This window comes from Neofelis nebulosa, chromosome 14 (genome assembly GCF_028018385.1).
Source record: "Neofelis nebulosa isolate mNeoNeb1 chromosome 14, mNeoNeb1.pri, whole genome shotgun sequence".
NCBI lineage: Eukaryota > Metazoa > Chordata > Mammalia > Carnivora > Felidae > Neofelis > Neofelis nebulosa.
This window is the reverse complement of record NC_080795.1, coordinates 65,974,032-66,046,120: the sequence shown is the minus strand read 5'-3', so window position 1 is coordinate 66,046,120 and position 72,089 is coordinate 65,974,032. Positions and strand designations below refer to the sequence as shown.

Here is a 72,089-nt window from a genome sequence, read left to right as displayed (position 1 = left end):
GGAAATGAAAGCTCTAGCTTGCCATTTAAGCGAACAATCTGTGAAACTACCTGCTTTCCCCAAACATTGAACCAAGCCAACGTTAACTTTTGCCAACCTTAATTGTAAGCAGAGAAGCCATTGTCATGAGTCCATAAATTGAGATTCTCCTCAGGCTTGGAACTGTGCTTAGAAACCATGTTGCTTTCCTGCTCTGCCCCAGGCCTTGTACAAACTTCATTTTCTCATTCTTCTGGGACCGAGTGACGCTCCTTTGGTTGCCGGTACAGTGCTGGGGAGAAATCTGATTTTGTTTTTCCTGACACACAAACTGAATTCACTCTGTTTAATTCTGATTTGAGTATTGCCAATTCTCAATCCTGTAATACTGTCAAGAGTATTATACGATCACTGCCGTGAAGGTGGCCCTCCCTGGCATTTGGCCATATGCCTCACACCAGAGATTCACATGGGTCGCAGAGAAACTGTTCCCAGTACCCAGTACCCAGTACAGGAACTTGGAGGAGTGTTTCTTGCTAAAGTAACCACTTAGGCTGGGTCAATCATTGACTGCAAATTCACTACCCATGAATTTAGCCTAAACTAATTAACCATGTGATTTTCTATTTCCATGTTTACATTTTTAAAAAGTTCTTATCTTCATGAGAACTCAAGTGTGCAGGTGAACCCTGTTAGTGTTCAGCAAAAGAGTTTATCGGCTCAGGAAAATGGGAGGGTCATGGATGAACCTGGCTTTCATAATAACTGGAATCAGGGACTAGAAAGTTTTCAGAATTTAGTCCACTCAATACCTATACATTAGGAGTAAAAGCTTCCCTAATCTTGGTGCCTGCTTAACTACGGAGGTGGTATCACTAGGCTCATACTCTGGATTTTCCCTGTCCTTCAGTTTGCAAGGAGGGCACTTATTTCTGATCATAAATTCCGGGAGAACCAACTCGGTGTTGTTCTCAGTTTGGCCTTTCTATTTCTTTGGTTCTAACTGAAGATCGCCCTTCTCTGTCCCTCCATGTCCCTGGGGGCAGGCCTGTGGTCTTCTAATACTGTCCAGGACTGGGTGGAAAAGTCTGCCTACCTCTGAGTTTTCCTATTACCTATTTCCTATTTCTTATATATTCCCACATTCTCCAGTAGTTCCTGTTGTCAGTAATAAAGGTGATATTTCAGCCTCCCTAGGTCTGATCTCATCCAGCTCTCAAATCATTTGGAACCTTGGTGGGGAAAGAAGTCTCATTTACCCAGCCCTCTTCAATCCCATTGTTATTCGCTTAGCAGGAACCATTTATTGTGTGATCATTATGTATCAGGCACAGGCCCCATAGAGACAGAGAGAAAAAAGATGGTTCTCGCTCTTGGTGGACTGTCAGTCTAGAGAGAGCTCCTACTGGTGCATCTCCAAGGCCCTGCATGCTTGATAAATATTTGTGGAATGAAAGAAAGGGGGAAGATGCTGCATGTTAACGTGGTAAGTGTGCAGTGGAAGCAGTGTGTGTTACAGAGATCTGCCTCCAGGACCGGGCCACTCTTTCCTCCCTCCTGGGAGTGCTGGCTGCTGGTGGCTCTCAGCTGAGACTCTCTCCAAAAATTGCCTTCTGTGGAAGAAAGCAGCTTCACTCAAGATAATATTCTGTCTCCAAGGGCAGCCCATGACTGGGCAATACAAGCTACAAAGGCTTGGTCCCCACGTTTCAAACTGGGACAGATCTGAATGGCCAGGTCAGCTTCTTCCTCTGCCCAGTCCTGACTCCTTTAGGTGTCGATGCTGGGAGCATACCCCAAAAAACTTCCTGCATGTCAATTTCCATCTCAAAATCTGTTTCCAGGAACCTGATCAATACACAAATGCAAACTGTTGTGGGATTACAGGGGAGGGGTTATTTGGTCGATGGTAGGCATTTGGAGAGGTAGAAATGGTACTGGGATTAGAGGAGAGGATGGAAAGCCTGGGCAAAGGATGAAGGAAGCTTGCTCGGAAAAGGAGGGAAGGCTGTGCTTTGGGAGAAGAGGTGGCTGGAGCACAGGTGGGAGTGTGGAGCTCCTGAGACAGAGGGAGCTCATGCCTCTTCCTCAGAAGAGATGCTTCCCATGCTTACTGCTCTCAGTTTATACTGTCCTCTCCAAGGAAACAGCCCAGCCAGAGAGATGGAGGGACAGAGGCCTTCATGAGATATTGCAGAGGTAGTGAGGGTTACCAACAGCTAGGAGGGAAGAGAAAATGTGCAGTCAGAGGTCTGAGGACACTGAAGAGGCCAGTGTAGCATGTGAGTGGGGATTCCTGGGTGCAGAAGACCAGAAGGTGCCAGAGTGTTGGGACTGACTCTCTGGAGATCTGCCTACATCTGACTGACTCGGGAAGGGTTTGTTCTAGCTCCCAGAGTTCCCTGATGTCATGGCTGGGTATGCACAGGCTGCAGGGGGTGGAGAGAGGAGCAGGATGCCTGCTGTGGTCAAGCATGACTGGCCAAGATGAGCATCTGCTCCTTCTCTGGCAGGTGCCAGGGCAGAGGGATGAGGCCAGCGAGGAGCAAGCTGCTCAGAGGGCAAGGGAGACAGGGAAGAGTGAAAGCTGAAGAGGTGGCCCGAGGAAAGGATCAGGCAGAAGCAAAAGCCTCTGACTTTATTTTCTTGGTTATTGATGTAAAAAATCATTCCCCTCCCCCCCCCCCCCCCCCCGGAGCTGCAAAAATGAAAAGCAAGTAGCTTTAGCTTTTCTAAATGGTGAAAGGTTTTGATCATGCTTATTGCTTCTACCTAATATAAGATTTGTGAAATTAGAATCCAATCCAAATAACACTGCATATCTAATATATGCCAGGAGCTATGCTAAGCAGCCTGGCTTCATTTGCTAGTGATTATAATCAAAGAAGCAGTTCCTAAAATAATTAAATTTAATGAGAGAAGGATAAACAGAAATGCCATTCGGTTACCATTCTGTTGGTTGCTCTTACCTTGCTGTGGAAGTTAGCTAGGTTGGTTCTATAGCAGTGAGTACCTATTCATTTCATAAATTTATGAAACAAAATGTTATTGATGTCTTGGTGACAGACGCATGTCAGGTGCTAGAAATATACATGCCCAGTATAATAGAAATCAAGGAGACAAGGCTTTTAACACCCAAGAACAAAATAATTTGGTTTTGGATATTAATTCCTTTGGATTTGAACATTTTTAGAGTTAACTTTCAGGAGGACTTGATCTTTTTTAGGAGGATTTGATTTTTGAATGTGTATTTCTTCTAAGAATTTGATAATGGGTTATCTCTGGGTTATAATCATTCATTATGTGAGTGTCTTCATGTAGTTCATTATTGGTGCATTATAAGGGTGTCATTTAATCTCATTGTTGAATCTTGGATATGCTGTGTTGGACAGCATGACTGCACATATTGTGATTTGGAAAATGGAACAGAGAGGGAATTTTTAGCCTTGGGTCTGGCGTTGATTGAATTTGGTTCTGTTCTGATACATTTCAGAGCCTTCTGGAAGCAATGTGTAAACCACTCATCTGTGGTCCCCAGGAGTGCCATTTGGTACTGAAGGTGCAGTCTCCTGTTATGGTGATCTCCTCCTGAGGGCCACTGCTACACTGTAGTTGACTATTGACTTAACAATGAAGCAGGCTGGGGGCACTTGGGTGACCCAGTTGGTTAAGCATCCGACTTCAGCTCAGGTCATGATCTCACGGTCTGTGAGTTGGAGCCCGACATGGGGCTCTGTGCTGACAGGTCAGAGCCTGGAGCCTGTTTCGGATTCTGTGTCTCCCTCTCTCTCTCTCTGCCCCTCCCCCGCTCGTGCTCTGTCTCTCTTGCTCTCAAAAATAAATAAAACATAATTTTTTTTTCTAAACAATGAAGCAGGCTGAGTTGAGAGCAAAAAGCTAAAGAAAGGGGAGAACATTTCTTCCCCACTTCGGATGTTTCCTTCTGTGTTAAAAGAACTTCAATTGGATTTCTGCTCTCTCTCTGCTGCGGGGGAGGCAGGGTGATTTGTCTGACTGGGAGCTGTGGGAAGAATGAACTGGGCATGTCTGGGTCATATTTACCTTTCTTCCCCTTGGGAATGAGCTTCCCTCAGGCAGCAGGTATTCCTCTTAATTTTTCTGGGGGAAGGTTTGTCCTAACCACCACAGCTGCTGCATTAGGATGGATACGTCCACTTGGTTCACTTGGTTCACTCACGTTTTTTTCTAACCCATTTCAGAAACTTCTGGAAGTAAAACCTAAACTGTCTACCACCGGTGGTGTCCACCACTGGTCTCAGGAGATCCCAAAGGAAGAGAGTACAGCCAGCAGATCCATTTGGCTCTCACAGGAAGCTTCATTTCCCCATCTTTTTAGTTGTAGAGGGAGTATTTTGAACTCTCAGCTAGAACTCTTATTTTCCAATTTAGAATTCAAATGTGGAAACACGGAGCTATTTATTGCTCCCTCAAAATGTCAACAATGGTAGAGGAAATTTGTGGGTATATGGAACAAAAGTTCAGCCTCTTCATTTATAAGCTATATTTGAGTGTAGGGTGCTAGTAACAAAGTAGAGGCAAATGAAATCAACTTTGCATCCTTCATGGTTCAGTCTGGTGTCATGTCCTAGTGTCCCTGTAGTCCCCATTCCCTGGACTCAGTTTGAGGTTCTTCTCCTTTATATCACTTTGTGCCTGCCTTTCTCACACAGTACCCACCATTGCAAATTGAAAGGAGAGAGGGAGGGAAGGATGGGTAGAAAAAACCAAAGACCATAGGATGGTTCTGAGAGAATTTTGGCCAGGCCAATGGAGGGATGCTGAGCCACAGTTGCTCACTAGAAGAACCCCACACTGTGTAGGAATGGGCTGGCTCTGGTACCCCAGTCATGCTTGGCCACTGGCTGGGAGTACCCTTGGGTTTCACAGTATCCATGGAGGGAAACTATGTTCCTTGCAGTAGGTTCTCGTTCTCCCAAAAGAGATTGGAGAGCTGTATTGCCATGGACACTACAGGCTCTTTAAAGACAGGGACTGGTCTTGCTCTGTATCCTTGGAGCTTAGACAGTGGGTGGGTCTGGCACACAAGGCAATTGATAAATATTTGTTGAAACATTGTCAGGAATGGATTGTAGAGGGATTTGAGTTTGACAGGCTGTTTGAATTAATTTAGTAAGAAACTCAAAATTATTAAAGATTTTATAACAGAAGATCAGGGCTGTACTTAGAGAAGAATGTAGAGTGCACTAAAGTGAGACTCTTTCTTTTTTGTATGGAGATGTGTCTGTTGATAGGCAGAGAAAGGCAGTCACCCTCAGCAAAAGATTTTGGAGGTGATGTTTTTGGGACTTGGAAAATTATTTGGACTCGGGTTATGGAAAACAAGAAATTAAAGATGACAGTGAGTTTTCCAATTTCAAAGACTGGATGTATGGGAACAGAGGAGGAGGAGGAGCTAGAATCTCAGGGCTAAATGCTGAACTTGGTGTTAGATTTGCTGAGCTAGAGATGCTCTTAAACATCCAGTTGGCAATGTCAAACTGGTAGTTAGGATCATCTGCCTGAATCTTGCCAAAGAGTTACAGGTTAGAGACATATATTGAGAAAAAGAATCAATGAGATTAAGGTAAAAATAGAGAATGGAGTTCAAGGATAAATTTAAATGGACCTGTTGCACATTTTGCAGGCAGCTGCTACACTATTTGTGCATCCTTTTGCAGGTCTGAATACACCAGACAGAATGATACCATTCACTTCTATTCCTTTGATTCTTTGGTGGGAGAGAGGGATTCCTCTTGTCTTTTTTTATTCTGAGACCGTGAGCTTTCCAAGACTGTATTTCTGCCTTTGATACTTGGAGAGCAAGCAGAGTGATTTACACAAAGATTGTGAATTCCTATAGGGTTGAGATCTCACTTACTTATCTCTGTCTAGAATGGTATCTGGACAACAGAAAGTGTTCAGTTAAATTAATTTATTTAATTTGCATAATGTTTGATAGTTTAGTAAGTCATGGAAGATACATTTAACACTTAATTCTCATAAGAATGCTAAGAACTATTATTACCCCATTTATGAATTAGGACACCTTAGAGAAGGTAAGTAATTTACTTGAAATCATATGGTTATGGTAAGAGCCTGTATCAGTCAGAATAGGTTAAGTTATGCTTAGTAACAAATAATCCTAAAAATCTCAGTAGCTTAACAACATAAAAATTTATTTCTTACTTCTGTAAAATCCACTGTAGGTCTGGGAAACCTGCTGGAGAAGCTCTTCTCCATGTGATGGCTCGGAATTTCAGCCTTTATAAAAATATATCTATATTGCTTTTGCAGTTGCTGCAGAAGAGAAAAGAAAACATACAGAATCATGCACTGGTTCTTCAAGGCTTTCATCAGGTAATGAATCATTTTGTTCCACCCACATTCAATTGGTCAAAGAAGTCACATGGCCTCGTCTAACTTCAAGGGAGAAGGCAAGGGCGATCTCCCCAATGTTCTGGGAAGGAGAAATGGAAACATAGGTGAGTAGCTCTATTTTCTACCACAAAAGCAGAATTAGGTCTTGAGTTTAGATCCCTCCCTCCCTCCCTCCCTCCCTCCCTTCCTTCCTTCCTTCCTTCCTTGTGTATTTATTTTTGAGAGAGAAAGAGCATGAGCGAGTGGGGAAGGGTCAGAGAGAGAAGGAGAGAGCATTCCAAGTAGGCTTCTTACTGTCAGTGCAAAGCTTGACACGGGGCTCAGTCTCATGAACTGTGAGATCATGACCTGAGCCAAGATCAAGAGTCAGATGCTTAACAGACTGAACCACCCAGGTGCCCCTTGAGTTTAGATTTCTGATTTCAATGGCAATTTCTGATTAAAATGGTCACATTTTACTCTTTGTTTCACATTTTTTTAAAAGAGAGTTCCACACCCAATGTGGGGCTGGAACTCATGATCCCAAGATCAAGAGTCATCCACTTCATTGAGCCAGCCAGATGCCTCTCTGTGACCCATATTTTAATTTTTACTAAGTATATACAGAAAGCTATCCACATTTATTCCAGTTTCTAATGTTCAACCTACCCTGAAAAACAATTATGCTCTCTATCCTTTTCTTCTGTTTTCTCTTGCCTATAGGCCTGACCTCTTAACATTGGGTCTTAGAGTATAAAGCCTCAAAGGGACTCAAGATATCAGAGAGAGACCAATTCCTTTCTTAAGGTTAGATATGGGGTTTAAATATGTGTAATGATATTTGAGTACTGGACCCAGAAATGCTAGATCTTGCCAATTCAATTAATCCTCTTCCCAGTGATGTTCTGAAGGTGAGAAGTATCTAAATAATATGACCTTGTTATGACTTGGGACAGTGACTCCTGCAAAGCTCTGTTAGAGCTCACACATTAGGCTTAGGCTGTGGGGTTTCCCACCTCAGAACAAGTTCAAATCTATATGTTGGGATCTTACTTCACTATGTCCATTCTCATGGGGTCAGGAACCATGGTCAGCATGCTTATGTGAGGAGAGGAACAATATAACCGTGACTCATAACCAGGACAGACGGGGGTTGGGGGGGGACTTTGGGATTAAGTGAGCTGGACAGACAGATATATGCACAATGTATTCTCACACAGGGAACTCCTCATCTACTAAGTGTGGCCCAGAAAAGTCTGAGAGCTTGACTCACCAGGTTACCACTCCTAGAGAAGTGTTGCTCAGGCTGCTGAGCATCTCCTCTGACCACTTGTATTTTACTTATAAGGAAATTGAGACCTCTAGACATTTAGGGTTCATGACTCCTAAGAAGTTGAGCTGCTTCAACTCCAGCCCAGGATGGCTTCCCCCTTGACTTACAACTTTGGAAGGACGCTGAAGCAAAATAAAGACTCCAGGGTCTATCAACAGGATGATAACAAGAGCAAGCACTACTGAGATTTTATCATGTGCCAGGCATAAGTGCTAAGGTTATTTTATTTAACCTCACAATATTATGGGATAGGAGCTTTGTATGTCCTTTCTTTCACGGATGAAGAATGTAAGGTCCATAGGGCAGGGATTTTTTTGGGGGGGGATAATTTTTTTTTTTGTCTGTATCCCTAGTGCCCAGATCAGTAGTAGGTATAGATTAGGTGCCCAGTATGTATTTGTTGAATAAACAAGCTCAAGATCACTGTGCTAAGTGAGTGAAGGAGCCAGCATAGGAGCTCAGGCAGTCTGATTTTGAGTCGCCTATTATAACGTGACCTTCTGTACATGTCTGCCATTATGGGTTATGGTGTAATAGTGTTTGCTGGTCATTGTCTTGCTGGTTATCGTTTTGTTGTCTCTTTCCCCCACATTATGAGTACCTTGAGAGAAAGGGATGATGCCCCATTCTTCCTGCACTTAACTCACCCTGCACTGCTGGGTAAACAGCAGGAGTAAATTATGTGTTGATTGGTTGCTTGGCTGGCTTCACAGCCCAGAGGGTGGTGGGAAAGGCAGCCGTAAGTTTATGGCGGCTGGTTTTAACTTTCCCAGGCGGTTCCATCTCCCCACACACCTCCTTTAAGGAGACCCAGCCAGTGTTCCACTAGGGGGACCCAAAAGCAAAGGAAAAACCTCTCCTGCCCTCCAAAGATAATGCAACCCAGCCCACAGCCCTCACGAGGGGTCAGCACTGGCTCCGCCAACCTCAGGGCTCACATCCCTGTATAGCTCTGGTTCTGCTCTTGCCTTGCTTGATGCAGCTTTTACAGTCAGGGCTTTGGTAGCAAATTCCACTCCTGTGGGGCCAGGACTGCTCAGTTCCTGGGACCCCGGCTGTTCCTGCGGTGCTGACATATGGGTTTGTCCTAGGAGTAGAGGAGAGGGGTTTTAAAGGGCTGGCCACCTGGTGATGAGGCTGCCCTGGTGTCACACGGGAAGCCCCGAAATGCAGATCTGGTAAATAAAGGATACTTCATCTTCTGCTCCCTTCTCTCCCTCTCTAAAATCAGGGGCCCCCAGCCACTTTGATGGTTCAGTGTGAGGCCATTCAAAGCTCAGTGCTTCCTTTTCTACAGCAACAGGAACTGGAGACGTGGTTCTCACTAGGGCAGCCTGACTTGTTGAGACAGATAGAATGATCTATTTTGACAAGGCGTCTTAGAGGGATGGATGTATTTGTGAAACGTTGGACAGTTTCATTTATTATTATTTCTCAACTCTGTGCTGTGGGACATTTTTTCTTTTTTTGAACAGCTTGCAAATATGCTACCAGCATTTGGGAAAATTCTCAGTTATATGTTTTCTGTAATAAAATCTGATTTTTTTCTATATTTCTTTTCTATGATCTCTAAATCGTTTGATTTACTTTTTATTGTAGAGGTTTTATTTCTTTTAAGATATGATCTTTTCCTTGAGGAAAGATCTACGGTGAAACATCTATAGTATTCCAGAACTTAAAGAAGTTTTAGAAATACTGGCATAGATCCATAATGGCACAGGCATAGAAGGGGTTCCTGGACTCTGCACCGAAGATGGGGCACATGAAGTGAAGGGGCATGAAAGCCAGGTGGGGCCAAATCATTTCACAGACCTTCAGCTCGAGAGGAATCTTTAGAGATTTTTCTCATTTAGAACTCTTATTTGACAGACGAGAGAACTGAGGTCCGGAGGGGCAAATGACTTGCCTTGTCACATAGCTGATTAATAACAAAGCCCCAAAGGCATCTGGTCATCACTTTTCAATATCCCACAGACTTCTGGTGTGAACTGAAGGTGAAAGTGTTTTTTTTCCCATGGCCGTTCATTTTATATTAGTCTGCCAAGGAAGTGTCTGGAATAAAGGAGGTAAAGCAGAGAGAGAAGAGACAGAGGGTTTTGACCATTGTGTGATAAAGACGTTCTGATGACTCAGTGCCCTGTGGCCTGCAAATGATGCAAAGGGGAAAATGATGAGTAGGTCTGTCCAGTAGAACACAAGGCCCCCCAAAACAAAACAAAACAGAACAAACCGCCCTCTGGAAGGTTGTGTCCAAGGACAGGAGGCACACTCAACAAACTTGGTTCAATAATCATGTAATGAAACTGTTTGGTAGCAGACACTATGGAATGTTCTAGAAAACACCACCTAGCATTGTCTATCTCCTTTACATTCTCTAAGCACTTTCCCACATACCCTCTCCTCATTTGACACTTCTGTATCAGCCAGGGTTCCAGGTGATTCCGGTTCACCTGGGCATTGAGAGGACTTTTTTAGAAAGGGGCAGATGGGGTCCCACCATGACAGGACCCAGAGCGGCTCTGGGATAAGACAATAGGGATGAAAGGTCTCTGCCTTTGTTCTGCCTTGTCTTGCACTCTTTCCAGTATGTTATTTTGCTTAGGCTCCCTGTTCCAGACTGAGGGTGTCTGATTGGCTGAGCCTGGAGCACATGGACACTCCTTGACTGGGGGAATATTGAGGCATCTTGATGTACAGGTCCTTCAAGGCTGTATCCAAAGCAAAATCTGAATGCTCTTGACAGAAGAAAGGAGAATAACTAACAAATGTTCCCTGTAAATGAAATGATTACCTTCATGGCATCAATGAAAAGGCTGAGGCCCAGAGAGGTAAAGTGACTCACCCAAGGTCACAGAGCTATATATAGCAAAGTTACATCTCCAGAACCTGTTCTTTCTACAAAAGGGAGTGGGTGAAGTTTGTATTTAATGCAGTCCTTTCTCCTTTCTTACTGCTCATGTCACCCTGGTTCCTACCCCTCCTCCAAAGGGGTCTTATCACTCAGCTGCCATCCATGGGCCATGAGGCCGATGCTTTTACTCCCCTCCACTCCTGGATCCCCAAATTTCCTGGTACCCATGTGATAAATGGAGGAACACTTCACACTGTGTGCTAATAATTGAAGAAATCACACCCAGGTGGGTCTTCGGACACTCTGAAAGCCCTCTCTCACTTCTTATTCCACTGCTGTGGATCCGGAGCTTATTGTTGTTGTGGGGGAGCTCAAGGAACTGAGGAAGTCACCTATGCAGGTTTCACTGAGATAAGGTCTGCCTACAGGTGGGGCCTGGCCACAGATTCATGGCCCCATCTCAATACCTTAAGTGAACCTTTAGGGACAATGGTTCAAAACTATATGGTTCTCTGTTGTCTACAGAAAAAAGCCCACGTTCCCTTGCTTAGCTGTATGATGTGCCACTCCTGGTGTCTGGGGTGCTGGTTATGGAAGGACTCTGAGTCTCTGGGAACAGTGGGAAAGAATTACATGTTCCACTAGTCTGCTGAGCATGGAGAATGGAGAGGGGTGGCGTGTATAAAGTCGGCTTGATGTTCATACTGAAGCCCTTAGTGTTCTTTCCTCAACCTACCATTCCCTTCCTCCTCAATACTTTCCCTACCCTTTGGTGCTGTAGTCTGAAAATGGAAATCAGCTGACCTGTTTCTTCAAATGATGTAGAAGCTCAATGTGTAAAATAAACAAAAGGCTGAGATGAAGGGGGAGTGGGTTCAGAGACTACTGTGGCTCTGAGGGTGTGCTTGGAATCCCCGGGAACCATGCCTCTACCCACAATCCACTTTCTGCTCTTCCTGGGACATACTCCATCCTTGCCCCTCCCTGCTTTCTCTTTCTCTGTTCCTTAACCTGGAATGACATCTTGCCAGTTCTTTAAGATCTCAGAGGTCACCTCTGCCCTAAAACCTTCCCTAATGCTTCTAGCTGGATAGATTCTCTCTGAAAGCCAAAGCATTGTTCTTGAACGTCTCTCATGGATTTTATAGTTGCTCATTTGAATACAGGTTCCCCTGATATGTTATACGTGCCTCTGGGTAGTTTCCTGTGTGACGGGTAATCTGAGGTCTGTGCAGTCAATTTTGGTAAAAAAATGCTAGCATTGTAATGCGTGGATATTGTTTATTTTGTTTTAGAGCCTTTGCAAACTCTTTGTAATATTCTACCTCCTACATCCACCATCTATGCTTATTCTTTCCGGACATCTTTTTGTTTTTGTTTTTGTTTTGCTTTTGTAAAATTGGGGTAGTGGTGTTACTGGCTCCATGGAGTTCCTGTGATGAGTTAATTTAATTTATGCTAAGTGCTTATTACAGCACCTGGCACAGAGTATGTGCTTGGTGAATGTTAGTTATTACTATTATTGTAATTATTATTACCTCAACATCATTAGGATAACAACACTTCTCCACCTTGATATCATGCCCAGGTTCCTTCCCAAGGGGTGGCCTGCATTTGCCTGTCACCGAGGTGCAGGAAGAAGTGAACCTCTCGACTCTTGGCTGGGAGTCTGGGTGGATGAAGTGAGAATTAGTCATGGCCTCATTCACAATCTGAGAACATTCACACTTGTCACACCTGCTTGGAGAGGCTTGGATTCATCCAGCAAATTTTGCATTTTCAGCCCTGGTCTGTGTGCTGGGAACAGCTCAATTTTGAAAGTCTTGCAAAGGCCTCTTTGAAGTGGCCCGGTGACTTCATTCAGGACCTGGCCCTGCTGGGAGCGGGGACTCTAGTGAAAGGCAGGAGAAAGCTGTGTCAGCTGCACCCATGTCTCCTCAGGAGACGTTCTCCCAGGGTGCCTGTCCTTGTCTGTTCCCACAGTGTGCCTTTAAACCCAAGCTGCAAAAGAGTGTCCTTTTGCTAAAGAGACTAAGAATCTTTCAGGAATCTGCTCCCTGGAAGGGACATGTTGGGATGCCAGATCCTTGGCTAAAGTCATTAAGTGAATTTATACTTGATCGGCTGCAATGGAAGTATCCATCCTTTTTTTTTTTTTTTTAATGTTTATTTATTTTTGAGAGAGAGAGCATGTGTGCATGAGCAAGGCGGGGAGTGGCAGAGAAAGAGGGAGACAGAGGATCCAAAGCAGGCTCCACACTGACAGCAGAGCGCCTGATGCAGGGCTTGAACCCATGAACTGTAAGATCGTGACCTGAGCTGAAGTTGGGCGCTTAACTGACTGAGCCACCCAGGCACCCCAGGAAGCGTCCATCCTGATGGCAGGGCTTTGGCCTTGGGTTTTGGAAGTACTTTGTTTCTCCTTTGTCCTACCTATTGGCCTTCACAACTGCTGCTCAGCCTGCATTTCCTGAATTTCCATGTTCTTTCTTGCCTTTCTGTCTCTGCTAGAAAATGTGCCACCTCTTCTGCTGCCATACACCCTTAGGCTTCTTCCCCTCAGAAGTTTCTCTTGACCCCAAAGGCTTTTGGATATTCTTTTCCTTCAATATCACATACCTGTCTACATCATGATTCCTGTAACTCTGGGAATCACAGCCTGTTTCCTTACTTGTCTCTCCTGCTGTAAAGTGGGCTGCGTGCCCCACCCCAGAACTGTGTTATTTGTTCATGGCTACAACTCTGGGGACCTGGCCAAAAAAAAAAAAAAAAAAAAAGGCACAAATGAATGAATGAAAACAATGAATAAATAAGTGGATGAGTACAAGAATCAAGCACAAATTATTATTTCTGTTGATCTGACCCAAGCATGAGAAGGTGAGGCGTGACAGAGGAGAACATATCTTCAAATACTGTTCCATAGTAGAAACTGTGTGCCGCATCTCAATTTTTGGAACAGATAAAAGAAGAACTTTTCTGCCTGTAGGAGGAGTGAAACCCTATGGTCTCTTTCCTCTTCCTCCTTTGGGGGTGGGGCGTAGGCTCCTTGGGCAGAGTTTGAAAGCCATTGCCCCTAAAAGGATGACGCTGTTTTGAAAAGAACTGAGAAGAGGGACCACAATCCACCCGGGGGCCTGATTCCCTTATTAGTTGTGGCTAATAGCACATATTATGCACATAGGCTGGGCCAGTCCTATGCTAAGGGCTTTGCTTATATCAATTTTTCATCCACATAATAATCTTATGTGGTATTTTCTATGCTCACTTCTATTTTAGAGAGGAGAAAACTGAAGCATAGAGTTAAGTAACATGCCCAGGTCCCATGACGACCGAGCAGCTGAGTCAGGAATCAAACTCTGGATTATCTGTCTCTAGGGGCTGAACCCTGAGCAGGCAGCCGCCTGCAGGAAAACAGCGGAAGTGCCCATAAGAACCTAAGCTGTCCACTGAGTGTGGTTGCAGCTGGGCACTGTGCTAAGCCATTCACAAACATTAGCTCATTCGATCCTTACTGCACCCCTATGGCGTGGAGGTGTCACTGCCATGTTATCACTGGCAGAGGAATCACCTCTATCTACCCTTCGCAGTGGGTTATCAATGTCACCTATTGCCAACAAGGGGGTCAAGCAAAAAACGATTAGCCCAACATTTGCATACATTTTGTAGCAAGATGACCTTTTTCTTTTTAAAGAGAAACACAGATTATTTGAAACCAATGATGCTAATTAGGGTTGGCTGCCTCAGCAGGATAAAATAAATCAACCAATCCACTTTTTGGAAGCAGAAGGTGGGAAAGAGGCTACTTCTGAGCTGACTGTGCACCAAGAGACAGATCCTTGTTTCATATAAATTGTCTATGAAAATTCCTCTAGATGAACGCAGGAGGGAAATCTGGCACAAGTCCTAGAGCAGGATAAAGATGTTTGAAAATCCTTTCAGAAATCATAACTTAGATGCTTCTCCCATCTGTCCCATTTCTGCCAAGAAATATGACCCTCTTTCTTATAGGATTTTCAAAGCACTAGAAGACTCCAGAATGGTATATAGAGTAAGAGGTATTACTGCTTCACGGTGGACAATCCAAAACCTCCTGGACCCTTTTCTGATTGCTGATAACCCTGTGGTAATAAGTCTAATGAGACATGCTCATATATTTTCTTTAAATTTAAATAAAAAAATTTTAATGTTTATTTTTGAGAGAGAGGGAGAGAGAGAGAGAGAGAGCACGGGGGAGGGGCAGAGAGAGAGGAAGACACAGAATCCGAAGCAGGCTCCGAGCTTTCAGCACACAGCCTGATGCAGGGCTCAAACCCACATATTGTGAGATCATGACCTGAGCCGAAGTTGGAGGGGCTCTGGGCCCATTCACTGAGTGGGCCCCCCAGGCACCCGACAAGACATGCTCATATTAATAATGGCTGTCCCTGTCCTGTCTTCCTTTAGGGGATCTCGGTGTACTATGATAGCAGAAAGCTTCATCCAGTATAGTCAGGAAGGGAAGGACTAAGGACAATGGTATTCTTTGTAAAAATCAAGAGGATGAGATTATAAGCCTGTGGTGTTCATTAAGGCTGTTCATAAATATTTTGGTTCTGTTCTGGGTCACGGTGGGATTGTACTTCCCATGAAAGCTAGGCATGGCCCTGTGATGTGCTGTGTGCAATAAAAGGGGAGTGAAAAGTGATATATATCAGTTCTGGTAGAAAATATTAAGAGCTAGTAGGATTTGCCATGTTCTCTTTCCCTTTGTCACAGCGTCAGGCAACATTTGAGAGAGTGGATAATTTTTTTTAGACTGGGTATGATGGTTGATTTTATATGTCAACCTGGCTAGGCAATGGTGCCCAGTTGTTTGGTCAAATACCAGTCTAGATATTGCTGTGAAGGTATTTTTTTAAAGATATGATCAACACTTAAATCAAGAGACTCTGAATAAAGCAGATTATCCTCCATAATGTGGGTGGAACTCAACCAATCACTTGAGGTTCTTAACAGCAGACTGAGGTTTTTCATAAAGGAAGGAATTCTCTTCTAGATTGTAACATAGAGACCCTGCTTGAGTTTTCCAGCCTGCTGCCCTGTGGAATTCCTACCCAAGATTACAAGCATCAACTCTTATCTGAATAGACTATTGGCCTGCTTTACAGATGTTGGACTTGCCAGCCCCACCATCATGTGAACCAATTCCTTAGAATAAAATAAATCTCTATGTATATATGCCATTGGTTCCATTTCTTTGTTTTTCTCTAATACACTGAGTGAGGATGAACTGGAGCAGGAACTCAGCCAACTCATACTGGAAATGTAGAGTGAGTAAGAGATAAACCTTTGTTGTTAAAAGCCATTGTTTGTTACAACAGCAGAACCTACTCTATTCCTACTGATAGGAAAATTAGATATCTGTCCCATTCATCTACATTTTTTCTTATACTTTTTAAAAACTTATTTATTTATTTATTTAGAGGGGAGAAGGGGCAGAGAGAGAGGGAGAGACATCCCAATCAGGCTCCACGCTGTCTCCTTGCATCAGGGCTTGATCTCACAAACTGTGAGATTACCCCATCTCTAAATATTGAAATGAAATATCAAAACCAAATCTACATAACATTAGCTGAGAGAAAGAAAGGTTGGAAGGAAATTCATATTAGCCAATGGCTTACTACTGAACCAGGTACTGAGCCAAGTGCTTGGCATATAATATCTTATATATTTCTAAAACTAGCTTATAAGGTATGTATAATATTATTTGAGAGATGAGAAAACTAAAGCCAAAGACACAGAGTTAGTGAATGCCAGATGTGAAATTCAGAGTCAGAATTATGTGTTCTAAAACTCAAGGATAATTGTATCAATTAGGATTTTTAACAACAGAAAAGGAATTTATTGCAATGGCATCAGGTACTCACAGAATCGATGGGAAGGACTGGAGAACAGGCTCATCAAAGGACAGATATTCAGGGCACCAGGGGTCTGGAAGCAGGAATATTTCAATGGCCTCACTAGGAGATGATGATAGAAGGAATGTGGGTATGCCTTTTTCTGGTGTTTTATATTTTGTTCCATTTCTGATCAAGTTCAAAGCCCTGAGTTCAGCTGGCCTACCTTGGCGTTATGGGCTCACTCCCTGGCAACTGCACTGACAGTTCCAATAAAACCACTTGCTATTGGAGATAGGTAATTCCTCATAAGGACATTAGGAACTGTTGTCACACACACAAATGTGTGTGTGTGTGTGTGTGTGTGTGTGTGTGTGTGCGCGCGTGTGTGTGCGTGCTGGGGGGTGGTGAATATTAGGCAGCCGAAAAGGAGAGCAATTACAGGATTTTCGAAAGTTTTTCGAAAGTTCCCGCTATGCCACTTCGCTTTTAGGAAGGACCTGTGTTAGTACCCGTTTTCCGTAACGGAAAGAAACCCGAAGGAAGAGTTTCATTTTTACGACAAAAGACGAAAAGCGAAAATCGTGTTCAGCGTCGGTTTTGCAGCAGTCGTCGTACACGTAGAGGTAGACGCAGCCGCAGCTGCGCTGAGAGGCAGGGTCTTGTCTCGGCCTCCAGCCGCCCGAGCTCTGACCTGGTCTGGTGAGCGTCTGTGCCGTATCTCAATGTATTTTTGTGTATTTATTAGCAAGATGCGTCCTAAGGTGTCAGGAAAGTCTGGGAGAGGTTGTTTTTGGGGTCTGAGAATGCTCAAAAATGCTTCCATATAAATTAATGGAAACTGCTTCTTGGTTTTATGCCATTTGGGTTTATCAAAGAGTTCTTAGGAATGCTCCACACTTGGGTAGCGGGGAAAACTAGGTTTGGCTGGCAGAGAGCCCCATTTTCTGTCTGTTGTCCTGATGTAATATCAAAGAGACCACTTCCATTCTTAAAAATGTCCTAGTCTGGAGGATAAATGATGGTGTCACCAAATAGCATCCCATATACACATATACGCTATTATTCATCTGAAGCCATAAGGGGCTGAAGTGGAGCATTTCCCTAGGCATGGAGGGCTGTTACAGGGTTATTTTTCTCTGGATTTGTTTTGGTTCATCTCCCAGTAGTGTATTTCTAAATTCCTGAATCATTTTTATCCGATTGGTTATTATCTAGTTCTACTGGCTAGAAATTACACGTGCCCTTTGCTGTTGAAGACTTGTGCTGTTTCTAGGTGACACTCTTCTTTCTGATGAGAAGGACCAGGGTGACAGGTACTGGAACAACTTCCAGGCTTTGTGCAGGAGTTCAGTTGTTCAAGGGGCTGTACCAAGGGCATGCGTCAAGTGGGATATAATCATGAGCAGATCTTACAGATTCCACTTCCTTGGCATCCTTTGAATCCGTGCGTTTTACCTTCATCGCTAACATCTTGGTTCAAGCCGCCACTAAGGATTACCACCTCCTGATTGGCACAGGACCTTCAGTGTTGCGTCTGGTCAATCCATTCACTACATAGCAGTCAGAGTGATCTTTCTAAGGTGACAGCCTGATTACATCAGCTCTCTTGCTCTGATGGCTCCCTGCGGCTCTTGATTAAAGTCCAAATGCCTTCACCTGGCCTGCCTAAGCTGGCCTGGCTTTTCTCCTCGCTTAGTGCTCCCCACAGACGCCCTTTCCTCCTGACCCTCTGGGACTCAGGTCTTTCGAAGATTTTTATCTCTTCTGTCTGGACATCTACTTCTTTTTTCTCCACCAACTCCTACTTACCCTTAACTCTTAGCTTAACACTGGTCATAGTCATGTTATTAATAGCTCATCTATACAGAGCACTTATTTATATGCCAGATGCCATGCTATGGGCTTCACAGGGAATATCTCATTTGATCCTTTCAGCCACCCTAGCAAGTAGGTGCTACTCTTATCATTAGCATCTGTCTGTCAGATGGTTGGGGTTCGGAGAAGATAAATGACTTGCCAGGATATTCAGCTAATATAAAAGGTAGAGCCAAGATTTGAACGTGGAAAAGCAGATGCAGAGCCTGTACCCCTATCCCTGTGCTACAGGGCTTTTTAAAGATTTCCTCCAGGTGGCCTCTTCCTCCCCGATCTTCTAAGGTGCCTCTTCTAAGGTGCACCTGCATTAGGCGCCTCTTCTCAGTGCTTGTGTACGTAGCACAGAACTTTCTCTGGTAAAGTCCTCATCAGCCTGTACTATAATGACCTGTTTGTTTGTTTTTCTTTTCTTCTGGATTGTTAAGACCCATGAGGCTAGTGTCTTTTTCATTCTTTTCCTCAAGTAGGCAGAGGTCTTCTCACACAGTGGGTTCTTAATAAATGTTGGTCGAATGGATGATTAAAATTAGGTATTGGTATTAGGTCTCGAAAAGTTACAAATGCCCCCTCCATCCTACCTCCCAGCTTGTTCCTCAGCTTATTGTCCGTTGCTATTGATCTAAGAATTATTTCTTCTACTGAATCAGCTTTTTTTTTTTTAAGTCCATTTATTTATTTTGAGACAGAGAGAGAGAGAGAGAGCATGAGCAAAGAAGAGGCAGAGAGAGAGGGGGAGAGAATCCCAAGCAGGCTCCATGCTCAGTGCAGAGCCCAATGCAGGGCTACAACTGTGAGATCATGACCTGAGCTGATACTAAGAATTGTACACTCCACCCACTGAGCCACCCAGGTGTTCCTGCATTAGCTGTTAATATCCCCTCCCCTGGGCCTTTGCCTGTGAGATTTCCTCCATGAAAAGCTCTCTCCATTCTCCCTGCTGCTAATTCATGTTCTTCTCACTTTAGATGCCATTAGGGCAGAGTCTTCTTTGATTTACTCCTGTGGCTTCTCTTACCCATTCCCTTCCATTGGGGACTTAAATGACTGGCCCTGGGTATGGCATAGACCCATGTTGTCCCCAATATCTGTCTTCCCTTCATCATTAAGGAGATGGGCATATTGCCAATGATTAAATGGCTGCCTTCCTCAGTCTCCTTATAGCTGGGAAGGTGCCTTTTGATTGACTGAAGTTTTGGCCAACAAAATCAATTTTGTGAGCGAATTCAAGAAATGTCCTTACAGAAAGCATACGGATCTTTTTTCTCACTTTTCCTCCATTCTGTTGTCAAAGGTATAAGCTGGAGCTCTAGCAAGCATCTTGGATCATGGGAACAAGAGCTACATTCCAGAGATGGTGGTGTGGTGAGCTGGTAGGAGCCTGAGTTCCAGACAACTTTGCATGGCTTCCATACCACCCCTAGACTGTCTACTCTTGACTTCTTTTATAGCATGAGCAATATGCACTCCTATTTGTAGCTTCTCTGTTATGTGCAGCCACACCCAGTCTTGTCTCAGACACTGGTCTATGGCAGTCTCCACATGCTGAGCAGTCATAAAAAGCTGGGTGGCATCGCTAGGTGGCAGTTATCAAGGGGGAGGAAGTAAGTTTCTCGCAATTATTTAAGACTCTGACTTCTGGTTACGAGTCTACCATGCATTGTCTTTGAACAAGCCACATCACCTTTTCGGAGCTCATTTCCCCCCCGGGAATGGTGGGTTGGTTGGTGGATGAGATTGGACCATGACCTTTAAAAGGTCTGTGGTGACAAAGGCCATGTCTCCAAGACAAGAACTGCTAAGGACAGAGACCTGGGCCGATATACATTTTTTCGGAGACCTCATGTGCCTTGTTCCTTGCTCTTGTCCCGATGTGCTCTCTGGGTCCTAGCTTCAGGCTGAGCTGTGCGATTTGGGCTGGAGCAAATGTTAGTGCTGTTTGTGTGATAGCTCTGACTCTGCTGTTCAATCCTCAGGGGCCTCTCAGATCTCAGAGTCTGCTTTTGCTCTGCTGGCCTACCTGGGGCTCCCTGTCAAGTCCAATAAAAATGTTTCCTTAAAAAATCCTCTTTTCTTTAATAAGCTCTGAACAAAGGCTAAGCTGGGAGAGCCACCCTGGTCCAGTGTTCGCACACGTCTCCTACACATAATCTTTGTGTAAGTTGCTTGCTCTTAAGATTTTCCTGACCTTTGTTTGCTCATTTAGGCTGACTTCTTAGGAGTAAATTGTGTGTGTGTATGTGTGTGTGTGTGTGTGTGTGTGTGTGTGTGTGTGTACACGAGTTTGTGAGTGTTTGGAGGGTGTAGGAAGAAGGGAGAAGAAGGAGGGCAGGTGTGAGTATTCTGAGGTTAAAATCTAGTTGGCCCTGGTCCAGAACCTTTCTGGAGATGGTCCTGAGGCTTACACTTACACTTTATTTCAGGTGTCTCTGCATTAGGAACCACACTATCCATATGTACCTGGGCCATCAAGCCTGCATGCTGCTGGCACTTACTCCTCCCATTCTTGATCACTGTCCCCTAAACAGTGAGTACAGGGCCACTTATACAGCATAGACCATTCATACACATGTGATAGAATATGACGTGAATGGTGCAGTGTGTATCTTGTACAACTGTATGTGATGGCTCTGGCATCTGCCTGTCAATCCAGAGACGTCTAGATTTTCTGCCTCTGAAATGCTATCTAGGCAAAAAGGTCTGACTTATTTGATGGGGTTTTTATCATGCTGGAGGCTATATTGGAAAGTTTTCCTCACCTGAATCATTGGGGGACCCCCAGACCAAGGCCAAGAATTCAGTTTGGCTCTTTGTGACAGAAACCATCAATCAATAGTTTGTCTTAAAGGTTTTGTCTTCTCATGTTAAAGAAGATGAGAGATAGGTGTGATGGGCCTGGTATGGTGTCCTTATAGGATCATCTGGGAGTGAGAAAGCATCCTTCTATCTTTCTGCTCCAAGGCTCCCACCTCAAGGTCATCTCATGGTTCAAGATGGTCCCATCTCAAGGTCATCTCATGGTTCAAGATGGTTCCATCTCAGGGTCATCTCATGGTTCAAGATGGTCCCATCTCAAGGTCATCTCATGGTTCAAGATGGTTCCATCTCAGGGTCATCTCATGGTTCAAGATGGTCCCATCTCAAGGTCATCTCATGGTTCAAGATGGTTTCATCTCAAGGTCATCTCATGGTTCAAGATGGTCCCATCTCAAGGTCATCTCATGGTTCAAGATGGTTCCATCTCAGGGTCATCTCATGGTTCAAGATGGTTCCATCTCAGGGTCATCCATGGTTCAAGATGGGTATTGGAGTGCTAGTTATTACAGCAGCATCCCAAGTCCTGCCAGGACAGAGGAGGGAAGAAATGGCAAAAGGGGTGAGCTTCCTGGATGAGTCAGCTCCTATTAAGCAATCCTGCTGGAAGACCCCATATCTCTGCTGACTGTCTTTGGCCAAAATTAGTCTCATGGACACATATAGCTGAAAGAGAGGTCAGGAAATCTAGAATTTTAGCTGGGTACATTTCTGCCCTCAATAAAATTGGGATGTTGTTCTAATGAGGAAGGGGAAAATGCTTATTATGGACAAGTGATGGCCTCTGCCCAGGGGCCCTTTGCATATCTCTTTATAAGACTATTTGTGTTAGAATCACCCTTCTTAAAAAGCAGCTAGCAGTCACAGGTGATTGTGCTGGGCATATAGTTAACTGTTCAGATGCTCAGAAAATGCCAACTGGGTTATTGAATTAGAACATTTGTTAAACCATTACACTGATTGAAGGGCAGGGGAAAATTTGAGCTCCTCTTTTTGAAGACTTGGGTAGTTGGGGCCAGAACAAACATTCCCAGCAATGTGGGCCTGGCTTCCAGGAAGTCTAACTGTTCCAAAAACTCAGCATGGGTCAGAACTTGATCTTTCTTTTGTTGCTGCTTCACATGACAGTTCTTCATTAGTACATTGGGTAAGGTGGCTACTGGTGCCATAAGAAAGAGGTTTGTGACTCAGGAAATGACTTCTTGGCCAGAAACATATTTAGCTGAATTAATGAGGCAATGACATTTTTTTTCACCTATATTCCAAGGCATTACTTGCCAGTGATTGCTCAAGGAAACTTGGCCTTATCATGGCATGCCAGCATGTACTGAATGTTGCAAAATTTTAGGGTCACCCAGTAAATGGAAAAGTCAGACCATATGTGTTAGGTAGATCATTAGAAGTTAGCTGGGTTGATTTATGTTTTCAAGTGTCAGTCGTTACAGTAAAACAATTATTGAGCATATGTTGTATTATAAATGTTTGGGGGGAGTAGCTGCAAAGATACATGATACTTGGTTTTGCTTTCAGAAACCTTGCCACTTAGTGTAGGAGATAAGATGTGATGGCACAATTAGATGAGGTAGAATGTGAGGAAGGCTCCAACGGAGATGCTGTGGGAGGCAGAGCAGCGCCGTGGCGGGTTTAGATTGGGGCTGGCAGGGAGGCTCCAAGGTCAGCTGCATGAACGAGATAGAGAGGGACCTTGAAGGACAGGGAAGTGTTGGACCCAGGGAGACAGGTCGGGAGAATGGAGGTGCATTCACTACAAAGGGAGCAGCAGCAGGAAACGTCTAGAGAGAAGACAGCCTGGGGCATCTTCAGATGCTTCTGAGGAATCCAGCTGTCTGCACATGTAAATATATACTCTGGGGAAAAGGGTGCCGTATGTACATAAGCTTAGTGGGATGCTAGGATTTTAATTAAATATTAGCCTATTGAAGGCTCTGAAAAGGTCCTTTTTTAAAAGGCAAATTTCTGTCTAACTTTGTTAGGCAAGTAAATGAATTTATCCATATAGAAAAGACCTTTTTTTTTTTTTTACCCAGATGTAGAGTGTTGGAAATGTGGTTTAGCAGTGTCTCCAGGAAGAAGAAATGGTTTGCTGGGAATCTAGCTGGTCTCTGTTGACAAACAGCCTACTCAGCTTGACATACTGGCCCAATAGCACGGTATGGTTCCAAAGCCAGTGTTCTTTCTTTCCTACCTATTCTACTGCTCATCCAAAAAGAAAGTAAAAAGCAATTGTCATAAACAATTTTTGCTCCTTTTTTAAAATGTTTACTTCTTTATTTTTGATTGAGAGAGAGAGAGAGAGAGTGAGAGAGCAGGCGCGAGCGAGCGCACAGTTAGGGGAGGGGCAGAGTGAGGGAGACAGAGAATCCGAAGCAGGCTCCAGGCTCTGAGCTGTCAGCACAGAGCCTGATGTGGGGCTCGAACCCATGAACCGTGAGATCATGACCTGAGCTGAAGTCGGACGTTTCACCCACCGAGCCACCCAGGTGCTCTGATTTTTGCTCCTTTATGCCCTAAAAGTATTTTGAAGAATTATGTACCCCCTTACATATTTCTTAAGTTAACTTACAAGTATTTCCTCATAAATTTAAATAATTGCAGAGGACACAACTATTATATGTATACATATAATAGTATGTTGTGTATAATGCTGTGTGTATGTTTGTATACACGTACACATACATTATAAATATTGAACATATTGTAAATAATATAAAATAATGCATTACTCTTTTAAATTAATCCAATGGCATAGATCCCACAGTCACCTGATACCCACTATCCTCTAATGAAACAAAGAAATGCACATACGAACAGGCTTTTACTTAACAGCAGAAAATTCTCTTTCACATATTTCTACCTTAAAAATCACATTTCTGTTCTTCTTCCATCACAATAAGACTTTTTTTTCATTGTAACATATTTTCGTGTTGGAGGTCTTTTATGGATCAACCTATAAAATTTTTCTGCAACAAAAATATGTTGAAACATTGAAACAAAAATTATTGCCTGTGACTCCAAATGCTCTAAGTTTCAGAACAAATTTCTCTTGGATTGAGTTATCATTATAATTATTATGGGTTCACAATTGATCAAAGTAACATATGTGTGTGTACTGTACATTTTAATAAATACTGGTCATATGAGTAAAATATTATTGGAAGTGCTTCTCTCCCTTTTTTTAAAGTTTATTTATTTTGAGAGAGAGTGCACGCACGTTGTGAGTGGGGAGGGGCAGAGAGAGGGAGAGACAGAGGGTGAGAGAGAGAGGGAGAGAATCCCAAGCAGGTTCTGCACTGACAGTGCAGAACCCAATGCGGAGCTTGAACTCACGAACTGTGAGATTATGACCTGAGCTGAAACCAAGAGTTGGATGCTTAACCACTCAGGCACCCAGGCACCCCTGGAAATGCTTCTCTTAATGATAAATACGGGGCAGAACTTATATTTCCCTATTCAGGGAAGCTCTGAAGATGTCAGAATGTTGAATTGTCCCTTTTTTAGCACCTTGTGTTTGCTGCATCCGTCGTATGGCTGAAAATTGTGTTTTTTTTTGTTTGTTTGTTTGTTTGTTTGATTTTGCTGAAGGGGCGAAGAATGGAGAGGGAGAGTAAGAAAGAATAGACATGCTGCTTCAAAGTGCTTTCTCACACAGCTCAATTTTATAGAATACACATTTGGAAATTGGGGATCTGAAACTTGCCTCTCCTAAAATGAGCTCATTTGTGCCCATATATGCCTCGTGAGGTTGTCGTGTGAATGACAGTCTGAAGACCACTGGTAACTGGAAAAGAAAAATGACCCTAATATCAGAATACCTCATCTTGCTCATAACTGGCTATATTCCCGTAAATAAATTACTTAACCACAAGGGACTCAGTCTCCTCCTGCTTCAGACAATGCTGAGGCCCTTCTGGCACCCATAGTCTGATTTCCAGGCATCCTTCTGGGGGTGGAAATGATTGTCTAACTGAAGCTGTATGTGTTTCTGAAGATATCAATCAAACCATCTTTTCCAGGCAATTAGATCCTGTGGCAGTCTCATCTCAGCATATCAAACAGATTTATGAAGTTACTCTTTGACCTTTGCAACAACTAGAAAGGAACATAGATGAAGGGGAACAGAGCTTTTGGGCATTTCTCTTTTCTTGTTGTTTTTTTGGCTTGATTAGATAGCTGGTTTCCACAGCCTGCATGACTAATTCTGTGCTTCAATGACTCTCTTATAACCTTAGCATGTAAAGATGGAAAAATTCCCCTGACATTTTCAGGAAACATTTATTACAGACTATTTTATATGTCTGGTCAGAATGGGCTAACTGATTTTTCACAAGAACAGAATTTGGCAGAAAGCCTGGCCTCCTTTAGTCCTGTCTTGCCAAAAATCACTCTGGAGCCAACCTGTAGGGCCTGTGATGTCTCATGAGGCCAGACTTGAGAACGGGCTTGGGTCGGACTAACTCTTCCACCTAAAATGGGAAACAAGATCCATGTAGAGATAGAGGACCTCTCCCCACCTGTGTTTTTGGGGAATGTAAGGTAAATCCCCGTGGCTTTATCCTCCTGGAAGGGGAGTGATGGAATATTACATCTGGAAGCTTGGGAAAGGGACAGAGAATAGAGGAGCCAGGCCACAGCCCATCCTCAGAACTAGCAAGAAGAACAACGAAGGAAGATGGTCACCTATCCTTCTCCTTCAAATCTCCTGATCCCGTGGCTTACCTGGCCCAGCCTCTGCATCACCTCTTATCCCTTCTGCTATGGCCACTTTGATCTCCATCTGAAGATTCAGCCCCATTCTGGCTCTCAGGGCAAATGCCGATGAGAAGCAGGAGGTGTTTCAGCCACAGGAAGGGTTTAAACAGGCGGTGTCAGGATCAAATTTCAGTTTCAGATTTACTGCTCTGGCCACAGCTGTGTGGAGGATGTTCCGGTTACACTGTGGTGATAAAGTTGTCATTCTGCTGGAGAGACCCAATGAGTTTCACATGTGTGTTGCCTGTTTTATGCGGTGAACACTGACAGTACCTCTGGCTTGCGGCAGAAGGCTGTTATCACCTTTACTGAAGATGAGCAAACCAGCCTGAGTTGCTGGAAAATGGATGTTTTTAAGAAGGTCTCCACTAAGCCAGCTTGGTAGGCCTTGAGCTCTGGACCCAGACAGTCCAGGGTCTGATTGCCTGCCCTTCTGTTTGCTGTGTGACCTTGGCCAAACTGCCGAACTTCTCTAAGCTTGTTGCTTATTTGTCAGCCGAGGAGGATAATTGTGTCTACTGCACAGGATTATCATGATCATTATGTTCCTGGCCTGTATAAATATTATGCTACCTATTTTCTTTCCTGAACCAGTGCTGAGGAAAGGTGGGAGAACCATGGTTCGAAGGGGGGAATCGGAAGGGTGGGCATGTAGGAGGTATGGGTGCAGGAGGGTATGATGTCTCTGAGTTGGATGGGCAGAGATGCTGCAATTTTGCCTAAGAATAGCACTGGTTCTGTGTCATTTCTAGCTCAGACATCCTAACTGATGGCTCCCAGGCTGGTTGGTAGTTGGTAATTTGTTTGATCCCCAGGATTAGCTGAATCTGAGTAATAGCTGGTGGGTGTATTAGTCAGTGTTCTACAGAGGAACCAAACCAACAAGGTGTATATGTGTGCGTGCATGCATGCGTGTGTGCGTGTGTGTGTGTGTTTTAAGGAATTGGTGGCTTGGCAAAGTGTAAAACCTACAGGGTGGGCCCGTAGGCTGGAGACCCAGGTAAGAGTTGGGGTCTGAGTCCAAAGGCTGTCTGCTGGCAGAGTCCCTTCTTGCTAGAGGGGGGTCTGTCTTTGTTCAACCAATTAGATGAAGTGTACTCACATTATGGAGACCAATCTGTTTTATTGAAAGTCTACCCATTTAAATGCAAATCTTCTCCAAAAAACACCTTCACAAAGACATCTAGAATAACGTCTAACCATATATCTCGACACCATAGCTCAGCCAAGTTGACATAGAAGTTCATGTCTGACACCTGAGCCAAACCATTCATTCACTCATCTTCCTGACTTGGAGGTGTTTGAGTCTGTGATCCTTAGTCCAGCATTGCTCTTCATGATCACGTGTAAGACTTCCTCATCATTGGACGTTGCATGATCATTTGATTTGCTGGGAACAAATGAATTTCTAGGCAAATATGCCTACTGTGCCTTTCCTAGTCTCAAGTGTCTCCTCTGTTACCATGAACTGGCTAGAGAACAAACATAAGGCACATTGGGGTCTTAGACTTGGATGGATGTGCAGGAGCTCATATGGGCTCACGTGTGAGGCCAGTTGGGGCTGTGACAGCATGAGCCCGAGAGAAAGCCTGACTTAGCAGATGGGTGCAGGGGAAAATTAACCTGCAGGAGCAATGGCCCCAAGATGTCCAGTGAATGTGGTGAGTTCTCGTGTGTTTGTGCAGGTGTATGTTTGGACAGGGAGGTTCCATCTGAAAGTGAGGTCTCCCTGCTGCCGTGGGAAGGTTCAGGAGCCCTTAGGGGTTCTGGGCAGCAGGCTCTGAGCAGGGCGGAGTCAGCGTGAGCTACACTGGTATGGGTTTTTATTCCCAAAGCTCAGGGTCAGGGAAAGGTTGGAGAGGGGACCTGGGCCTAAGGAATGGCCACAATAAACTACGGGGGCTGGAGTTAAGCTTCTGTGGTTTAGGGGTCATGTGATGAGCCCAGGTTCATCCCAGCATCATCTAGTCAACTATAGGCAACAAGATTCACCTCAGACCTTGCCTGGTGTTGCTGCGGGACTGCTGGCCTGATCTAGACAAGAGCATGAGGGTTTGAAGTTGACTGTGACAGGCATAGCTGTCATTGTTGACTGTGGCATCAGGCCACAGGGCCAACAAGTCTGTGTGTGTATGAAGAAAAGTGTGTCAGGACAGTGGTGCCCTGCACCCCCACTGTCCTTGGATGAGGCCAGAGAATGAACAGAAGGGCATATACTGATGGGGCGAAGGGTGAGTTGTCCATGAGGTGGTGCTCACAGCTTGTCTTCATGTGCGCCGTGTGCCTTTTTTTTTCCCTTTGATTAAAAACGCATACTGTAAACTATATCCTGTTTTAGAATTCATGGAAATACGATTTGTCTTTCCTAATCTGAAAAGCAGATTTCATGTACTTTTAAGATTCCCAGAGAAATGTCTACATTTGTAATAACTCACTTCTTTTCTTCTCCTGGGATGCAGTGACAAGGAGAGGTAGGGTGCATGTTATGATCTCTCTGCTCAAACACCCCTGGGTCTCACCCCATCCCCAAGAAGCTCACAGTCCAGCTGGAAGTGAAGATCCACCCACTCTCTGACACAAGGTAGACGGTGAGGGAAAAACAAGAGTGTATCATTGTTTGAGGGAGGAAGAGGTTAATTCTGCTTGGAAGCTCCTTGAGGGACAATGGAGACATCAGTGGGGCCCAAAGAAAGGATAATACTTACGGTGGAACGTACGTTTTCTGAAGTCTGTGAAGTAGGAGTAGTGCAAACAACCCGGGGTGTCCAGTGATAACAGTGCTCAAGGCAGATGAGAAGACCTTGTTTTGTGAGTCTGAACTGAAATGGAACAAGGTGAGAGGGAGGGACAGGACTTTATAAAACATAGGAAGTGCCCCCACATGCTGAGAGAGGAGCGATCAGGTAAATACTAAAGCCAGGCTTTGGCAATCAGAAGGAAGTAGTTTCTTTTGAAGTTATCTCAGGCGAGAGTTAGTGAGAGGTGAAGTTAAAAATGCACAGCTTTGGAATCAATAAATAATTAATAGCACATTTGTATCCTACTTTATGGTTTAGAAAGCAGGATGACAATTTAGGAAGTTTTGATATCTCTGTTTAGCAGACGAGGGAGCAGAGGCATGACAAAGTTAAATGACTTTCTTAAGATCACAATAATAGTAAATGGCCAAATCCTACTGAAGAATGAGCTCAGGAACAGTTCTTGATCTAGTTTTAGCAACGGGTGAAACTAATCTTTTCATCAGGAAACATTTATTGAGGAACTACTATGCAGATATTATGTATTTGATAGTTTCTGGTACAGTTTCTTTCATCTGGGAGCTCACAGCCTAGGGAATGGCTCTGAAGTGGGTGATTTGGGGTGACATTTGGTGAGGTTTAGAGAGATTTTTGCTGGTCATGGCTGGCATTTGGTGGGTAGAGGCCAGGAATGCTGCTATACAACCTACAGTGCATGGGGCAAAGAGCTATCTGGCCTAAACTGTCAATAGTACTGAGGTTAACAAACCCTGTTCCAGTACCTTATTCATTTATGCATTCATTTTATCACATATTCGACAAGCTTTTGGGGTACCTATGATGGACTGTTCTAAGCATGGAGGGTATGGTGAGAAAGAAGACAGAAAAAGCCCTTGTTCTCATGTCATTTATATTTGGGTGTAGAGGAAGGAGAGTTGGACATTAACAAGAAAATGAATTAGTAACAAGGAAACTATCAGGTGGTATTGAGTGCTCTGTGGAAGGTTCAGATGCGTTGGTACAATTATAGGTAACTTGGAGGTTGCATTAAAATGGCTCATCATGGGAAGCCTTTATAAAGCAGTCATATTAGGGGTGCCTGGGTGGCTCAATTGGTTGAGCATCTGACTCTTGATCTTGGCTCAGGTCATGATCTCACGGTTCATGAGTTCGAGCTGTGCTGACAGTGTAGAGCCTGCTTGGGATTTTCTGTCTCTCTGCCCCTCCCCCACACTTGCTTGTGTGTGCTCTCTCTAAATAAATAAATAAATAAATAAATAAATAAATAAGACTTAAACAAAATAAAGCACTCATATTAATGACTGAATTTGAATGACAGGAAGCCATCTGAGGAAAGCATATGTCAGGCCAAGAGAATAGCAGGTGCAAAGGCCCTGAGATGGAAATGAAATTGGGATGTTCTTTTGAGGAACAGAAGGAAGGTCAGGGTGTTTGGAGTGTGGAGGGGGAGGGAAGTGACACCAGAGAGGATGGCAGGGGCTGTATCCTGTCAGGGCTTTGTTAGCCAAGAGAAAGAATTTGCATTCCCTTCTGTGTGGCTTCCATGTGGCTGTTCTCATGGGGAAAAATGATAAGGGTTATGAAGAAAAGAAAATAGTCTTGGGGACAAAGTGATGGAGGGGGTCAGTATTGAATTCGGTGGCCAGAGAAGGCTACTCTGAGACTTGGATGCTGACAAGGAGATACCTGTGGGAAGGCTCGAGGCACCTGAGGCTTGGGGTTATGGGCCAAATTGTATTCTCTCCTCCCCTCCCCCGTCATTCATATATTGAAGTCCTATCCTCTGTTTCCTCAATGTGACTCTACTTGGAGGTAGGGTCTTCAAACGGGTGATTAAGTTACAATGAGGCTAGTAGAGTGAGCCCTGATCCAGTGTGACTGGTGTCCTCATAAAAAGCGATGCCCAAAGAGATACCAGGGGTGTGTGCTCACAGAGGGAAGTCCATGTGCAGACACAGCAAGAAGGAGGCCATCTGCAAGCCAAGGAGAGAGCCCTCAGAAGAAACTAACCCTGATAACACCTTGATCTCGGACTTTGAGCCTCAGAACTGTGAGAAAACCAAGTTCTGTTATGTGAGCCCCCCAATCTATGGCTTTTATTATGGCGGCCCTCACAGACTAATACACCTGGAATTTGGTTTTCTTATCTTTTGCAAAAAGGATGCTTGTGGATCTTTAAGATTTTTCCAGTTCTAAGAGCCTTTGATTCTAAGAAATACATGAGCTCCTCCTCCTCCGGGCTGCCTGTCCTCTGTGTAAGCCTTAGCTACCTGTCCTTGATTAGAGAATGGCAGAACAGTTGTGGGGAAATGGAGCAGCCCTCGGGAGGAATTTGGAATTAGATATGGATTTCCCATCAATTTCAAAGAGCCCCCGGGCTGGGAGGATTCCAGTCACTCTTCTCCCACAGGAAGGGCATTCGAAACCCCAGATGAGGATCCATGGGATCATAATGACATATGTCTCCCTTAGGGACAGGCAGAATTCAGTGCCAGAGTTTCCAGAAAGGAGATGGAACTTGAGGAATTTTCCCCTTGGAAAGAGTTCACTAGAGAACAGGGCCCTATGGAGAACTGGAGTTCTTTTGGTGCTGACCCCATGCACCATCCAGGCCTTGCAGGGTCCCTGCCTTCTGTGCGAAGGAGCCATGTTGGCTCATCTTGTCCTTTTAAGCTCTTATCTTGTCTCTGAGAAGGGAGGTTTGAGAATATGACTCGTTTTAGGACTCAGGAAGAGAGTGGGCAAAGCATTTGCAAACTTGACGTGCCCTGCTTGCTGAAACAAATGTGGCCCAGTAGGCAGCTCCTTTGTTCTCTAAGCGAGAGCACTTGAAGAATGGCAGCTACTGTTCAAGCAGTTACTTTTGTTTCTAACTTTTTCCTTACAAATTGATATACATCAGAACATATTGAAGGGGCAGACTGTGCCTTGCTGCCCAGCCTTTCATAGTTAACCATCTGTTCAAATATTATGAATTCGACAAATATTTACTAAGCAATTCACATTGCTTACAATTTTTGGAGGGCATGGGAGTGGGGAGGAGACACAGACACTAAGCCAGTATTTGTGTGTGTGTCTGTGTGTGTGGTGTCTAAATAAAGTGGCTGACAGGGAGTAGTTGCTCATTAAATGGGTGCCAAAGAATGAATGAATGAGGGAACAAATGAATGGACTGGACAGTTTACACTTCAGATTCTCTGTCTCAGCCTCCATGTAGTAGTGTAAAACCCTCCTGGAATGTAACTTTCTCTGCTCCCTGGAACGTAGGCTTTCTGATAGCAGGGGCTTTTGTTTGTGCTATATCTCTAACACCCAGAGACCACTGAGGACATACTCCAGTAATCCAGGTAAGAGCTGATCATTCTGGGCAAGCAGAGGACACAGAGAGATAGTTAAGAGGCAGAAAAGTTATTGCACACGGTAACTGATCTATTGTGGGGACCAAGAGAAGACAGTTTAGGGAATCTCCTAGGATCCTGCAACTGTGTGGATAGGGTGCCAATAACAATGACAACGAGGAGATAGGGAGGACCACTCACCAGTTACAAATAGACATCCGGAGTTTACGAGGGAAATCGGTGTCGCTGATATTAACTTGGAATTGTTAGCATAAGGTATCAGTTGAAGCCTGAGATAGAGGAGCAGAGGCCTGAAGATAGAACCTTGGGGAAATAGTGATATCTAAATGAGGAGGAAGACTGGACATCGGGAGGTTATCTGAGAGTTGGAGGAAAATGAGGAGAGAGTGGTATCTCCTAAAATCAGATCGTGTCATGTCACTATGCTGCCTGCAGCCTGGGTCCTGCAGAATAAAAGCCTCGAGTCATTAACATGTATACCTGGTATGTCATAGGTGCTCAGGAATATTTTGCTGAATAGGGAAGTGATTTTTTGGATACATTCCTACAAGGCATTAATGGGAGAAGATCGGGCATTTGTTTTTATGTATTCCCCCTGAGTTGCAGGTCACTAATGGAGTTAGACCACGTTGGGTAGCGTGATATAGAAGCATTAGTCCTCCAGATCTGAATGAAGCAAGGGGGAGATGGTGAGAATCCAAGACTGTTAATTTGACCAAGGCATTCCAATAGGTCAGCAGGCTCTGGGATTTGGCAGCAATTTTGTGCATTGGAGACTCAAAGAATTTACCAACCCCCTGAGAGCCATTTTTGCAGACTGTGAGACTTTTAGGTCATCTTGTCTGATGCATTTGGCCACAAATGACCTGAAGAGGCTTACGTCAACATACACCATTTAAGTATTATTTTTGTCATCTTGCCATATAGTTTAAACTAATATTTACTGGCCTCTGCCATGTTCCAGATGCTGTGTCAGGCATGTCAAATACAAATCTCTCATAATGCCAAACACCCATTTTACAGATAAGAAAACTGAGGCTAAGAGAGGTCAAATAAACTCAAGGTGATGCAACTCATATAGCACATTTGGGATTTTACCTCAGGTTCTCTGACTCCATGTTCAATTTTTCGGTTTGTTTTCTGGTCTATAAAATAGAAATAATAATGTCTGCCCTGACCAATTTCTAGGGTTTCAGGGAGGATTATATGAGATCGTGTGAACAAGAGTTCTTATTAGGATTTATCATTAAATCAGTGATGCTTAGCTGGAGTTTGCTTTTAATGCTTCCCCTGAAGTCTTGAGAAACATGGAGGTTTCTGGCATCCTAGGATGCTGGTGGGGAAGTCTATTTGGTGGGGGGGGGGTGTGGGGCTGTCCAAGCACCTCTCACATCCCATCCTGGAGGAAGGCGTCTAACCCGTCAAGATGCAGGCCATTTGCTCCCCAGTGTCCTCACTACTAAAACTCCAGTGTAAATGATGGCAACCATGTAGTAAATGCCCACAGGCCTGCTGCTTTCCCCATATTATTTTAAAAAATTAATCATATAAATTAATTAATAAGTACTTGATAAAAATGCATTTACATTTTTTATTTACAACTTTTATTTATTTTTATTTATTAAAAAAATTTTTTTTTGGTAACGTTTATTTATTTTTGAGACAGAGACAGAGCATGAACAGGGGAGGGGCAGAGAGAGAGGGAGACACAGAATCTGAAACAGGCTCCAGGCTCTGAGCTGTCAGCACAGAGCCCAACGTGGGGCTCGAACTCACGGACCGTGAGATCATGACCTGAGCCAAAGTCGGACGCTTAACTGACCAAGCCACCCAGGCACCCCTATTTACAACTTTTAAAATGTGACTCCCATGTTATTTTAAATCTTGCCGTAAGATCGTTTTGTTATTTTCTTTTTACCAGAGAAGACAGTGAGGTTCAGAAACTTGCCCAAGGCAACACGGGTGATAAGGGACAAGTCAGCTCTTGAATCCAAGTGTATCTGATTCTAAAGAGCAAGACTACCCTACCTCTTCATTATTCTTTATTCTAATGGTTTATGGATGTGGTTCTGGGTGATTCTTCCCCCTGATGCATTATCATGACTTAGGATCTTTCCAAAAAGATCAGTGTCCTTTCCTTAGGTGAAAACTCTGTAGTTTACAATTGTTTTATATACATTTTAAAGCACATTTATAGCTGGCATGGCTTGGGAGCTAAATTTAATTCCCTATGTGTTGGCTGTTTGCACTTATAATTTGAACAGGGGTTGAACAAAAGCATTTAATGATTGGAAATTAAATTGGTGACACATCATTGTGTCTTATCCTCCCCCGCTTTGATCAGACAAAGCTCAGTCAAGTAGACGTTTAAACATGAAAAAGGCAGAATGGACCAGTAGCCTAGAACATAGGCCAGGGGTTGGCAAACTGTGGCCCACAGGCCAGAGCTGGCTTTCTGCCTTTTCTTCTACAGTCCTCAGCAGCTAAAATGGTTTTCGCATTTTCAAATCGTTGGAAAAAATTGTGGAAATTTTTTCTCTTTTGTTATGTACATATCCCATAATGTTGTGTTTTTGCCTCTGGCCCCATAAAACCTAAAATATTCACTATCTGTCTCTTGCAGAAATATTGCTGACTCTTGACATAGGACTTTACCTCTTTGAGGTGAAATAGGAAGGATGTAATGTCTCCTTTATTCCGGAATATTTTATATTCTTTGTTTTGTTTTGCTTTGTTTTTCAAATTTTTATTTAAACTCTAGTTAGTTAACATACAGTGCAATATTGGTTTCAGGAGAATTCAGTGATTCATCACTTACATACAACACCCAGTACTCATCACAACAAGTGCCTTCCTTAATACCCATCACCCATTTAGCCTGTCTCCCACCCACCTCCCTACATCAACCCTCAGTTTGTTCTCTATATAAAGAGTCTCTTATGGTTTGTTTTTCCCCTTTCTCTCTTTTTCCCCGTCTCATATGTTCAGTTGTTTTGTTTCTTAAATTCCAAATATGAGTGAAATCATATAGTTATTTGTCTTTCTCTGACTGACTTATTTCACTTAACATAATATGCTCTAGCTCCATCCACATCATTGCAAATGGGAAGATTTCATTCTTTTTGATGACTGAATAATATTCCATTGTATGTATATATACCACATCTTCTTTATCCATTCATCAGTTGATAGACATCTGGCCTCCTCCATAGTTTGGCTATTGTTGATAATGCTACTATAAACATTGGGGTGCACACACCCCTTTGAATCTGTATTTTTGTATCCTTTGGGTAGATACCTAGTAGTTCAATTGCTGGGTTGTAGGGTAGTTCTATTTTTAACTTTTTGAGGAACTTCCATACTCTATATGCTCTGGAGTGGCTCCATCAGTTTGCATTCCCATCAACAGTGTAAGAGGGTTCCTCTTTCTCTGCATCCTCACCAACATATGTTGTTTCCCCGAGTGGTTCATTTTAGCCATTCTGACTGGTAAGAGGTGGTATATCATTTTGGTTTTGATTTGTAGCTCCCTGATGATGAGTGACGTTGAGCATCTTTTCATGTGTCTGTTAGCCATCTGGATGTCTTCTTTGGAAAAGTATTATGTCTTCTGTCCATTTCTTCACTGGATTTTTTGTTTTTGGGGTATTGAGTTTGATAAGTTCTTTATAGATTTTGGATACTAACCCTTTATCAGACATGTCATTTGCAAATATCTTCTCCCATTCAGTGGGCTGTCTTTTAGTTTTGTTGATTATTTCCTTTGCTGTGCAGAAGCTTTTTATCTTGATGAGGCCCCAATATGTTTGCGTTTGTTTCCCTTGCCTTTGGTGATGTGTCTAGCAAGAAGTTGCTCTAGCCGAGGTCAGAGAGGTCGCTGCCTGTTTTCTCCTCTAGGATTTTGATGGTTTCCTGTCTCACATTTAGGTCTTTCATTCATTTTGAATTTATTTTTGTGTCTGGTGTAAGAAAGTGGGCCAGTTTCATTCTTTTGCATGTTACTGTCCAGTTTTCCCAACACCATGCATTGAAGAGACTTGCCTTTTTTCTATTGGGTGTTCTTTCCTGCTTTGTCAAAGATTAGTTGATCATTATTTTATATTCTTCTTCTTTTTGTTCAATATCACAGACATTCTTGAGTAGAGCTTTGTGCACAAGCTATAGGGAAATGGAAGTAGATAAGGCAGATCACTCACTGGGGCCTTGGACTCCATGGCTTTTCCTCTTTCAGAGGAAGAGGGTTTTGTTCTGGAAGGAAAGGAAAATATTTCAGGGGCAACTGTTCTGCAGTGAGCAGAGCAGACTCCTTTGTGAGTACCTGGCTTCTAATCACAGGCCCACCGTGAGCCTTGTCTGAGCCGGGTTCCATTATTGCGCAAATGTCTGAAGAAAGTTTCCATTTTGTTGAGAAAAGAAAGACTTCCTATTTTTTACAAGGCAGAGAAATTAATGGGGGAAAGAGGTTCTCCTTTCTATATCAAGAATGAAAGGGAGCTGTTTGAACAGACTTCAGGCAAGAATCAGCACTAACTGGGTGCTTGGCTGATAGCTGGGCTTTGTGGCTTCCTGTGCTATTAAAGCATTCTGGCCAACTCCTCCTGGCAGTCTGTCTTCTTCTGAAGGCTCAGATGTCTGACGCTGGACAGTGGGATGAGAGCTCAAAGGGAATATGCCCAGAGCACGAGCTCCTTCAGATCTCTGCTTCCAGCCAGAGCCAGGTGACAAGAGCCCAATCGTGAGCCAGCAGAGCAATGCCTGGCTTCCTCCCGCGGGCGGGCAGGTGAAGAGACCCCGTGCTCTGTGCTGCTGGTATCTGTGAACCCCATGGGCCGTCTTCTCCCTTGTAGAGATACAAAGTTGAATTTTTTCAGAGCACTTTTGGAAAAGCAAGTGCATCCAGGCCCTTGCCTTTCTCTTCTTTGTCGGTTCCAGGTCCTCTTCCTGTGGGACCCCACTCTTGCCTCTGGGCTGCCTTCTGCGTGGCTACCTCCCAGTCCTGCCTTGTCTTTTCTGCCTCAGAGTTCCTCTGGGTCCCTCCTCTGCCACTGCACTGGGCTCCTGGTATTTGGTCTCACCTGTTACTTTGCCTGGAAAGGCAACATGGGGATGTTGGGGGTTCTTTTGCTTCCCTTTATTTCCCAGGTATGGAATTCACAAGACAACAAATTTGTCCCCAGGAATGCCCTCTTAATACATCTAGTAGTAAATAGCTTCAATTTGGGTGTCTTTGGCTACCCCCGAAATGAGGGTATAAAACCAAGGCACAATAATGGCAGGGACAGTCCTTTTTTCTGGCTCGGACTTGCTTGGTTAAGTGGAGCCTCCAGGCCCCCTGAGAATTGCATGTCTCTGGGAATCTTGGTTTAGGCTTTGCATTCCTGAGGTGATACCCTCAGCCTAGACCTCTGAGGCTAAGTTTGATGGCTTCACCATCAAAGCCACTGCTGGGCCAACGCTGCTCAGCCTGCTGAGCCTGCAGGGCTATAGCTGGGGTGCAGAAGCCTTGCTGAGTCCCCAGCCTAGTGGGGAGACTCTCCCTTCTCCACTCTTGGGTCACTCCCCTTCAATTCTGTCTCAGTGTAGGGCAGCTGCATGTTGGACCCAAGTTGTGTGCCTGTCTTGCTAGAGATGGTGAATCTCTTTCCAGGGAGTTTCTCTGTCCCTCACAAAATTGACTCAGAGCTGCCTTCCCCCAGCCCCATCCTCCAGGTGTATGCAGACCTATAAGAAGAGAAGAGCATAGGCTCAGTCTAGAACCCCTGCTACACACACACACCTCTGTCTTTTTGCTTGCTGTGGGAAATGGACTGCCACACCCTCTTCCGCACGTTTCTGGTGTTCTGCTGGTCTGGACACTCAGCAAGCTCAGCTCGTTTTTCTCCTGTGGTGCCGCACAAAGCACGTTTCAGTGAGAACCACTCTGTCTCCAAGGCCAGTTGTTAGGGTTCTCTCGAGAAACAAAATCAATAGCATACCTATATAAGGAGATTTATTATAAGGAATTTGCTCATGTGATTATGGAGGCCAGTGAGTCCCACATCTGCAGCATGGGCCAGACGGTAGACCAGAGACACCATCCAGATAGTGCTGGGTGTTGGGACTGCAGTGGCGAATAAGGGTTCAGTCCTTCACCTTGAGGCACGTCCAGTCTGATGTATGCAATTATATTATCCTTCAGGATTTACAAACGGCATTCACAGATGTGACCTCATTTGAGTTTTACATGGACTCTTCACTTAGTGTCATTCTGATGTCCATTTTAGAGATGAGGAAGTGGAGGCCTGGAGACACTAAGCAATTTTCCTCATATTGTATCACGAATGGGTAGCAGAGCAGAGACTCCAATGCTTCTTTTTAAAATTTGAAAGCCCAAGCCCTTAGGTCACACATACAGTTAATGACTTAGGAAAAGCAAATACCATGTCAGATTTGATATATTTCTTATTCAGTTGCATGGTGACGGTGCACAACATTGTAATTTTTCATGTACCTGTCTCTTATTGTCTAGACTATCAGCAGGGGTGGACAGGGTCTTACTAATGTTTAAATCCTCAGAGATAAGCAGAATGCCCAGTACCTAGTAGGTGCTCAGTAAACAGTTGTTGAATAAAGTGTTACTGAGGGTCCCTCATGAGCCAGATTCATTCTGAATTTCATTATGAGTGGGAAACCAGTCGGGGAGTACAGGTGGAAGCTGCCAGATGAGAAGCAGTGCTGGGGATGAGGTGAGGGGCAGGCTGGAGGGCCGGTGAATGCCTTGCAGTGAGCTTTGATATTCAGTAGTCCAGGCTTTGATTTCCATGCATGAGGTTCAATTGCTGCCTTTGTATGCGGATTCATCAGAAGGAGACTTTTCAAGTGGGTTTTTAAATGAAATCTGTACGGGAGGGATAGAAGTTAAGCCCATGGTTCCGGCTCCCTTTCCTGGACAAATTTCAGAGGAGATTCCTGCAGAAGTCAGGGGTCGTCAAAGCAGAAGCATTCCTGTGATTACCAGTGCCAGCCTGCAAGCTGGAAGGACATGTGCTGGCAAGCACTGGGGGCCAGGAGCAGCGGGGGGTTCCTTTCCTTTGATTTCCTTCCAGATCTTGTCAAGGTAGTCTGTGGCCACGAGCCTAGTGACAGTGGGGCTGTGGGGGTGGAGCGGGGAGGAGAAGGGACTCACTTTCCTACCAGAAAAGCTTTTGTGACTGTTGGAAATGTGACAGAACTGTCCAAAGCACATGGCAGACCTAGCCATGCAGATTGGGGGAAATTGAGCCGTTGCTTCTACTGTTCTGTGACAACATAAAGCTGTAAATTGTCTTCTACAGAAAAAACAAAAAGAAAAATCATGAGCACCGTATTGTGGACACGGATGCCACGTATTCAAGAGACCTGGGTTGCTTGCGCCCCAGTCCTCCCCTCTGGGCCCACCCTCACCACCTTTGACATCTATGTCGACAACCACAAGGATTTAAAGAGGGACGTTGTTGGATGCTTGGGTGGCTTAGTCAGCTAAGCATCCGAATCTTGATTTCAGCTCAGGTCACAATCGCACAGTATGCTGCGTTGGGCTCTGCACGGCCAGTGCAGGGCCTGCTTGAGATTCTCTCTTTGCCCCTTCCCTGCTGTGTGTGCACTCTCTCTCTCCCTCGAAATAAATCAATAAACTTGAAAAAAAAGTCTTAAAGAGGGATGTTGTTGCCTTCTCATGTCAAACAGCAGTTTCTCCTCTGCCCAAGTACATTCTGTGGATCCATAACGTTGCTGCTAATAAGATGGTGAACCTTCATAATCAGTCCCTAAGCAGTTAACTTCTCATTGCACACAAAGCCAAGGCAAGTCTTTTTGAGGATCTTAATTTATTCAGTATCACTTACCACACCGATCAAATACAGAGGACAATGGCAGGAACACTTGAAGGAAATTCAAGTCATACACGTGTTCTTAATTAGCCGTGTGACTTTGAACAATAAATACATCACGTTGGACATTTATTTCTCCATATTGGGGTGGATTTATGAGGCAAGACCGAAGACAAGCAGGCCAGTTAGGAGTCCTTACCATAGGTCAGGCAGTTAAGGGTGGTGTTCAGGCTGGTGGTCAGGCAGGCCTGGGTTCGAATCCTGGTTCAGGTTTTGCAAGCACTGTGGCATTGCTGAGTTATGCAAACTGTCTGAGCTTGAGGATCTCTACAATGGGAATAACAGTCATCATCCTAACCAACTGGGCACACAGGGCTTCCAGTAGTAAGGGAAAAGGTGTTGAGTGTGCAGAGTCAAGGGCATGGACATCAGTGGTAACTCCTGCCCAGCAAGGCAGTCCCCCGGGCTTTCGAACTGCACACAGAACACCAAGCACAAAAGAGATACTTACCGCAGGACATTTCACAATTGCTTGTAATTAAAAATATGTCTTAGACTCCTCTTAAAAAAAAAAAGAACGGGACGCAGCCCTCTTTAGGGTAGTCTTTGAGTTTCCGACTGAATGTCAAATCAAACGTAAGGTCTTCCACCCAAGTGCTCTCTCTTGTTCCTGAACCACCAATTTCCTGGGTACAGGGTTATGTTGGAGCTTCTAGGCAGGGTCTAGTTTAGTGGGAGACAAGAGGGGGCCAGGCCAGAGAACTGGTTGCATTTATGTGATGAAGAGCCTCACTTTGGACTTATCATCATCCTTGCAGGTGAGCTGATGTGAGCAGTCACACTGACAAGGATGAAAGAAGAATGCATCCTCAGGTAACTGTCGATGTGCCACCTTGCTTTGGCAATTCGTCACTTTTTAATATACTGGGATCTTAAAATTATGGCACTGTCTGGGGCCTCCTTTGATTTCCAGTAGGGCCTGGGCTTCGACGTGCATGCCTGTGAAGCTTCCAGGTGCCATTCGTTTAGCTCAAACCTATGCAGCTAATGGGGCCTGGCCACTCGGGAGGCAAATCTGTGCCTACTCCCGAAGGCTATGGATGTTTAAATGAAATTGCCCATCATACTTGCTTCGCTGGGTCTTCAGCTGAAACACGAATTATCCAGCAGGACCAGAGAGAAGACCTGGGGATATGTGGGGGAGGGAGTTCCTCCTTGGAGCCACAGAGCCATATGGGGAGGAAGTTTATGGAAGCAGCCGGGCACTGTTGACCACAGAGGTGGTGGCAGCTGGAGGAGAACGGTGATGTCCAGGCTGTTTCTCTGCCATCTGTTCGGACCAGTGTACTTCTTATGACCCAAATCCTGGAAGTGTTGCAGGCAGGCAAGCTGATTAATTATTTCCCTGGGGTCTCCCTAGCAGAGGATAGAAATGATGCTTGGTGGGCGTGAAAGAGAGGCCAAACCTTTCAACTAGTAGGGAATTTGTTTCCTGCCTAACTGCAGCCACATGTGAAGGTATAGAAAACATATGTGCCTCTGATAAAAGATCACATTTAAAGACTAGAAAGAAACCAGCACAGCAAGGTCCTGTTTCTCATCAAACACCAAGCTCTGCGTTTCCAAATGCTCTGTGTTACTAGAGGGTGTTTAAGAAGCATTCCAACAGGGCTGGGCTCCATTTCTATCAGCACCTTGGGTGTGTTTCTGTTACCCACTGTTGCTCTCCAGTGTAATCAGTCATTTGCCATGGCGGTTCCTAAGCCTGGTAGCCTCTGTGGTCCACTGAGTCAGAATCCACAGGAGTAGCCAACAGAAACTGGAATTTTTCATTAGTCCTCTGGCTGATTTTTATGCAGGAAGGCTTTAAACTCTCTGTGAAATGAGGGATGGACAGGTTTGGAGAGAATGAATAAGGGACTGTGCTGACCTGCTGGTAGCACAGAGAATATCACATAAATTTATATATATATATATGTATATATATGTATATATACATATATATGCGCATATATATATGTATATATACATATATATGCATATGCATATGCATAGATATATATGTATATATACATATACATATATGAGTTTTTCCTTACACACAAGGAAGGAAAGGGATGGGGAAGTGAATGAATGATGGTCGGGAGGAATAAGAGATAGGCATTCATAAGAGTGGAGTGTCATTATAGGAGCAACAAACCCACCAAGAGTAGTCAGCCTTCAAAATAATAAACTACCAGTAGATGCCCATCTCTATTAATGGAATCATCATTTATTTAGTCTCCCAGGCTATAAACCTTAGAGGTATCTGTGATTCCTCCTTTGCTCCTCTTTTCTCCTTCCATTCCAAGTGATCACTAAATCTTGTTCATGGATTATGTTGCTCACGGCTGGTTGCTTTGCTCAAAGCCAGTCCTTCTTCCTCCTGTGTTAATAGGCCTCAGGGTTAACTTGAGAATTAGGAAGAAAGAGTCCAGCTGGATTCTTGCAGTAGCTTCTTCAGTGGTCTTTTGGTCAACAGACTCTCTTCTTTCACTCATCTACCATGACTTGGGAATGACTGTCCTCTAAAAATTCTAGGAAACTTATTTTTCTGCCTAGGAAAAAAAATCTCTGTTTATTGCAAACAGGATAAAATATAAACCCCTTAGTATGGTTCTCAAATTGGTCCTGGAGTTCTTCTCCAAAGTCATCTCTGTAGCAAATTAAAGGTGGTGGAAAATTCCTTGACACTCATCCCATGGAAAGGTGGGGTCTGTGTGCCCTCCTTTTGTTTCTGAGTGGGCTTTGTGACTATTTTTACCATGGTCACATGTTGGAGGTGACCCTTTGCCTATTTCTGGTCCATGCATTAAAAAGATGTCAGTTTCCATTTTCTGCCACTTAGGATATTTTATTATTCCTTTTTCAGAGCGCTCTGAGATGCTGTGTAAGAAGTCCAACTACCCTGAAAGGGCATAGATGTTCTGTTGTTGATTTCAGTGGTGCCTACCTTTTCTATCTACCTTGCATACTAATATCTGAGTGAAGCCATTTGGGCTAGTATAAAAGACCGATATCAATGAGTGACCCTAACTGATGTCATTTGGAGCATAAGAATCTCCCAGCTGAGTTCTGCCCAAATTCCTGAACCACAAAATTGTCAGGTATAGTAAAAATAATTGTTTTAAGCCTCTAAGTTTTGGGGGTAATTTCTTGCTCAGCAACAGACAACAGTCTCCTATCAATCTTCCCAAGCAACCCACTCCCCAGTTACATGGAACTACCATCAGTTTCCTAAACACATTACAACTCTCATGCCAGGAGTGGCCTTCTTCACCTTCCTTACTTGGAAAAATCCTGCTCATTCTTCAGATACAGCTCACATATTAGCTCCTTTCTGAAGTCATTATTGAACAAATGAATGAAAGAAATACTTTCTATTCCACACTACGTTGCCACAGGTTCTTGAAAAGTACCTTTTTAAAAGCAACATTGTAATGCCTGAAGTTCCAAAACCTCCCACAAAAGACCACCAGAGTCGTAAGTCAAAGCCAAGCAGCAAGGGTCGTTTATTGCAGGTTCGAACCTGGTCCTCTGCGCACTCGTCGCCGGTGACACAAGAGGCCACGATTAGGGTTGGTATAGCGTTTTTATAGACAGAGACAAATAGCACAGGGGAGGTTTTTACTTGTGGTGGGAGGAAGAAAGGGGGAAGGGGGTAGGTGAGGAATGTGCTAAGCAAGCAGGTTTACAGAAGCGAGAAATGCCGGTTAGTTTGTATACAATCACTCATTCCATTACATATCAGACTACATTTAGGAAGTTTTACAGCCCATTCTACAGCGGGTTACAATCAGGAAAGGTCTCACAATGCTCATAGCAAACAGCAAGCAAAACAGACTTCTCAGCAATTGTATTTCTTATCAAAGATCCATAATAAGCAGAAAAGAGAACCTAGCTTTAAACTAAGGCAGGGCTGTCATTTGGATTCAAAGCTGTTCCTTTCAACATGGAGGGGCGCCTGGGTGGCTCAGTCGGTTAACCATCAGACTTCAGCTCAGGTCATGATCTCACAGTTTGTGAGTTTGAGCCCCACATTGGGCTCTGTGCTGATAGCTCAGAGCCTGGAACGTGCTTTGGATTCTGTGTCTCTGCCCCTCCCCTGCTCATGCTCTGTGTCTCTCAGTCTCTCAAAAGAATAAAATAAAATGTTAAAAAAAAAGCAACATGGAACTGCACTTAAGTGTTTGGCTTCTTTGAAAGTCTGGTAATTCCTGGAGGGTAGGAGTTGTGTTTTCTTCAGTTTCGCTTATCCAGGGCTAAATACAGTGCCTGGTACATAGAGGGTACACAATAAATGTTTGTAGAACGATGGGAGGACCCAAGAAGCAAATAAAACCATGAAAAGCATTTTGGTCTCTGTATTTTTTGAAGGTTTAATCATGCTTTCCTGGGTTCTTCCAGTTAGTGTTACACATGAAATAGACTATTGGCTCTTTTGGTCTTTTGTGAAATCCTGAGTGTTTGGCAGCTTGACAAACTAGATTGGCTTGTCAGTGTGTTGGAAAATAATTGTCCAACTACCTGGAAGAGGGAGGCACTCATGAAATATAAGTCTGATGGGTTGTGGGTGGTGAATTGACATTTTCTGAGGTTTAACGAGGCAACAAGATTAATAAAAAGAGCTTTGGTGAGAGAGGAGAGATTGTTGCTGGGCCTGGCCTCAGTTCTGTCACTGAAGGATCTGGCCAATTTGCTTTATCTCTGTGCGTCTTAATTTCTTATGAAAAGGGGCACTGGGTCAGATGACATGTCACGTATCTTCCAGCTCTGACATTCTGTAAACCCAGCACTAACCTGGACTATTTCACTTGTATTATCTAAATGGGATAGCTGAGGGGCACCTGGGTGGCTCAGTTGGTTAAATGTCTGACTTCGGGTCAGGTCATGATCTCACTGCTTGTGGATTCAAGCTCTGGGTCGGACTCTGTGCTGACAGCTCAGAGCCTGGAGCCTGCTTCATATTCAGTGTTTCTCTTTCTCTCTGCCCCTCCCCCACTTGCACTCTGTCTCTCTCTCAAGTATAAGTAAAAAAAATTAAAAAAATTTTTTTTTAAATGAGATAGCTGAATCCTGCCTGAATCTCTACCTCCTCATCCCTTTGCTGACTCCTTAACCCTTTGTGCTTTGATGGCCCTCATGGGGAATCACATGCTTTAGAAGATCTTCCCTGGGTGGAAGTTTCTGTGTGGGTGTAGATCAGCTCTGTAGACTGGGGTTGTCCCTGTTAATGGACTGATTTCCCTATAGATTATTTGAGGGATTCTTTATAGAACACCTTTAATTCCCTCATATATCCCAAGATGTCCCAGACTGGCTTGCCAAGGAGTTTGAAATGCTAGTTTGAATTTTCCCCTTAAGGCATTGAAGGCTCTTCGTTCAAATGCAAACATAATTAAAACATTAGCAGCCATTAAAACCTTATTTGAATGAGCTTATCACATCAGCTCCCTCACTCTGATTTCTCTAGAGCTTTTATATCTATTGTCCCGTCTAAATCTGCGCAAGAATTTATTTTGCAGATGTAGAAATTGAGTGTTTTAGCAGGGGGAAATGCACATCATCCACTCCAGTTTCCTGATTCCTAATCCCACTATACTTTTTTACATTGCTTTTACAAGCAGGGTCCCGAGGAAATGAAAATAAGGACAGGTATATTTTGATGGAAGGAAGAAAAGAAATGGGGAGAAAGTCCCCTTACCCCCCAAACCAGCACGCTCCAGAGCTTCGGGAATTGCTTAGAATAGCAGCAAGCAGGATCAGCACGAAGGCACTGTCTGCCTACAAGAGGGTCATAAAGGGACCTTAAGAAAGATGAATGGAGGTATCTAGAAGACCCATTTGGCCAGTGGGGTATCATGGACTGGACTTTGGCTAAGAATATTTGGCAGTGTGGCCTTAAGGAAATCATTTAACTTCTCTGAGCCAAGTTTCCTCCATGTTGAAAATAAGGATCATAACACCTACCTTGTAGAGTTATTGTGAAATGGCAATGCCATTTATTGAAAAATATTGAAGTCTTCCCACTCAGAAATTGGTACCTTCCGCTAGTATCAATATTGCTTTTATCGTATCATCATTGAGACTCCTGGTAGACAAAAACTGCTAGACTCACGCCCCAATCGATATGATGGTTTATTTCCTAAAGGCAAGTAGACAGGAACGATCTCTTAATGTGTAGGGATGCATTATTTCACTCAGATTTGGGTCTCATCCTTGCAGAGGTATGTTCTTGGTATCTAGTAGTGTATTTATTTCATAGAGTGTTGATGATGAGGGCTTTTACTGAAGGCTCACATATTAATAAATTATTGCTGCCAACCATAAGCTGGAAAATGCACCGGTCTCATTTCTCCAGGGGGAATATCACACTGAAGATTTAGCTGACCTGTATCAATACCTTGATTGCACTACTCTTCTGTTTCTTTCTTTGGGTTTGCTTTTCCCTCTGCCTAGAACACCCTCCTCCCAAGCCTACTTTTGCTGGGCTCTTTTCCAACTCCCAAGTCTCAGTGTAAATGCCACTCCTTCTGGGACACCGTCCTTGATGACCTGGACTGGGGTGGGACTCCTTGACTCTTCCCCTGAACTTCTGCCATCATGACACTCATCATACCCCATGTTAATTCCTCTTTCTGTTGGTTTTCCCCATGAAAATGTAGGGGCTGTGAGGGCAAACATGTCTTCCTTCTTCATCACTGTGTCCCTTGTACCTAGTTTAAGCCCCAGCAAATATTTGTTAAATGGATGAATGGATATCAACTTGTTCCAAGAAAAATTAGGGTCAATTTATAAAAAAAAATGCAATAGAGTAAAGAGAAGAATGGATGTTCAAATACAACTAAGTATAGGAAAACGAATGTTCAGATCAGGAAATGGGAGATAGGATCAGGGAGAAGGAATATGCAGAAGCCACAGGGCAGGAACAATTGAAAGGTGGCTAATGTGGCTGGCAGAGTGGGCAAGGAGGTGGGTGGTGGGAGATGAGGCCAGTGAGGAAGGCAGGGGCTAGACCACGTAGGAAAACGTAGCTTGGATTCTAAGTCTGGTGAAAAGTCATTGGTTTATGGAGGACATGGAGGGAGGAGGAAGAAAGAGGGTGATTTACTGGTGAAAGAGAATTAAATTTTTATTTCGAACAATAGAAAGAAAATATATAGTGTCTAAGTTGGGGGACCATGAATACTAGGACTGGGGGTAGGTTAGGAGGAGGACAGATCATGTGCTTTTTGTAATTTACTTAAGTACTGCTTGGCTTTTAAGCTTCTATGTACATGTTTTATTTTCTTATAAATTTAATGTTTCTTAAAAAAGAAAAAAGAACAAAAGAAAAGGTGAGCTGCCTCATGTTCCCTGTCTCTATCCAGAAGAGGGGTGGGTTTACAGTGAAGTCAGTGGAGCTTAATTTTCTAAAATCTCATCTGCCAAAGCCTAGAGGGCCCCTGCAATGTTCGCTTGCCATTGATTTTTACAAAATTTGCAAAATTAAGGTATTTGGACTCAGGTGGATTAAGACCATTGTCTTTTCCCACTCTGATTACCCCCTCTGTCACATTTCCCCCTATAGGACATTGCTTGAGGGGTTTCATGCATTTTGAGGGTCCAGTTAAGGGAACTGAGTTGGGGCTCCCTCTGCTCTGTGCTTACTACGATCCATTTAGGTAGTGCTCAGCCACTTCTGTGTGTGATTTTGTTTTCACTGGCTGTCCCACCATTGAGATGGCCTCCAGGAATACCCTGTCATCTGGGCTGATTCACGAGGTGTCCTGACACAAAATTCAGGGGCATAGGTGGTCTCACAATTGAACTTGTCCTAGGGTTTCTTGCACAGGAGCTGTGTGAGGGTATCTACATTTAGTCACTATGCAAGAAGACTTAAAATCTTGAAGTCTTACAACTCATACATGAAGTAAACTTAATAGAGGTTTTCTCAGATTTCAGCACAATCCCCAAATGTATAATATTACCAATGCTGGGTTGAGAAGCTGAAAGGAACTTTTCTAAACTATCAATAAAAATACAATTTTCAGTCCGCATGCCAGATGAAGACTGAATTATCTTTCTTTTAAAAATTTTTAAAAAAAATGTTTATTTTTGAGAGAGAGAGAGAGAGAGAGACAGAGCATGAGTGGGGGAGGGGCAGAGAGCGAGGGAGACAGAATATGAAGCAGGCTATAAGCTCTGACTGAGCTGTCAGCACAGAGACCGACCTGGGGCTCGAACTCATGACTGCGAGATCATGACCTGAGCTAAAATCGGACACTTAACCGACTGAGCCACCCAGGAGCCCCCTGAATTATCTTTCTATTCCCTGTACAGATAATATTATAAAATAGAGGTGATTAAAGGTATGCAGCTAAAATATCTAGGAGAAAAACTATTGTAGATATATGCCAGGCAATTAATTAATGAAAGCATGCTTTCTTTTCAGTGGGGTTTGTGAAGTTTGTAGTATTAGCTTTTGAAAACTTGCACTTTTCTGTAATTTCTTTTCTAATGCTAATTAAATATTTTTGTACCTGATTCTATATCATAATCTTGCATTCTTTTTCTTAAATGGTTTCCCTAATTTTTATAAGCCTCAGGTCCCCAATACCTGATCTGCCTCTAAAGGAGTTTTCCCTATGTCAAATGTTGTAGGGATTAGGAAAATGTTCTTTGAAGGGTCTGATTAGTGTGAATGGTGAAGAAGAAGGCTTGGGGGACCAGGAACACTTATTGTAGGTCTTAAAAACCTAGGCTGGAGACTTTTGTTTTTCAATTGAGGTGAAATTCACATAACAGAAAATTAGTCCTTTTAAAGTGTCCAATTTAGTGGCATTTAGTACATTCACTGTATTATGCAACGGCCACCCCAATCTAGTTCTGAAACATTTTCAACACTCCACAGGAGAGCGGTATCCATTAAGCAGGCACTTCCTGTTCCCATGCACCCCTCAGCCCCTGGCAACCATCAGTCTGTAGTCTGTCTCTATGGATTTACCTATTCTGGATATTTCATCTAAATGGAATCATTCAATATGTGATCTTTTTTTAATTTGGCTTCTTTCACTTAGCATAATGTTTTCAAGCTTCATCCACATTATAGCATTATCAGTACTTCATTCCTTTTAAATGATGTGCTGGAGTATGTATGTGTGTGTGTGCATATTGTGTGTGTGTGCATGTACGTATGTGTGCACGTGCATGAATGTATGTTTCGATAGAGCTCATTTGGAAACCATTTTCTAATTTAGCTGAGTTGAAAACATTTATGCAGAGCCTATCATGTGCCAGGTACTGAGCTAGGGACTGCTCTATTTTCTTTATAACCACAGTTTCTGGATGAAAAAAAATGAACCTGAGGGTTCTCCCTTGTATCCAGGAGCCTGTGCCAAACCTCGTGAACCCTAACATCATGAGCTCAGACTTACAACCTACTCTAGCCCTCTATAGAATTTTTTCCCCCAGGAAATTTTGTCATCCTTTTACCAGTATTTGGGGGGAGGCGGGAGAAGGTAGCTAGGGGAGGATGTACAATTTATATCAGGATAACTGCCCAGGGTTGAATTGACATAGGAAAAGAAGGCAATAACCTATAAATTTCATGACAGCATTTGGAATTTCCTCTGACTCATTGCCAGGATAGCTCCCTGTTGGAGAGGTGGAGAAGAGGCTCACATTGGCAGCCACATAGCCAGGCACCGTGCTGTTGTCCTCTCCTTGTGTTAACTTTTATGGCCTTTGCAAGTGACCTTGGGATTTGTTAAAGCAGTGCATAAATACATTAATATATGGTATCATGGACTGAATGTTTGTGTCCCCGCCCCTCAAATTCATATGTTGAAGCCCTATTCCCAGTGTAGCATCATTGGAAGGTGGGGCCTTTGGAAGGTAAGTAACTAAGTTTAGATGAGGTCATGAAGGTGGAGTCCCCTTTATAAAGGAACCAGTATCCTTATAAGAAGAGGTCACGTGAGGACACAGCAAGAAGGCAACCAGGGGCGCCTGGGTGGCGCAGTCGGTTAAGCGTCCGACTTCAGCCAGGTCACGATCTCGCGGTCCGTGAGTTCGAGCCCCGCGTCAGGCTCTGGGCTGATGGCTCGGAGCCTGGAGCCTGTTTCCGATTCTGTGTCTCCCTCTCTCTCTGCCCCTCCCCCGTTCATGCTCTGTCTCTCTCTGTCCCAAAAATAAATAAAAAAAATGTTGAAAAAAAAAAAAATTTAAAAATAATAAAAAAAAATAAAAAAAAAAAAAAGAAGGCAACCATATGCAAGCCAGAAAGAGGGTCTTCACCAAGAAGTGAATGTGCTGGCACCTCGATCTAGGACTTTGCAGCCTCCAGAACTGTGAGAAGTATATGTCTGTTGTTTAAGTCATCCAGTCCTTTGTCAACCAGCAAAGCATAGTAGATTGATACTACTCTCATTTGCTCTTGGATTTTCTATCTGTTTGCCCTTCTGTGAGTACCACCTGGGAGGTTGGTGGCCCAACATCTCTGAAGCTGGTGGGCAAGCGGGAATCAGAATCCGATGTGGACTATGACCTGCCAGGTTCTTCTTGCATCTGCCTTTGTCAGTTCGTTCTTCCCCAGGCAGGGAAATCGCCGATCCACCGAACAGCCAACCCCTGTGTGTTGAGCCCTCTCCGTGAGCTGAATCCTGGGCTTGGCACCAGCAGAGCTGTGTTTCTTGAAGCCACGCAAATACTCCAAAAAGAGGGATTATTATCATCTCCATTAAAGACAATGAAATCAAGACTCAGGGAAGTGAAGGAGTCTCTAAGAGCCCACAATTAGTAAGCAACAGAGCTGGGATTCAAGCCCAAAGCAGCCTCCTTGCAAGTGTGACGTTCTTGATTTATATCCTAGCTAGGGAATGCAGCCTGCCCCCAGAACTGCCAGGGGTTAAAAGAAGATATTCTTTCGATTTTGGAATTCCTCGGGCCCAAAGTTGTTGCTGCATTTTGTATGCAAGGGAGTTTTTAATTTTTTCTTTTAAATTTGGGAGATGTTTCCTCATACAAGGAACAATAAAATTTGGATTTAAGCGTCAATTAATGCACTGAGACAGGGAACCCCAACGTACAGCTGGAGAGCGGGAAAGCTTGCCAGGAGAGGCATTCATCTTGGAAGTAATCGTGTATTTTACTTGGCTTTGGCTTTCTGGAACGAGATCTTTGAAAAAGGGCTTTTAAATTTTACATCACTTTCAATTCGGTGGTGTGGACTCGGCCTTTGCGTGAGCCATGGTGGGGACATTTATCTCAATAGAGAACAGAGAGTTGATGAACCATAAATTCTCCCACTCAGCACCCTGTGTTGGGTTTTCGTTTCTCACCACTCAGATGGGAGCTTCTCTTCCTTAACTAGTCACTCAGGCTGCAGCCAGCAGGGGCCTGGAGAGGCCCTGGGGAGACCAGGAACCAGGCCCAGGGGGCAGCACCAGTTCTTCCCACTGGGCACATGTTGCATATTTCCTGCTCTCTCAGATACCGTCTTTCTGCCCTGCTTGGGCAAGTTATTTATGCAAGGGGAACATTTACTGAGTCCCCCACTCTCCTGGGTCAGCATCATGTGGCAGATTTATGAAGAGGGGAGGAGCATTCTGGTTCCTCTGAAATTATGCACCAGTCTGGACCCCATGTTTCGCCCCAGAAGGTTGGGGCCATCTCTGTGCAAACTGGTATGACACCCCAGTAGGCTCCTTGTTGGAGTTTTCATCTCTCCTGGAATATTTTCTTCCCTCCCTGCCTTCAAGTACCTGGCAGTCTTCTGTTTACTCTCCTATCTGCTCTTACGTTATGCTTACACTTGCTCTTCCCTTACTAAGATGTACTCTGCCAGAAAATTCTTCTTTCAAATTGAAATAGATCAAGTTTAAACCAAGTTTGTCCAAAAAATTCAATAATTTGGACTCTGCCTAACAGCTTTGGCCTTGATAAAACAGCCATGTCATACTCTGGACAGCGTGAACACTGAGTGAGTCATTTTCTTGACCCTGTCACCTCAGGGCCTTTGCACATGTTGTTCCTTGTGCCTAAAACGATTTTTCTTAGCCCTCCTTAACTTTTGCCTCACTGCCACTATTTAGTCTTCCCTTCCTCAGGGAAAACTTGTTCTGACCCCCCCCAAGGCTAGGCTGGGAGCTCATTGCTCTCTGCCCTTCCTACTTAATGTTTCCTGTTTTCTTGTTAGTCTCCCTCAGTAAACTGGGAGCTCCTCAAGAGGAGGGAGTGTAACCCTCCACCTCGCAGAGTCATCCATTAAATGTTTTTGAATAAAGGAATAATGAATGATACACAAGTGATCACTATTTTTGTTTCTTTCAGAAATCTGTACTTCAACAGGCTTAACTCTAAAGTGACTTTGAGATCAATAAAAGAAATCCACATTTCCCTAGTTTGCATTTGACTCTTTAGGGAGGTGGGTGGTGGCTTCAGAAATGAGATTCCAGCGAAGGAGCTGTCCAGAACCCATGGGCACTACAATGCGTTTTGCTTGAAAGAGGTCAAGTTTGATACGACCGACCAAATCAAGAAAATTAATGCAAATTTTAGGGTGGAGAGTGTGGACGGTAAAGACGTTTTGAAGGATGTGCAGAATGCAAACAGGGCTCTTTCTGTTGCATTTGTTGCCACACAGTTGGGCATGGACACTAGCACCCCTGTGACAGTGGCCACAGGGAAACCCAACTGCTCCATTATTGTGTGTGTCAGAGATGCTGATCAGCTCTGCTGCTTGGTTGCCTTTTCTGCCTCCATTTCTCACAGGGCATCGCTTGGGAGAAGCTGGGTCACATGGGAAACGCTAGTTGCAAGGGGGTTGGGAAATTAAGCCTTTAGCTCTCTAGCTGGGTACATGGGAGGGTGCCATACATGGTGGCTGGAGGACTGAGTGTTCAGTCTGTAATATTTGTCCTAATGTGACATGGAAAATCCAACTGAGGATGCGGAATTTAGCATAATTACCTTTAAGCTAGCCCCAACTCCGTGTTTGTAAAACAGTAGTTATTATTCAGTGTGACCCCATTTTGATTAGAGAGAAAATGACTGTATATGTGTTTGCATAAACATTGACAAAAGTATACTTGTCTAAGCATCTTAGGTTAGATCATGAAGGCTGCTCTGGGTTTGAGCATTGACAAAAACAAAGACCAGACTTGGCTGGGTTCCTTTTACTTCATTCTGCCCAAATAGTGGCCTAGTGGTCCAAAGCACATGATTGAGATCCAGGATGCATGATGGTGTAGGGGGATGTGGCTTCTAGGGAACTCTTTAGTTCCTCAAACAGAGCATGGGCTTCAGTCAGGTCAGAGGATCCTAGAACCACTTAACTTAATCCTTTAAAGACAGGCAGGACTGGGGACAGGCCAGCCCATGTTATCTAATGTTTACCTGAACCTAATATTTCAGGTTCTTAATTTCTTGCTACATCGCAGTTATATAACTAAAACTCTCTACTTTTATTTCTTGCTCTTGGGCCTCCCTCACTTTTGAGTACAATATTCCTACTATGGCTTTCCACTGCAAACACTGATGTTCTCAAGTGGGACATGAAGGGAGGAGGGAGAGACCATTATTGTCCAGTTAGATGTTACAGATGAACTTTTCAAATTACCTAGTATAATATTCATATAATCATAAAGCTTCCGTCTTTAGCTTTCCCAAAAGGTATAGTTTTAAATAGTCAGTGATCGAGAATTTCAACAAAATAAAAACATACTGGACTATTAAAAATCTTTTAGGGCCAACGGGTGAATTTCAGATACCAGCATTACTAGGTTTGGATGGGATGGGAGGAAGTGGAGAAAATTCAAGGTCGTTGGGCATATGAAATGTTACATTCAGGGGCACCTGGGTGGCTCAGTCGGTTGAGCATCTGACTTTGGCTCAGGTCATGATCTCACAGTTCCTCAATTCAAGCCCCACATCAGGCTCGCTGCTGTCAGCGCAGAGCCCACTTCAGGTCCTCTGTCCTCTACCCCTGCCCTGCTTTTGCACCCCAGCTTGTGCTCTCTCTCTCTCAAAAATAAACATTAAAAAAATCTTAAAAAAAAAGAAGCGTTCCATTCACACTCACTGAAATGATGAATGATAAGAGGAACTGGTCTGAGAAAGGAAGAACATTCCTCCTCCAACTCCTCTTTTAAGGACACGTGGTATCCTGGCCAAGAGCATGGGTTCTGGCCTGGGCCAGCAGGCTTCAAGTCCTGGTTTATCACTCATTAGTCTTAGGGTCTTGGAAAATTTACTTAATCTCAATGTGCCTGATCTTTAGAGTAGGGTTTAATAATAGTGTTTTCTTCAAAGGGTCATGATGAGGACTAGATGAGGTAATTTGTGTGAGAGTGCTTAGTCCAAAACCTGGCACACAGTGAATATTCCATATATGCTGGATATAACTGTTACTGTACTAAGGCCTTTGGCAGGGGAAGAGATTTTGTGCTAGGGACAGGGGCATGGTACAGATGTCTGGTGCTTAGAAAAAATAAATGCCTGTCACTTATAAGACCAAGTTGAAGAAACACACCAAAAAAATCCACAATTGATTGTGATGGCTGAAGATACTCCAAGGACCATGGTATTTTGGAGGAACTTAACCAGTCATTCTAACAGTCATTTTTTTCCAAATGGATTTGAGGCATAAAATGGAGGATATGTGTACAATGTGTTTGATAAAACTGAAATCTGACACTAAGACAAAAGAAAAGAGGAAGGATGTAAGTTACAAAGTGAAATAGATGTGATTGAATTTCAACATTCTATCAGGCAATTTGTAAAGATAAATGGAATGCCTTAGCTATCTTCAGTTGAGTTTTTATAGGGTGAGGGTAGAGTGGAAAGGGGTAGGAAGAAGGTGAGTAGGACAGAAGAATGTTCTGCCGTGGCTGAGGAAGCAGGAAACGCTTGTAAGGCAGGGGGGTTAGTAAAAGAGGCACAAGCCAAATTAGTAAATGGAGTGATGCTAATGTGAATGTGATTTTAAATTTAATGATTTTAGCTGAGTATTTTGTAAGACTGTTTGACAGCAGTGATGAAGTCTCATTCTGTCTTTGCCCTAATTGCATTCCTGACCACAAATATTCATCTTCCATATCATGGGCTCATCCATCCATCCATCCATCCATTCATCTGTATTTTTAGTCTCCAGATAAAATAGAGCATAACACAGAAGGATCAGGCAGCATTTGTGCCCAAACCAGCATATGGTTTCTAGCTAGGCCATTGGGAGTCACCCTTTTGATGTCAGGAGATGAACTCTGCTTTGAAACTGTTGTTTTCCACTCAAATAAGAAACTTCTCTGCCTTTCATCATCTCCTTCCTATGATAGGTGTGATTAACAAAAGTTTGATGACTAATGGAATAAATACGTATGATTGAACAATGAACATTTATCTTCAGACCCCGTACAGTGGCCCTACCACACCACTGCTTGCTGAAACACATCAGAAACTCATCTTTTGAAGTCACCTTCAAACAGTTTGTTGGTTGGATCTGATGATTTCTGGGGTGTCAGAGGTCTTTCATGGTTCGTTTCAATTTGGGGATCAGCTAGATGTCATGAGATGGCAAAGTGAAACCAAGAATTGCTGTGTGCCTCGAATATTTTTACTGGTCAGAAATTGTAAGATGGTGAATGGTTTTATGATTACATATATATATATATATATATATATTTTTTTTTTTTTAACGTTTATTTAATTTTTGAGAGACAGAGACGGAGCATGAGCGGGGGGAGGGGAAGAGAGAGAGAGGGAGTCATAGAATCTGAAGCAGGTTCCAGGCTCTGAGCTGTCAGCACAGAGCCCGACGTGGGGCTCAAACTCATGAACTGTGAGATCATGACCTGAGCCGAAGTTGGACGCTTAACCTACTGAACCACCCAGGTGCCCCGGTTTTATGATTTTAATGATTAATATTACACTGTTCAAAATTGTTGCTAACATGAGTGAAGCTATTGATGGACTGGAGTAAATCAGTCAAGATGTGACATATTCCTGGTGGAATTTTCCTGGAATAAACCCCATCCACTGAGGTTCTCTCCTTACCCTGATCATTAATCTTTTCTAACTTCTAGAGGCCACCTCCATTCCGTGGCTTGTGACCCCTTCCTCCATCTTCACAGCAAGCAGCAGTGTCTCCTCAAATTTTTCTCTGACTGTCTTGCTTCCTTCATTCCTTCATTCACTTATGCAGGCCCTTATGCTGGGCCCAGCTGGATAATCCAGCACAATCTCTCTCTCTCTCTCTCTTTCTCTCTCTCTCTCTCTCTCTCTCTCTCACACACACACACACACACACACACACACACGCGCGCGCGCGATTCTTAATTTAATCACATCTACAAATTTCCTTTTGCTCACAGGGTAACAGATTTAGAGGTTCAGGGATTAGGACATGGGGAGGTGATGTTGCATTATTCTTTCTACCACTCCAACCTAGGAATTTATGTCCCTTTCTGGTTTCCCATTACTTAATAAGCCACAGCAATAATAACCTGAGCCATCAACTCTGAGAGAGACCATGAAATGTGGGGGAAATGTGGATTTGTGTCCTGGTCTATTAGGTCTGTGCTCTTAGCCTTTGCCTCAGATATTTGATTTTACCTCTTTTCAGGTTAATCTTTTTCTCCTTCGGAGAATATGCATTGTTAAAGGCATTAAGAAGATTAACAAATTTTCTGGCACTGGAAGGAAGCCAGAGGATGACAAGGATTTGACCGATATAGCCACTGAGGTTTCAAAAGATTGAACAACTTATCTAAACTAGGGAGTGGTTGAACTGAGCTTGAATCCTTATTGGCTCAATAGTTTCTTTGATTTTTCTTTTCCTAACCTGGGAGTACAGTTTTAAGGAAGAAAATAAGAATTACTACTTAAGCAGAGACTAAAGATCTAATTTTATATCAGTAATAACAGTAGAAACTTTTGAAAAATAATTTTCTACTTATAAATCAAACATTTAACTGCAAAATTAAGAAGCAGGAAACAAACTCATCAATATTAAATATATTTGAAATTTCTCGAGGAAGACAAAAGGTAATATTTCTCTTCTATACCAGTGTTTTTCAAATTTCAGTTCCTCTTTTGATGAACATAAACATGTCCACTCCACAACAACTCTGACATAGTCCCCCTGTCTGCTTGTGAGTCATGACATCTTCTGTACGTTTCCAACAATCAAAAGGATATTGTCAACTTCTGTGGCTTACAGTCTTGTAGTTTGTATCATGGAAACACACTTTTTTTCCAACTGTAAAATTCCACTATAATTATTAGATATGTTTTTTTTTTCAAACTACTTAATAGAGAATCCTTTCCCACTCAGGGCTGAGATATATTTTTCTGTATGATTCAACCATGTATGGTGTGGAGGTTCTGTGCTTGGCTCAAATGTAAATATTTTGAGGGTTGAGAGTGTTTGATCTCAGGAAAATATAATTTACTGCTTCTGGAGTAAAAACAAAATTAATAAATGATACAGCACACAAACCCATCTTGGCCTTGCACTGCTTAGCAGTGTTTTAGTGAATTACATTTGAATGAATGAGAAACATATGGATGCAATGTCCCTTGTGGCTACTCCTGGATTCAGAGATGGAAGGGGGAATATGCTTAACCAAATGCACCATATTTTTCTGAACACCATAACATATTTGGACCTATTCTCTGGAGCCAGTGGGAGACTGGTCTTTCTCTTCTGTCCCCTACATACTGGCAAGGCTGGTGGAAGCCTCGCCATGTCAGTCTTTGGCTGGGGGTTGGGGGTGGGGTGGATTGACTAGGGGTTAGAATCTGACAGATGTGGGGTTCTCGAGGCATGATAGTGGAGACTGTTGAGTTAGAGTTGGGCTTTATTTCTTCCTTTGATATAGAATTGTGCTCAAGAAACTGTTCTGGGAAGGTAGATTTCCAATAAACCTGCTGGACAGAGGGAACTTCTCAGAATCAGAAGACAATAATGGAGACTCTATAAGCAAAAGTTCACATTAGGTGAAGTGGTTGACCAGTTGATTCTGCGAAAGACTGGGAATCTAGGTGGCAGGCCCTTCGCACTGTCTCATTGCTTTAGTGATGGAGGAGAGCCCCACAACTCTCTCTGCTTCCACTGAGGTCACTATTAAGGCTTTCACGCAATTCTCTCTCCTCCCCGCCTCGCAGGAAGCTAATCAAGGCAACTGCTGTTACTTGACTCCAAAAGAAAGAAAGTGCAACTCAGAGGAGAAAAATGAGCCACCCAGGGTTGCCTAGCTAGTCAGTTTCAGAGGTAGGCCCCCAGACTATTTCAACTGAACCCCCATTCCCACAATTTTTGCTCTGCACCGGGCAAATAGTCACACAGGTGGCCCCATTTAGCACTTAAGATGTTTATGACTAAAGCAACAGGAAGCATCCCTCTTTTCATCTGCTCTCCCCTGAGACAGTCACTCTGGTCTGTTTCTTTCTCTTCCATCTCTTTTTTTTTACATGGTGAGTCACCTAATAATACCAGTCTCAGTGAATAGGTCAGTGTGTATAATCTGCTTTATTCCAGCAGAACGGATTTCAGGGTGAAAATCCCATGCAGGCAGGTGAACACAGGTACCTGGCTTAGACCTAATCTTCTCTTGGAATGACAGTGGATTTTATCTGAAGTCTCTGCTTGGTTCCTACCTGTTTTTCTCCAGCCGGTTGCACTCACCTTCATAGACTCTGAAAGATTCCTTCTGTAGTGTGAGGGTGTTCTCTTCAGTTTTAGGTTAAAAGAACCCCGTGGACCCCCAAAGCTGGTTACTTGCTTCTAACTGAGCCTCTGGCCAGAACCTGCAGATCCTGTCCTCTGGATTAACACGTGCCAGTTGGGCCGAGGGCCCTTGTCTCTTTTAGTTTTGTGACATTTAGTCTACTCTCTTGTTTGCTTTCTGTGACTTCTGCTTTTGTTCTGGCTTCTTTAAGACCTGTTAATGAACCTCTGTGCTCTCCTTTCTCCGGTGGTATCACACCTGGCCTTCCCTTACGTCTCGTCACCTGTGCAGGGAAATGGGCTTGGACTTTTAAATTTCTTCATCTGTAACTGGGCCTAGCATACAGCATGGAGGGAAAAAAGTGAGCCAACAATTCAAGTATCTGTCACTTAGTCATCATTTGAATGATAAATAGAATTTCTTTCCCTTTTGCCATGAAAGAAAGTTGAAGGAGTGGCACAGTGAATAGATCAGTGGTTCTCAGCCAGGGAATGATTTTGCCCCCACCTGGAGACACTGAATTGGCAGTGTCTGGAGACATTTTTGTTTGTCACAACTGGCAGGAAGGTGCTACTCGCATCCAGTGGGTAAAACCAGGGATGCTTCTAAATATACTGTGATGCACAGGTCAGCCCCTCACAGTGAAGAATCTTCTAGCCTAGAATGTCAGTAGTGCTGAGGTTGAGAATTATCACCACAGAGGATAAACTGTATACTTTGCGCTCAAAGATATATATGAGTACTTCTTTGACCTTTGTAATATTGATGTTGATAATATGCCGATGGCAATGGCTATCCATGATAAAATCAATGTTAATATCAATATGATGTCATACAAAAACCTGAATGAGCAGCTTGCCAAATACCAAGCAGATGTATTAATGGGTTTCATCATTACAGTATCGCTTTTAAATATAGTTACTTTCATCGTCCTTTTTTAGGTGTGATGAAAACAAGGCTCGGGGAGGTTGAGTCCTAAGTCATGTCTGCTAGAATATGTGTCCGGACCTAATAGATCACCTTAGTTCTAGGTGGCAGTAGAAGTTCTGAGCAAAATGACCAGCAGGAGGCAGTCTGGGACTTCCGTGGTGGATCCTGTTCAAGTTCACTGCTGTGTGATGTGGAGAATCAGGGGTAATCAAATCTGTCCCTCACCCTGTGGTGAATGCTGCCCTCTTCTACTGGATTTCCCCCCTCCCAAGGGCTGGTCGGGACTCTCCGGTTTGGGAGGCGAGTCAGAGATCCCCGGGTGGCTGTAGCAAAGTCCAGTTAGAGGGTGTTTGTGCTGACAGGAAGGAGTGTCTCCTTCCTTTTTCTCTGGTGAAGGAGCTGGCCCCTTTGAGGCTGTCCCACGTGAGTACACATATTGCTGGTAAGGCCAGAGGATGGTAGCATCTCGGCTCGTTAATACAAAGGAGACGGGGAAGGGGTGCACGGAGAGTTCCCAAGGTCTTTGAATGCTTTCCTTCCCCGAAGTCGTTGGCTCTCTAACGAGCCATTCAGGAGGAGGGAAATCTGCCCAAACGTATTTTTGCACGGGAGGACTTCCCGTGGCAAACAGGCTCACGTGGAGCAGCAGCCTCTGTTCATTGTGCTCAGGCCTCTGGCCATCTGGACCACCCAGGGGCCAGTGTTTTCCTAGGGAGGGCAGGATGAAGGCGAGGGGCTTGACACCGCAGCCCCAAGGTAATTACCAGATGGCAAAACGCTTGTTTTCACTGGATGATTCAGAACAACCAGTCACCCCAGGAAAGCTCATCTGATTTCATCTTCAGCATCCAGCTTTTCCCCTTCCAAGATGTGTTCTTCTCTTTTCCTTGACAGGCTGCAGCTAAGACTGCTCCTTAAGGGCTCCAAGACGATTGTCTGAATCGGAGCTGCTGCAGGTTCTGGTCAATATCCGCCCCCCCACCCCCACCTCCGTTGTGATCGGGCCGGTCTGGGGTAACCATGTGCACTCAGGGGGGGCCAGCACCTGGCTTAAGCACGCACCGGCTGGGTGACTGTGGGCAAGTTACTTAACTGTTTAGAATTTTACAAAATGGGGATGATAATTCCCGCCTTACAGGGTTTTAAAATATCTCATGTGAAGGGCCTGCCCCAGTGTGCACCCTCAGTGGACGTTAACTCCTCCTCCGTTTTGGTGCCTTAATAACAACCATCCAACACTTCTCTGATGTGAAAGCTCAAACATTAGGGTGTTAGAACGCTGCTGTTCCTAAACATCAATGAATCCATTTATTAGTGTATCAGACTAGGTGTGTATGTGTGTGTGTGCAGTGAGTGTGCGACGACCACTGTTCTTCCAGCTCCTTCTCTGCTTCAAAGTCCACTGCCCTTTTGCCTACATCCCTTCCCTGCCAGCCCAAATCGGGTTAAATGAGGGAAATGGATGTGACGATACCCTACACAGCACCTTGCTCAGAGGAATGTCTGAATAGTTTTCTTTTAAATGTAACATTTTAAAATATTCTTCCCTTAAAGCTTGTGTTCTACTCAGCTTTGGAATCCCTGACGTTTCTGCTCCTCTTTGTAAAAAATGAGAAAATCGACGTAGGTATTAGGGAGATTTTATTGCAAATTGCTGCACGGGTTCACTCTTCCTCTCCTGCTCCTCAAATTCACATGCGCCTTCCCAGCAGCTGAGTCCTTGACCAGCAGAGGGCACCAAAGCACAAGGCATCGGTTTCTCTCCCAGACCCAGCGGGTTCCTCCTTAGTTCTGTCTGCGGGATCCAGCTGAGGCCTGAAGCCAGCTGACTTGGGTCTAACCCTGTGCGGTAGCCACTCATTCCCTTCTTTCTGATACTTAATCTGGTGGGTGAATCATTTAGGGGGCAGGATGACAAAAGGAACATAAGTTTTAGAGCAATGTCTTGAATCCTGGTTTCCTCCGTTCCTGATCTGTAAGCAGGAGGGAACAATAGCAGCGACCATTTGTGGAGTGCTTATTATATGCCTCACACTGTTTTAAGGTCTTCCTGCAGGAGGAGGTAGTGCCTGAGCCGAGAGTCTCAAAGAATGAATGGGGGTGAACTAATTTCAGCCAATTCTTCTTGAAAATGAGATAGAAATAAGGTTAGAAGTATTGCCTGGAGTCTATGAAACCCTCCACCTACATTTAAAAAATATGACTTAACACTACTATAGAAAGAAATAAAGCTCCCATGATTTCACCCCTGTGATTTAAACCTATGTTACTATGCTATTTTTGTGTACTATTATTGGTTGTCATGCAGCTTGTTACAGATTTCCCCATAATTGCAAACACAAGGCTTACTGCATTTTACATTTTTTAAATGTAATATTTCAACATGTTAAATGAAGCATAGTGAATAAAGTCATGGGATCTCAATCAGTCTGCCCTGGCTGAGTGTCTTGATTCTTGCCCCTTAAAACCCAGGGAACTTGGCTGTATTATATAACTACTCCATGCCTCAGTTTCCTCACCCCTAAAATAGAGCGAATCATAGCAACTGTCTTTTAGAGTTGTGAAAATTAAATAACTTAATACATGTAGAATGTTGGCTCTTGACTGGGGTGATTTTGCCTCCGGGGGGGGGGACTTCCGGCAATGTCAGGAGACATTTTTGGTTGTCACAACCAGAGGGCAGAAGTGTTACAGGCAGCTGATGGGTAGAGGCCGGGAACACTCTACACTTTCTACAATGCACAGGACTGTCCCCCACGGCAAAGAGTTCTCTGGTCCAAAATGTCAGTAAGGCCAATGTTGAGAAATCCTGCTGTAGGCTGGGAAGCAGTGTCTGGCACATGGGAAGTTCTTACTAGATTTTAGTTATTATTTCCTAAGCCTTCCAAAATCTGTAACCTGATACTCAAGGAGAAGAGTGATTACAGCCAACCTGTCTACATTTCTTTCCTGTTTCTCCTTTATACAAAGCACGGAGTCTAGCCAGCTGGGCCTATTCACTGAGCTTTGACTATGTCATGCCCATGCCTAAGCCTGGATCTTGGTCCCTCTACCTGGATCTCCTCACCCATGATAACTCCTATACTTGCTTCCAGATCTGTCTTCTCTGTGAAAGCCTAACAGTGATTTCCTGTGCCTGGGGCCCTACCACTCCAATATGGTTATATACATTTGGTTCTGCAGGCAGGTTTTAGTCTCCCTGTGAAATCCCTGGCCACTCCAGAAGGAGTTACTCTGGGCCAGGAACTCAGTGTCAAGGCCCTGAATACATGATGTCTAACAAGCGACAGGCCTAACCGGGAGAGGCGCACCCTATGGCTTGCTCGATCTGGTGTACTGCTTAGATGCTCATTAAGCACCTGATGGGGGCCATGCAATGAATTTTGGGAATCGGTCCTGCTCTGGAGGGCTTAAATCTGGACTCTGATCTCATTAGCAGTGTGATCCTGTTCAAGTGACTGATCAGATGACACTCATTTATAATGAGCATGATAAGAGGTATTTCAGAGTTGGGGGGGATGGGTTGAATACTTAGTTATGGCTTAAAAGTGTTAGTTCTTTTCTACCTTGATTGCCTGGTTTGCTTTCCAACTGCTCATCTACCCACTTGTCCAAGGGCACTCGCACACTTCCCCCCGCCCTCTTCACGAGAGCTACTCTCTGGGGTCTAGCTTTGTTCTCCAGTAAACATTCTCCCTGTGACTCAGGCTGCTGCTCAGTCTCTCTGTTTAGGTTGTCCATCTGTGGTGCTGAGCCAGTGCTACGGCTCTTACGTAGAATTCCAGGAAAAGTGAAGCCCATGACAGAGCTGTGTTTGGCTGAGTCTGTGTGCTCCCTGCCCCCTTCTCTTCCATGTATCCAGAGTACATCCTGATTCTGAGGAGATTCCTTCTGGGTTGTTTCCACACAGTTGGGGGTAGAAAAGAGCACCCCTAATTGGGGGGATTCTTAACATATAGCACAGATGACACGTGTTTTGACTTACAGCATGTACTGTCTGTGTTGCTGAGTCAAAAACCATGCAAGTGTTTTTGGTTAAGCTGTTCATTAGGCTCTGCACTTGCCAGGCATAGAGCTCAGTGACAGAGGACAGACAGGCACAACGTGCTGACAAGCCAAAGGTGACGCCGCTTTTATATCTGATAGTGGCATGGATGTTTATTAGGGGGCTCCAGGCAAGTCACTTACCCTTTCTGGGCCTCTCAGAGGCAGTTCAGTATAGAAGTTGGAATGAGGCCGACCTGTATCTGCTGTGCGACCCTGGAGAGGTTACTTAATCTCTCTGAGCTTCAGTAGCCTCTTTGTAAAATGGAGATAGCAACAACAGGAACAACAACAGAATTGTTGCAGGGATTCATTGAGATAAAGCTCAGAGAACTCTCGGCACAGCAGAGTAGACACGGTGGGGGTCCCACCTACTCCCCCATCCTACCCTGGAGGTGGGCTCCACACTGACAGCTTCCAAAGGGAAGAAAGGTTATACGTGTGGAATGTCCCTACGCTGATTATAGATGTCCGAAAATTCTTCTCCCAGGGAGAGGTGGGGTCTAATTCTCCTCCTCTTGGGTTTGCACTGGGCTTTCTAACTTACAACCAACAGAATGTGCACAAGTGGTGCTGTGTGACCTCAGAGATTAGCTTAGGAGGCATGCCGCTTCCAAACGGGCCCACTGGAACACCTGCTGTTGGAACTCTTGGACACTACTTATGGGGACCTTCAGAACCCAGTTTTTATGCTGAGAGAGCCTCAAGCCACATGGAGAGGCCATGTGGGGATGCTCTGGTTGACAGTCTTAAGTGAGTTCTCAGCTTACTGCCAGCATCAGCTGCCAGCCATGTGAGTGAGATATTTGGGGCATCAGCCTTCAGACCCAGACAGTTTCTAAACTGTGAAGTTGGTGAGATTCTCAGCCAGAACACCCAGAGGGAATTATTTCAGAATTCTAGATTCACAAAATCATGAAATGGCAAAAGGGTTGCTTTGAGCTACCGAATGTTGGGACAGTTTGCCATGCGATGGTGGATAATGGATGGGGAAGAATGGATGGAGAGTAACATCACAGGGACATTTAATTTATGTAAGTTAAGGGATATATCTTTGGCAGTATGTGAGCATGTGTGTTTGAAGGGGAGAGAGGTTGAGAGAGATTTAAACAATGTGGACAATTCCACTCTCATTCTATGAGTCAGTGAGCACATACCATGGAATAAGAGGACCATGAGTGATATCAGTCTTCTTATTGGTGAGTTGATTTCCCATCCTGCCATACTGGGCATGATTCTGTCATTTAGAGTTGTATGTTTTCACATGTTATGGTCTCTGTAGGCAAGCTGGTTCTTTCATCTGGTGCTCAAACAAGGAAACAACAAAATATATTCTTTTACTTAAAAAATGATTTTTCAAAGTTTATTTTTGAGGGAGGGAGGGAGAGAGAGAGAGAGAGAGAGAGAGCAGGGGAGGGGCAGAGATAGAGAGAGACACAGAATCTGAAGCAGGATCCAGGCTCCGAGCTGTCATCACAGAGTTGGACGCGGGGCCTGAACCCACAAACTGTGAGAACATGACCTAAGCCGAAGTCTGCCGCTTAATCGACTGAGCCACCCAGGCACCCCACAGTGTAATATATTCTTAAAGGAAATACAGTGGTATTAGTTTGCTTGGGAAATGGTATGCTAATTGGGAGGACATAATGTCCCCCAAAGGAAATTCTAATATGAAATTTTAGCCTCATGATCTGAGTTCAAAGCACGCTTTGGCTTAGACGTGACTCGATTGGGTTATAGTCCTTTGTACCACAGTACCAACATGGTGTCTTCACAGAGCAGATGTTTGGCAAGTATTTTTGATGAAATGACTTTTGGATTCTAGGAAGAGCCCATTAAGCTGTATATTCCTAGTGACAGTGTTGGCTCACTGCCTGTATCCCCAGTGTTGTTAATTGTAGTAGGGAATTTGAACTTTCTTCCATTCTGAAGACTTTCATTTGAAGCAGGATTTTTCTGTAATAGGTAAAACTTTGATCACTACAGGAAGGGTAGTGCTCAAGATTTGGAAGTGATATGGAAGGGTAGGATTGTGTAGAATTCACCTAAGATGCTTATTTAAATCTTCTGAGTAAGGCTATAGGATGCAGGCATCATCTCGAGTTTTCTATAGCTAACAGTTTAGTTGGGAAGGCACACAGTGAACAGATATTTACAAATGTCATGAGTCTTATCCAAAGAGGTGCTATGAGAGCATAGAGCAAGAGATTTAGCTTTACCTGGGTGTTAAGGGAAAGCTGCTCTCAAGAAATGATCCTGAAAGATGAGAAGATATTTGCCAGATGAAGGGAGACAGGGGAATGCATTTCAAGCAGGGAACAGTATGTGTGCAGTCTACACCAAAGGCTGGCAAACCTTTTCTGCAAAAAACCAGACAGTAAGTATTTTAGTCTTTGTGGGCCATATGACCTCTTTTGTAGCTCCTCTGCCATTGAAACATGAAAATAGCCATAGAAACTTTTTTATGTCCCAATAAAACTTTATTTACAAACTAGGTGGCGGGCCAGATTTGACCCAGGGGCCACAGTTAACCAATCCCTGATATGACCCTATGTTTTATTGAAGAGATAATAGCACAAAACTAGTAAGCAGCACACTTGGAATTCAAATCCAGTTCATTATGACTCCCAAACCTATGTTCCTTGAAACATAATATGCTTCTAAAATATTTCTAAAATCCTTTCTAAAATCTTTTCAGAGGTTCCATCAGAGCAACAGAGCTGTGTAACTGCTGATCGTAAAAATGCCTAGTACACTGTACTACCGTGCTGACCACTGTGGCTTGATGGGGATGGCCGCATGGTTGGTGTTAAGCACTCTTCAGATTCTCTACAGATTATTCAATGTATATTTATCTTGATATACATAATTTTCATTCATTGGTAGTGACTAATTTTAGCTCTGTTGTGGTTTGCTGTCCTGTCAATAAATCATACAATTTAGCCATTATCCCTAGCATTCTGAGAATCAAGTGTTTCTTTTGGCACAGCTCTTTATCTGATGTTAGTGCTATTGTGAAAACACTCTCGGAAGTCTTGGTATTTATAGGCATCTTGTTCCTTTGGTGGATGTCTGGGAAAGATCAAAATGTGTAGGGCTGGCATTGATGGAGTCCTTTGTTCCACGTTAATAGTCTACTTTGATGACATTCTCTGAGGAGTTGTAGGCATTTTATCTCATATGGTCAAGGTTGTTTGCTTTATAGCATTCTAAAATTGATTTTAATTTATGTTTAGACAGTTCTATTTAGAGACACCCAGCTCTTTGGATATTATGTTATAAGTGCTTCAGCATGCATCTCTGGGGTTGAATGGGGAACCTTTGGATAGGGGTTGTCAGTGCTGTGGTAGGGTTTCCCGCTTCAACTGGGGGATGGACCAGGTAACCACCATTGTCCCTTCAGTCCTGCATCCTGAGGACAGCATGGTGATGCAGTCAGTTTAAGAGTGACTTAGATACTTCTTCTCTGTCTCTCTAGTTCCTTCATTCATTCAACAAATCTTTGTTGAAACCATGTGTGTCTGGCAGTGTGCAGGGTTATTTAGCAAGAAAACAGGTCCTTCTCCTGATGGAGCTTACAGTCTAGTGGGGAGGTGATTGGTATCAAATAGTCATATCGATGAATAAATATTTGCAAACTGAGATGAGTCCTTTGAAATAAAAGAATGCAGTACTGAAAACCAGTCTGTCTCAGACTTGGTAGTCAGGGAAGTTTCCCTGGGCTGGTGATGCTGAGGATGGATTTAATGGGTAATTTAGAGGTAAACGATAGATGAAGGTGGATACTAGAACATTCCAGAAAAGAGGAAGTACATGAGTAAAGACTCCATTCAAAAAATTGAGTGGAAGGGGGTGGGCTCAAAACGTGTCTCCCTGCTCCCAGAGTGAATGACCACTGGAAAGCCTGCCTCCTTGCTCCTACTGTTGGATGCTGGGCAAGGATCCAATCAAACCACATGAGGATTTGTTGGCCTAGTTCGTCTATTCATTACATTGCTCATACCCCCAGATGAGATGACAATATTCATGAGAAGTTTGTGAAACACTCTTGTACCTGGTAGGAGCTTGGAGCATAGAGTCTTGGCTGATGAAAGGTCTGCTGAGAGCTTGGGCTGGTTGTGGGGATGGGCTACAGGATGTGGTGCCCACAGGAAAATTCAAGGTGGCCTCTGATGGACTGTTCAAGTCAATCTTGAATTTGGAAGGGCTGGGAAGAAAGTGAGGAATACTGAAAAGAACACAGTTTTTTTTTTTTTTTTTTTTTTAATTTTTTTCAACGTTTTTAAATTTATTTTTGGGACAGAGAGAGACAGAGCATGAGCGGGGGAGGGGCAGAGAGAGAGGGAGACACAGAACTGGAAACAGGCTCCAGGCTCCGAGCCATCAGCCCAGAGCCTGACGCGGGGCTCGAACTCACGGACCGCGAGATCGTGACCTGGCTGAAGTCGGACGCTTAACCGACTGCGCCACCCAGGCGCCCCTGAAAAGAACACAGTTTTAAGGCAAAGGGTGGGAGGCCAGGACTGCTAGAATTTACAAGCCAGAGAAAGTGGCCCCATCTATGTTTTAGAGAGTGGTTTTGGTCCTTGGCAGGGGTTGGAGGAGGTGGGGAGATATTAGAGTCAAGTATAAAGGTTAGATTTTAATTATCAGATTTTTTTTTTTGGAGGAAAACAAAGCTTTCTCAGTCAGTCTCTTTTCAATTTCCCTTGGCTCTCTCCACCAAAACTCATCAATAATCTAGTTACACTAAGAGTTCTAGCTCTATAATTCAGCTTATCAGTCCCCACCAACAGCTGTCATTTGATCCCATGATGGTTTTACCTGTAGCAGCCCTTCCCTTCTCCCTTATTCTATTTCCAAGTCATCAAAGATGTGTGGATTTCTAGTTCCTATTTTCTCTTCGTTTCCCATCTGTACTACTGGCTTTGAAACATTGGTTGTGTTCTTTTCTCCTCCTCTTTCTCAGACGGGGACTTTTTCAGTCTGGCTTCTAAAAAATGCACATGAAAACATCTTGCACAGTGGCTGGAACATCGTAAGTGCTCAGTGAATATCAGCTTGCTCTTCCTGAAGTTGGATTGAGTCAATTCTCATTCCCTGTGCCTCACCTATGGGCCTTTCCCCCTCCTCCTGTGATTGCCATACTTGCCCCATCCTGCCCATCTCCCACAAGCATTCATATTGACCATGTGCTGTCCGTTGGATTCTCTGCTAGGTCGGTGTCCACTTCAAGAAAGCTGCGGCAGCATTAAAGCCAAGACGTTTGCAGGTGGAAGGAATCTTAGAAATCATGCTCACCCTTCTTTGTTTAGAGATACGGAAAATGAGTCCTACCCAAGAGAAGGAGCTTGGCCAAGTTTGTACAATCAGATAGTGGCAGTGCCAGCTAGCACCTCCATCTCTGTCTTGCTCCTATTCCGTGTGTAACTGTCCTGTCCATTAGTTTGGTTATTTGGTTTTTGCTTTGATGAGTCTAGAGTTCACACTTCCTGTTGTTGCCCCTGTTGTATATATGAGCTGGTCTCACTACCCACCCTCTCCCTTCTCCCCTTTCCTTCCCTTCCCTACTTCCTGACCCGCTTCTTCCCTTTTCCTCTTCCTGCTTCCCCTCCTTCTCCTTTGAACAGCATTTATATTTGACATGAATCCATAAGACATTGTGCTTGTCACAATGTGCTTGTCACATTTCCTGGGGATGGACAGGAAAGAACAAAATAGAATCCCTGCCCTCAAGAAGCTTGAAGTTCCCAGGGCAAAACAGCATCAACAACAACATAAAAACAACATAAAAATAACAACAACATAAACATAACATAAAAAGGTAACCGCTAACATAGAGCACTTTGTGGTGTCAGTCACTGTGCTAAGGGTTTTAGATGCACACGTTTATTTAAACTTGACCACAGCCCTGTGAAGCAGGGACAGTTATTTCCCCATTTCACAGATGAGAAGGTTAAGGGGCTTTCCCAAGGTCAAGGACACACAAAAAGGATGTTTTGGCAAAAAGATATGTACATGAGAAGGAGAGAGGAAGGGTAGAGTACCTGCATTGTCACCTCTCAGGGTCCACCATTGGCAGGTGGTCTCGCCAATGTCCAAGAAGCTGCAACCTCAGGATAAAAAAAGAAAAGAAGAAGAAAACTAAAGTTCTATAAAGATTCAGCAGGGCTCGAGGAAAGCCTTCCTCTCCACCAGCCGTATGGAGGGAACTTAAAGTGATTTGCCAGTTACAGCCATGTACAACTTCTGGTGATGATCGAGGGAAATCTGAGCAGGGTTAACTAATCAGCCTAAGGGATTTTCCCCTGTGCCTTGGTGGCAGGTCCATGGGAGGTACGTGGAAGCTTTTCCAAGTCAGGGGCCACTGGCCCTGTGATTTGGATCACCCTCTAGGGTGTAGAATCCCTCCTGGAGCCCCGATCTCCTTGGGCAGAGCCCATGGCTATCATGCTAACAATAGCCTTTGCCATTTCTCAGGATTTGTTTCAACTTGACCTCATCCTCAGCCTTGCACTACAGTAAAGATCCCCCAACCCTTCTCTGATTTTCCTCTAGCCCTGCCCAGCCGGGCCATTCTGAGAAGCTTGGTTTGGAATTGGAAGATGTATAGCATCTTTTTCCAATAGAGTAAGACTGTCTATATGTGAGCCAAAAAATGCACGTACATTTCGGGGTTTTATAGGATTAAATATGTTTTGGCAGATACTCTTAAATACAAAGAGAGGTTAGAATAAAGGCAATCCAGCAGGCTTTTAGGTTTCTATCATGTTCCCTTTCTGCAGAATGGGCGATCATTTCAAGATGCGTCATTTTGTTCAGTTTGTCTTTAAGGAAACAAAGATCACTATTATTCATAAACAGCCAGAATGAGAAGCAACAATTACAATCAAGACACACGTGCATATTGGGAAATGCACTTTCCTTCTTCCTTCCTTTTCTTTGCTTGACAATGATGGCTGTTCCTGGTCTTCATTCATTATACACAAATAGGGTTAACGTATTTTGGCGTCTGTACCCTGTTTACAACCAAACGTTCTTGTCCAGCCCTTTAATGCTGCTGTGTGGTTTCTGCTGGGCTGCCTTCAAGTGATGAAAACAGGAGGAATCATGGGGGGTGGGATGGATGGGAGTGGAGGTTGTTTGTTTCTTTGGGTGGTGCCTCTCTTGGGGCAGTTTGTCAGAGAGCCATTCTCTTCAAGTCCACATTGCAAGGTTTAAGAGTGATAAATAGCCCTTCCCATCACACAGAATGAGAACGACGTGATCAGTGAGCTCAGTGAAGTGAGTGTCCAGTGGCTGGGGTGGGGCTGTCCATGCCGGGAGGTCATGGCAGGCATAGTTAGTGTGCAGTCACCCTGCCCAGGGATCCTCACGGCGAGACCTGGCAGTCTGCCCGAGACTGGTGGAGACAAAGCCCACAGGGAAGGGTCCAGAAGAGAGTAAGTCTTGGATGATTATCCTTTTTCTTTAAAGTGATAATCATTCTCTCTTCTGTGTGTTATACTTTCCTTTGCTACTGATCTTTCTGGTCAGCATTTGAACACACTCAGATTTCTCTCCTCTTAAAAAAAGTAATCCTCCTCCCATCCCCCAGTCTCTTCTGTCATCTGCTTTTCTCTTCCCCGTCAACTTGTTGAAATAATTCTCTAACTGGCTTTTGACATTTTCCCATTTCTTCCTCCTTGTACATTTACTCCAGCCTACCTCTCATCCTAAACACCAACTAGGGTTGCCGCGTCCAAAGTCATTAGCCCAAGGGTCTCCCACTGAGTCCTAAGCCTACTGGCCCCTCAGGCCCACCAGCACATGCTGCTTCCCACACACTCCTTTGGGAGCATTCTCTTCCTCTGTCACCCTGTGACCAATCCCCTCTGGTTTTTCACCACCTTTGTGACAAAGGCACAGCATCCTTTGATGGCTCATCTTGCTAACTTATGCCTCAAAGACTGGCATTTTTTCAGGCTTTTTCTCGGGCACTTGCCTTGGTAAGCCCACCTCCTTGGTGCTAATTGAAACTGACACAGTCCCTCACTCATATTTCTTTGCTAAGACTCAGACCTGCATGGTCTAACTTTTTTTCCAAAACACTTTGTTGTCCCATAGAAAATTCCAGTTCAGAATATCCAGAGTGATGCTCATCTTCCCAGCCAGTTAGTCTGCTCTCCCCACCATGTCTAACAGTGAGTGCCGTTCCTATTTTTTGTTTCCTGGAGCAGAAATCTGAATCCGTCTTTTGACTCTCCCTTCCACGCACACTTGCTCATCAAGTCCTATTAGTTTTACTTTTTATTATGTCTAAATTCTGAACACTTCTCCTGATCTTTACTGCTCCTATTCCAGGTGAGGCCATTGTTATCTTTCTCCTGCATTTGGATACCTCTACTGGGCTTCCCTACCTCTTCACATGGAGACAGTGGAGGTCTTTCTAGAACGTAAATCTGATAATGTTACTAAAGCCTGATATGGTCTCTTTTTATCTTTCTCAACCACTTCCACTTTCCGCTGTACTACTGAGCAGCACTAAA

General features: G+C 43.9%; 1 long non-coding RNA gene across 1 annotated transcript; it reads left to right on the top strand.

Moving 5' to 3' along the window:
- The first annotated feature begins 17,032 nt into the window (after positions 1-17,032).
- Positions 17,033-57,547, top strand: LOC131494499 (uncharacterized). Its single transcript, XR_009253437.1, has 4 exons — positions 17,033-17,119; positions 40,660-40,714; positions 42,753-42,987; positions 56,481-57,547. It is a non-coding gene; the product is annotated as an uncharacterized LOC131494499 (long non-coding RNA).
- Positions 57,548-72,089: the final 14,542 nt, after the last annotated feature.